The sequence below is a fragment of the Cyprinus carpio genome, chromosome B4 (assembly GCF_018340385.1).
Source record: "Cyprinus carpio isolate SPL01 chromosome B4, ASM1834038v1, whole genome shotgun sequence".
Taxonomy (NCBI): Eukaryota; Metazoa; Chordata; class Actinopteri; order Cypriniformes; family Cyprinidae; genus Cyprinus; species Cyprinus carpio.
In genome coordinates, this window is record NC_056600.1 from 33,797,547 (window position 1) to 33,869,635 (window position 72,089).

The 72,089-nt window shown below is 37.1% G+C and overlaps 2 protein-coding genes and 1 long non-coding RNA gene across 3 annotated transcripts; 1 reads left to right on the forward strand and 2 right to left on the reverse strand.

Moving 5' to 3' along the window:
* The first annotated feature begins 8,687 nt into the window (after positions 1 to 8,687).
* LOC109045467 (zinc finger BED domain-containing protein 4-like) lies at positions 8,688 to 9,867 on the forward strand. The gene is made up of 2 exons (XM_042723012.1): positions 8,688 to 9,028; positions 9,366 to 9,867. Exons 1-2 carry the CDS (start codon positions 8,688 to 8,690, stop codon positions 9,865 to 9,867), a joined length of 843 nt encoding a protein of 280 aa, XP_042578946.1.
* A 7,175-nt stretch (positions 9,868 to 17,042) lies between these two features.
* On the reverse strand, positions 17,043 to 24,785 carry LOC122137211. The gene is made up of 4 exons (XR_006154696.1): positions 24,531 to 24,785; positions 19,769 to 19,859; positions 19,493 to 19,680; positions 17,043 to 17,203 (listed from the first exon to the last, which is right to left on the reverse strand). It is a non-coding gene; the product is annotated as an uncharacterized LOC122137211 (long non-coding RNA).
* Positions 24,786 to 62,285: 37,500 nt separating this feature from the next.
* On the reverse strand, positions 62,286 to 65,858 carry LOC122137183 (NACHT, LRR and PYD domains-containing protein 3-like). Its single transcript, XM_042722900.1, has 4 exons — positions 65,372 to 65,858; positions 65,198 to 65,239; positions 62,769 to 64,578; positions 62,286 to 62,530 (listed from the first exon to the last, which is right to left on the reverse strand). The coding sequence occupies exons 1-4, from the start codon at positions 65,634 to 65,636 to the stop codon at positions 62,335 to 62,337; spliced, it is 2,313 nt and encodes a 770-aa protein (XP_042578834.1). The 5' UTR covers positions 65,637 to 65,858; the 3' UTR covers positions 62,286 to 62,334.
* Between the last annotated feature and the right edge of the window lie 6,231 nt (positions 65,859 to 72,089).

Consider the following 72,089-nt stretch of genomic DNA (forward strand, 5'->3'; position numbering starts at 1 on the left):
ATGTTTAATGAATAGCTTCGGGTCGGGCTCGGATTTATAACTAAAATTATATGCAGTAGGCTATGCTGCTTTCATAGACGCACGCACACATATCATTGCACATGACAATGACAACACAGCATGGAAACTTTTATTAGTAAAATAGCTTTGACAGGCTATGGACTCGCAACATTATATTTCTCTGCAATGAGGGGGTAAAATCGCTGTTTTTGAAGTAACTAAGCCTCATTCGCTTGTAGAGAGAGACACGCAGATGCAGGTTCAAAGAAACACAACTTTCATTCCTCTCTCTCTCGCTAATTCATGAGTTCACGCTTACATATAATTAGCTGAAGTATGATAATGGGTATTTTGCGTGCTGTCCAGGGAAGGGCTCTGAGCTCGGGAATGGCCAGAACCTAGAGCACCCCCCTCCCCGTATAAGTGTAAAATGAACTCGAAGTGAGGAGATAGGGTGAAGGAGGGATGCTAAAAAAACGGTCAATGGATACAGGTAAGTCAACTGTATTTATACTATGGCGTTGATTAACTTGATTGTGCACCACCAGTGTTGATTAGGCTAAGTATCTGACGCGCTCCTCCCGAACCTTGTTAATAAAACATAATTTCATGAGTTCACACTTACATATAATTAGCTAAAGTATGATAATGCGCATTTGGCATGCTGTCCAGGGAAGGGCTCCGAGCTCAGAAATGGCACGAACTTAGATTACCCCCCAAAAAGCAATTGAGCAAAGGACAGCGGCCAGACTAAGAACACCCCCTCCCCAAAATTAGCTTTAAATACTGGGGGGCTGATGTTTGGGAAATCAGCTGGTTGGCAGGCCGGAAGTGCCTACGTACTCAATAGGATTTTGGTACAATAAAGAGTCAGATTTTTGTTTGTGTGGTTTTTCACATCTTTTTAGTTAACCCTCTGGAGTCGATTAACGCGTATACGCGTTTTGGGGTATTTTCTCCTGATAACCCCGAAAAGAACTTAAATTACACTTTCAGTTTTGAGTCGTACAGATAAGTGCAATACATCAATCGAATCTGTAAAGGGTCTACTTTTTTTTTGTATACAGACATAATAACAACAAAACTTTGTGCACTTATAAAATAAAGATAACAAACAAGGAGTGCTGTCTGCAGCCTTTGTCTGCGCTGATCTTCAGATACAAATGCGTCAATAAAATGAACTGTAACTCAGTGAATACTCAACACAGAGACATGAGAGAGATATCTATAGAAAGCCTGACATGTCTACTTTTAAACTAAACAAGTGCTGCTGAAAACAAATATTCTGTGATAAAGTAATCCATATGAAAACAACGCGATGTCCGTTTTTCACGGCGGCTGCCTTCATTATCTTCTAATGCGACCACGCCCCCGCGCCGAGCGCGCTTTTGAGATTCAAATGTTTCACTGAAGCGCGCGGCTTTTGAATACGCCCACACAACAGAAGACAACGCAGCCAGACTGTTCTTCAAGTTTTTATTATTTTACTGTTTGCTTCGCGATGAGAGGAATAAGACATAATTCACCCCAAAAAGATGTGATGTGGTTGAGGATTTGAGATTTGGATTTCCTCAGAAAAAAGAATGAAGCACTTTATTCAGCAGAGTTCATAAACATGAGTAAGTCTCTTTTTTATTTATTTATATACTTGTACTAGTTTTCACATAACGTGTAAACATTTTACTGGTTAGACTTTTTCCAAAGACTTTTTCCAAACTATAATTCCTGACTAAATGTATAATCAAGTGAAATATTATGAAGTTTCAATAACAATATACACTACTATACCATTCAAAAGCTTGATGTAAATAATATAAATGTAACAATAAATGTAACTGTAACAAATGTAACAATCATTGCTGTTGTCTTTCAATTTATCCCCCCTAAAAAACCTAAAAAAAAATATTCTCAGCTCTTTTCAACATTAATAATAATAATAATAATAATAATAATAATAATAATAATAATGATGATAATAATAACAATAAATGTTTTTTTGTAGAAAATAAGATTGTTAAAAAGGATTTCTGAAGGATTGTGTGACTGGAGTAATGATGCAAAAAATTCAGTTTGAAAGTCAGCTTTGATTTTTTCCTAATAAACTGTTTAACTGCACTCACAAGTGAATATTAAATTATGTTGTGGGATAACTAAATATATTCTAAATAAACTACAAACATAAAATTATATACATTTATTTTGTCCTCACATTCTTTCTTGTAACTCATCGCTCTCAGTGACACAGCTGACTGAATGGCTCATTATGCAGCTCATTATGCAGGCCTTTGTCTTCTCAGGTGTGAATTCATGATAGTTGACGCCTACTCGCATATGACTTTTACCCAACAAAAAGTGTCTTAGAAAATTTAAATCAATATATTGTTTTCTGTAAGTGAGTAAACAAGATGATTTTCACATCATTTAGAAAAAAAAAATTCTAGGCTACAAGCTCCAGTTCTCAAAATTTCTGGGAACCAATTTTCTTTATGTGTTTTATTGCCTTTTTCAAGTGATTTAACATTTTTAGTTTTTCACTAACCACGCATAACATTTTTTTTCTCAAAAAACACAATCATGTACATACATGCTGCTCACATATTATTATAGCCTAGTTTGTGCTGATTACAGTGAGATTAGACTTTAGCCATTTAGATATTTATAAGAAACTGAAAAAAGCACAAATGTCAGGGCATGACAAAACTTCTCCAGGCCCCAAAAATACCCTTAGACTCCAGAGGGTTAACTGTATCAATCTCAATCTCAGACAGATTTGTTCAATAGTTTGCCAGGTCTTCTTAGGTAAATGGAAACCCTACTTGAAGAGGTTGTTCCAAATTATTAAGCAAGTTACAGTTCTCATGAAATATGGTGAGGAAGAAAGATCTTTCTGAATATGAAAAGTATGAAAAAAGGCAATGTCTTGCAAAAGGCATCAAAACAAACAATATTTTGTGAAAAGCAAATAGAGATTATTGAATTGTCAGATTTGTGAGTGACTTAGAACACAGAAGATCTTGGTCAGATAAAGATTTATTAAGGAAAGTTTCTGTCAAGCAAATGAACTGTATTGTAATGGCAGCTGTAAAAAGGCCACTGCTGAGCAGCAGACAGATGTTTGAAGCTACTGGAGTCTTAAGATCCTCTCCATGCAGACTGACAGTTGTGTGTAAAGCTGCATTTCAGTCACTGCTAACCAAACCTCACAAAGGGTATCATACTCAGAACATCGAACGGGTAAGCCTCGCCAGGCGGGGGGAAAAGACATGAGGATAATCGAGAGGGCTTTGACAGCGTTCGGTGGAAGGTCGAGACTCATGGCGTTGGACGGCTAAGTCTCGCCAACCGTCTAACAGAAAGGTAAAGTTGTGTGGCCGGAAGATTCTAGCCGACGTCCGACGGGAGCATACAGCATCGAACAGGTAAGCCTCGCCAACTGTAGAATGGAAAGGGAAAGGTTGTCTGGCCAGGAGGCTTTGCCGACATCCGATGGAGTACACAGCATTGAATGGGTAAGCCTCACTGACCATAGACATGGAAAAGGTAAGGTTTTCTAGCCGGGAGACTATCGCCAACGTCTGACGGGAGCTCAATACTCACGGAATCAAACGGGTAAGCCTCTCCGGATGTAAGATGGGAAGGTAAATTTGTGTGGCCAGGAGGCTCTCGCCGGCATCCGACGGAAACTAAATATTCACTGCATTAGATGGGTAAGTCTTGCAGTCCGTAGAATGGTAAAGGTAAGTTTGTGTGGCTGTGAGGCTCATGGTGACATCCGATGGGGGCTCGATACTCACAGCATCGGATGGGTAAGCCTCGATGACCGTAGAATGGAAAAAGTAAAGTTGTCTGGGCAAGAGGCTCTCGCCGACATCCAACGGGAGCACACAGCATCGAACAGGTAAGCCTCGCTGGCTTTAGAATGGAAAGGTAAAGGTTGTCTGGCCAGGAGGCTCTTGCCGACGTCTGACGGGACCACACAGCATCAAACGGGTAAGCCTCGTTGACCATAGAATGGGGTAGTGTTGTTTTTGGCAGCCTGTTTTAATTTTAGTTTTAGTCTAGTCTTTGTCTGAAGCTGTCATTTTAGTTTTTATTAGTTTTAGTCACGTTCATACCCCTTTTAGTCTAGTCTAGTATTAGTCAACGAAAACTGATGACACTTTAGTCTAGTTTTAGTCGACGAAAACTGATGACATTTAGTCTAGTTTTAGTCAGTGAAAATGGTATCTTTGTCTCTTTTTAGTAATGCAATTCTATTTAACCCAGTCAATATAGTACAAGTACCTAGAAGTATAGACAAAACCAAAATTTATTTTAGCCAAACCCATTTCAAACAAGGTTATCTTATTATATTATTGTTACCTTATAGACTTAAGAATACATACAGATATTAATTATACACTATGTGCTTAAAGTTGTCTTGTGTTTTGTAAGTAAAACAGGTCAATTTAGCTCAAAGGGAATCATTTCAGATTTTAAAGGGAATTTGAACAGAATCACTGTTTCACAGCTGATCACTGAAACGGCCAGCGATTCACTGAACGAGCCGTATAACATCAAATCTGAGCTGGATATTAATATCCAAAGTATTATGAAAACACTATTAATTAGCACAGTAACAAGATCGGCAGTTTAAGACATTAACTTGTGAGCACAAAACACAAGAAACTTTCTCTTTTCAATATGAATGAGCCTTTATTAGATAAATCTAAGACATATAAACGAATCTAACACATAAGCACACGCACTCACATATTCACACAAGTTGCAGGAAGATAGAAAGTTAGGGAAGAATGAGTTTAAGAGAATGAAAATGTGAAATCCCAAGTTTACAGCAACAACCTAAACTTCACAGACATGAACAACCATCAATCACTTAATTAATCCTTGCATTGAGTTCATCAATTAGGTTAAAATTATATTAGATAACACCAGTACAGATCAGAGTCTGGGGGTACGTTACTTGTGATGCCTGTGTAACGGGGTTCCCTTTGTTGTCGCTGAAAAGGGGGTTTCCCGAGGTTGCTGATTGGCTGGAAGTTCAGTAGTCGTTGAAGTGACGTCTTGGGAAGCCCGTGGTTGGGCGTAGGCTGAAGATGCGGAGTTGTGGGCTGGGTGAAGTTTCAGACGGGCACGTGAGGTCAGACTCAGAGACACGGCGTTACAAAACTTAACTCAGAACACGAAACTCTCAAACGGAAAAGAAAAGAAACTAAAGTAAAAGAATAGAAGTAAAGTTTGACGAGACTAGGTGGTGTTTCTTCTCATCGAGGCTAAGTAGCAGGCGTGCAACGGCGCTCGAAGAATGCTAAAAGTGATGACAAAGCATGACTAAAAGCAGCAGCTAAAAAGCAGGCTAAAAGCCGGCGTGACTGATAGCAAAAGCTAAACGAAAGCTAAAAGCTAAAAGCAAAATTTGATGGTGTCTTGAGTATTTAAACTGGCATTTTGGCCACACCTCAAATGTTGTCTTGACCAATTAGATATTGTCTTTTCTCGGGGTATTGCATTGTTTGTCCCACCCATTCATAAATCATATTTTATCTTATCAATCACGTGGTCCGAATTTTCCCCGCTCTTGCAGGGTATAATTTGGACATGATTCCTATAACAAGAATATGATACATTTGACAAATAACTGATGGTCAGAAACGTTTCAAGCAAGAAGATTCGAACACACACATACTAAACATGAATATGATCCCTTAAGCTATTCAAGAGTTATTTAAAAAGACATACACAATAAGTGATTAGAAACATTAATGTCAAATGTGTGGGTTACATAAATGATATGGAGTTAAGCAATGGACTGATATCCATTTAGAAGTCTTTTTTGAGTTCATTTTGGTGCATATATGCATTGGAAGGCACTCTCTGTGCCATTCTGGGGAGTAAGGATATGTCCTGTGAAGACCAGAGGGGTTAACAGGTCTCCTTAGGAATTTCAGGCTGGTTCTGCTAGGTGGGGGGGAAGTCAATCCAACGATCTTGTTTACTCTCACGGCTTTACATGTGAGGGTCAGACTGTCCATCTCTTCAATTACTTGCCCCAAATTAGACAATCTCTTCTTTGAATTGAAATTGTCAATAATTGTTCTAATGGTGTTAATGTTGAAAGCTGTTCTCTGAAAGAGTTGGTTGGTTATCAGCCTGTGGTGCTAGGAGTTGATTTACAGCATCCTGTTGCCTTTCCGAGGAATTTGGCTTCTCTTGTTTCAACCATGCTCACGATCGAATCTTTAATTTGTCTGGTTCAGGCCTCATACGCTACAGTTTGATGCGAAATACAGCCAATAGTTTAAGATTGTTTTAAGTTTGTACATAAAGAAATTATTTATTCATCAACTCATACATCACAAGAGTACTGGCAAATGACGACTTCTCACCGGTGATTCCCGACGGCTTTAGAGGACAATTACTCATCGTCGTTTCACAGAATAGTACAACGGCGAACGCGACAAGTTTAAAAGCCTCGTCCATTTGGGAAGGAGCGATACTGGGTGTAACGGGCAGTGTTGTTGCTATAAAAAGAGAATATTGTGATTTTAAGTGAAGTAGAGAGCTGAGAGGGAGAGGAGCAGGGGCCGCGATTGTCAGGTGAGGCAGCCTCATGCTTAATATCAACCTCTGGGGCTTGAGGTGAGAAACTGAGAGAAGCATAAGAAAAACGGAGGAAAAGAAAGATGTGTTGGCCTGTGTTGTGGGCGAAGGCAGCCTCACGCTGGTGTCTGCTTTGGGACCCTAGCAACTTATTTTCCCAAAGCACATAGCAACAAATGTACTTTTTTAAAAAAAAATATTTTGCAACTTTTAAAAGTTGTTAGATGTTAAAAAGACATGCATTTTCCTCTTAACTGCACGACGAAGTATTGAAAAGCTAGCCAATGCGGCACGTTGGCTAGAGACTTGGAGAGAGGTGCCTAGTAATACCAGTGTTGCCAACTCAGCGACTTTGTCACTATTTTTAGAGTTTTCAGACCCTTCTAGTGACATATTTTCAGAAAAGCGACTAGCGACAAATCTAGCGACTTTTTCTGGTGTTATCTGAGACTTTTGGTGACTCTGACGTGAAAGCACATATCGTTCTTACTCTTCTCAACGAGCAGCGGTCCCATGTCCCAAACCACTCACTGGCTGCCCAGTCCTCGCGCAGCAGTCGCTCCCAGCTGCAGTCAGAGTACGTTCACCCCTCCGCATCCAGACTGCAAATGAATTACGCATGAGGGATCCAATCTGACATTCTGATATTCCAATTCATAAATATGTGTAAATGAGTGTGTTTTGTAGTTTAAAAACCTTTCTAAATGATCTTGTTTGTGATCTGTAATGTGAGATGGGCGTCGCCATGTTTGTTTGCGCTGCAGTTCAGAGAGTCCTGTCAGTCGCATTTACAGCACGTGAATTCATCAATTTCTCCCGAAATACAAGTAATAAGTGGCGGATGAACTGGGTGATGAATAGAGAGAACTTAATAGTTACTTACTCTATGTGTATCTGATATGAATAAAGCACATCTGCAAATTAAATTTGAATGGATTGTTATTGAATAATAGGGATGGCCCGATACCGATACTGGCATCGGGTATCGGGTCGATACTGTCCTCATATACTCGTACTCGTACTCATAAAAATGAGCCGATACCACGCACCGATACCACGTGCGTTTTGTGAAACGAAACTGGGCGCCGCGAGCCGCCGTTTTGTCTATGTGAACGCCATATGAACGTAAAATGTCGGCGGTTTGGGCTCATTTCAAGATAAGGGATGATGACAGCAGCAAGGCAGACTGTAAGTTATGTTCAGCTAAGGTGTCGAGAGGAGGAAAAGAAAGTACATTGTTTAACACCAGCAATCTAATTAAACATCTGAAGACGCATCATAGTGCTGAATACACACAGTTTAGTCAAGCTAAACAAGCAACTCAGCAGCCAACATAAACACAGGTTTTACAGAAGCGCGAGAAGATGTCTAGAGATAATCCACGGGCACTAAAAATAACAGAGGGAATTGCATACTTTATTGCACTTGATGATCAGCCATTGTCGGCTGTTGAAAATATACCGATTCGACATCTTCTTGGCATACTGGAGCCGCGATACGAAATTCCGAGTCGCCATCACATTACAACCGCTATGCTACCGAAAGTGTTTCATGATGTGAAAAAGCACGTCAGTGGCCTGTTGCGTGACGTTTCGACCGTCAGTTTTACAACAGATATTTGGTCAAGCAGTGTCTGCCCAATGTCTCTGCTCAGTTTAACTGTACAGTGGATTGATGACAACTTTACTCTTCGCCAAGCCACCTTACAAGCAAAGCCGTTTCGGGGTTCGCACACCAGCAAAGCCATAGCAGACGCGTTCGATGGGATGCTTCAGACCTGGTGCATTCCGAAAACCTCTGTCCACGTTGTGCTACGAGACAACGCTAAAAATATGATTAAGGGCATGAATGATGCTGGACTCCCCAGCCTACCTTGTGCCACTCACACTCTCCAGCTGGTGGTCCACGAAGGACTTTTGTCATAGAGAAATGTTGCTGATGCATTGGCTATCGGACGCAAAATCGTTGGCCATTTTAAACATTCTCCTCTAGCCTATTCCTGCCTCGAAGACATTCAGTTAGAGATCGGTCAGCCTGCAAAACGACTACAGCAGGACGTACAGACCCGCTGGAACAGTACATTTTACATGATCCAGTCCCTGATTGAGCAGAAACGGGCACTAGGAGTTTTTGTGTCCGAACATGAACTCCCTGATAATCTCACGGCTCACCAGTGGGCACTGCTCGAGAAGGTTGTAACTTTTCTGGGTCCGTTTGAGGAGTTAACACGAAAAGTTAGCTCTTCTGAAGCTATGGCAGCAGATGTGATTCCTGCTGTCACTGTATTGCAGCGATTTCTGTCTAGAGAGACCGACGATGACCATGGCATCAAAACTATGAAAGGGACTTTAGCTGCAGCTGTCAGGAGGCGATTTTCTGATGTGGAAGAACAACCCCTCTACAGCATCGCTACTCTACTCGACCCCAGGTAGGTGTGTGTGTGTGTGTGTGTGTGCGTGTTTGTTTCTGTGTGTGAGTGTGTGTCTGTCTGTGTGCGTGTGAGTGTCTGTGTGTGCGTGTGGGTCTGTATCTATGTGCGTTTGTGTGTGTGTATGTGTGTCTGTCTGTCTGTGTGTGTGTGTGTCTGTGTGTGTATCTGTGTCTGTGTGCGTGTGTGTGCTAGATAGCGAGTTAAAAGTTGCCAATGTCTTGCTGAAAAGTACATTTTAGTATTTCATTTTCATTAATAAATTATTTGATTAGGCTATGTTATTTTAATAAATACCTATTGTCAGATGCCTCATTTTTTTCTCCCTCTGTTATAGGTATAAAAATCTTTTTTTCTCTAACACCAACACTGCTGCAAATGCCAAGGAGATGCTGATTCGTGAGCTGTTGAGGTCGTCTAGAGAAGAGGAGAATCATGACCTGCACGAACCTCCTGTCAGAAAACCACGCAGGGACCATGCAAGCAGCAGCCTGGACAGTATATTTGATGAAATAGCAGATGAGCAAGCACCAGTCTCTCTAAACAGAGCTCAAGTAGGTTCTACTGCACAATTAGAGACATACCTAGGGGAGACCACAATTCCTAGAGAAAACAAACCACTACAATACTGGGCAGTTAACAAAGTGCGGTTCCCTACTCTGGCCAAAATGGCATCCAGATACCTCTCAGCACCATGCAGTAGTGTTGACAGTGAAAGGCTGTTCAGCTCAGTGTCACATATTGTGAATGACGACAGAAACAGAATCACAGCTGATCATGCAGAGATGATTTTGTTCATCAAAAAGAACCTGCCTCTCATTCTCCCAAAAAGTACCTAAGCTAGTTCAGATCACATTGCTGACTGAAATGTTTGTTTAATTGAAACAAGGGAGCTGTCACTGTGCCACATAGTTTAATTGTTGTTTAATTGAAATATGCAGTAGTTTAATTGAGACTTGCAATAGTTACATTGATGTTTTGTTTAATTGAAATATGTAAGTGTTTCATTGAGACTACACAACAGTTACATTGAAATTGAGTTAAATTGAAAGCTGGAGACGTTGTCAAACATTTCATTGATATATTGTTGAGTTGACAGTGTTGACTGTACAATACGTTTTATTTATATTTTGTCAGTTGTGAAGTGCCTGTATTGAGGCTTTTTGTTTACAAAGAAATATATATAATTTATTTTTTATTTGAAATTGCCTACATTTATTATTTTACTCATTATTTATTTTAGACTTGTTAAAACAAGCAGAGAAAATAAAAACAGTCTTCTAACCTGTGTTCTAAAATAGTCTTCTGTCTTCTTTTCTGGTAGCCTGTAATTACTTTCGCGGTAGAAATATCGGTATCGGTACTCGGTATCGGCAAGTACACAAATGTAAATACTCGTACTCGTATCGGTTTGGAAAAAAATGGTATCGGGCCATCCCTATTGAATAAACAATGATTGTCAGAAATACAATAACAAATGTAGATTCTACAGCGTGTAATACTTTAGTTTTATCCATCGCACCCAAAGATAAACTGCAGTGCTTTACAACTATAGGACAGGAAGAGCTAAATAAACTTATCACTGCATCTAAACCAACAACATGTTTATTAGATCCTGTACCCACTAAATTACTGAAAGAGTTGTTACCTGTAGCAGAAGAACCGCTTCTCAATATTATTAACTCGTCGTTATCTTTAGGTCACGTCCCAAAAGCATTCAAGCAGGCGGTTATTAAGCCTCTTATTAAGAAACCACAACTAGATCCTAGTGAACTGGTAAATTACAGACCCATTTCAAATCTTCCATTTATGTCTAAAATTTTAGAAAAAGTTGTGTCTGCTCAATTGTGCTCCTACCTGCAAAAAAAATGATCTCTATGAAGAATTTCAGTCGGGTTTCAGGCCCCATCATAGCACAGAAACTGCACTTTTTAAAATTACACATGACTTGCTTCTTGCGTCAGACCAAGGCTGCATCTCATTGCTAGTTTTACTTGATCTTAGTGCTGCGTTCGACACCATAGATCACGACGTACTCATAGATAGATTACAAAACTATACAGGTATCCAAGGGGAGGCTTTAAGATGGTTTAGATCCTACCTGTCCGATCGCTACCACTTTGTTTATTTAAATGGGGAGTCATCTCATTTATCACCACTAAAACACTGATTACAACAAACAACATACTTAGGTCCTCTGCTATTTTCAATATACATGTTGCCCCTTGGTAATATCATTAGAAAATACGGGATTAGTTTCCACTGTTATGCTGATGATACTCAACTATATATCTCAACGAGACCAGATGACACTCCTAAATTATCTAAGCTGACAGAGTGTGTTAAAAATGTAAAAGATTGGATGACCAATAATTTTCTCCTATTAAATTCAGATAAGACAGAGATATTACTTATTGGACCAAAAAACATTACACAGAATTTTGTAGATTACAATTTGCAATTAGACGGATGTACTGTTACTTCTTCTACTGTCAAAAATCTGGGTGTTATATTAGACAGCAACTTGTCTTTTGAAAATCATATTTCCCATGTTACAAAAACAGCATTCTTTCATCTTAGAAACATTGCCAAGCTACGAAACATGTTACCTGTTTCTGATGCAGATAAGCTAGTTCATGCATTCATGACCTCTAGACTGGACTATTGTAATGCACTGCTAGGTGGTTGTCCTGCATCTTCAATAAACAAGCTACAGGTAGTCCAAAATGCAGTGGCTAGAGAACTTACCAGGTCAAGACAATCAGATCATATTACCACAATTTTACAGTCTCTGCACTGGCTACCTATTAAGTTCCGTATCAGTTACAAAATATTATTACTTACTTATAAGGCCCTTAATGGTTTAGCTCCTGCGTACCTAACTAGTCTTCTACCATGCTACAATCCATCACGCTCCCTAAGGTCACAAAACTCAGGACTTTTGGTAGTACCTAGGATAGCAAAGTCCAATAAAGGAGGTCGAGCTTTTTCGCATTTGGCTCCCAAACTCTGGAATAGCCTCCCTGATAAAGTTCGGGGTTCAGACACACTTCCTCTGTGTATTTTTCAAACTTTAAATGTATTGTTTTACTAGTACTTATGTGTATTTAAATGTCTGAAATCTAAAATATGCATTATGTAGTTAATAACACTGCATAGTTGTGATAATATGACAAAAGCAGTTCACGTCTCTCTCTGGCTCAGTGACAGCCAACGCGCGAAAACACAGTTTGAATTTGACAGTTATGTGACGTCACTGAACGTTCTAAATCCCATATGTGGGACCATACTCCCAGGGGCATGGAAATAAGAACTACTGGGACAATTCGGAGGACTTTACTACTGGGAAATTCGGAAATAATTTTGATACCAGAGTTTCCGAGTTGGGCAGGTCATAAATTTAAACATGGTGGAGGGGACACGGTGGAGGGGTCAGTGCTGTTCTCACAACAACTACATCACTTTGTCTTGTCGCTAAAGTAGTGTATTTATAGGCTACATATGAACGATCATTTAAAGCATATTGTATGTTTTATAAGCAGTGAAATAAGCATGTATTTTGGACAACTAATTCCAGAGAATCCTGAACATGCGTTATAGCATGGTGAATGTTTATATGATTGTCAACCAATGGGATGCTACATTTTATTCTTTCCAACATTAAAGCACTTGAATACGACAAGCTCATAATCACGACTTCATAAGTGGGAAATAGCACGTGAAGGCAGCATTATAAACACGAGATACGCGTATCCAATTGCAGAGTCGCAGTCCTGATTAATTGAGAAGCGGGACATGTTTAAAAAGCTGCAAAGCGCAATGGTCAAAAATGTCCATCTAGCGCATATTTACATAAAAAAAGCAGCAGAGCTTTGTAAATAGCTCCGAGTAATCATGTCATCTTCATAACAACGATATGATTGCCAGAACAAATTTACTGGGATTTTTGAAAAGGTCCTGTTTACACACAATCTCTTAATGGTAACTTACTGGTAATTTACCAGTACTGTATGTGTGAAAGGGGCTAAACTCTTCCTCTGTATATGCTGTGAATTTGAATTGCTTAACGTTCATCTGGAAAAACAGTGTGCATTATCCCACTAGATTTGTAACGCAAGTCATTTATAAACCTTTGCCAACACAGGAGAACACATCAACTTATTTCTAAATATGCCATTTATTGTTCATCATGATTGAAAAATAAAAGTTGCTGAGTTTGTATGTGGCCAAATAAAAAAAATGTAATGGATTTAAACATCATTTAATCATGCTATAAATTGAAACATCATCAGACCGTTGGCACCCTCTGCAGGTATTTGTTATAATTAGGGCTGGGCAAGTTAACTTGTTATCGCCGACAATTATTTTATCGTGCATTAACGGAGTGCACCATTTTGATAACTTTGTGATTTATTATTTTGAGTCGTTTGGGACACGGTAACACACGGCCCTCTCTCACAATGTATTGCTTTCCAGATCTATCACTCTTGCTGCTCAGAAATGTTCATGCAATCATGCATGGGGGTCAAAGTTGCTCAGGCACAGTTAAGATTGCCTAGTGTGAGTACACCCTTATTCTCCTGCATTCCGAACACACCCGCACTCGCCCAACAAGTGTTGTCCCACGCCACACTCTCGATGGTCCTGCGATCCAAGACTCTACTCAGAAGGTGCCTGTTATAATGTGTGGCGAGCCAGCTAACGAGGGATTAGCGTCGCGGGGAGTGCATGGTGATCACAGACACCTGATCCCCATTAGTAGAACAGCTTTTAAGCAGAGGAAAAGAAGAGGAAGTTGAGCTTCGACCTCAGAACTGAACTAATGCTGTGTTCTGGCTCTCTTTCAGATTCTGGTGTCTTAGGCTCAGCATGTCACGCTGCACACACGGACACTTTTGCTGCACGACCAGGACTCCTGCACCAGAGCACGCCAGCACTGCACTACACAGTATAGTCATCCAATGTTCAATAAACCACCCCTCAGGGGTCTCTATTGCATAACTGTCATGCGTGTGATCACTCTCCCGCTACAAATGTTATAATGTTTGGCTTTGGACTCTGAGCATAACTTGTTTCTCTATAACAAACTATAAAATATTTTCTATAAAATTGTTAATGCCCTGGCAGTGGCAGATAGCTTGTTTTATATTTAATTTGATTACATTAATGTTATGAGTTGAGAATTACAAGAACTATTTTAACTGCTACTAGGTAAAAGGAATACTGCTGTAAAAAAAAACACCTTATTTGTTTGAAGTGTTTGCAAACCAAATGCTATTGCACTTTTGTTCATATAGCAGTACTTTTAAATGACAAAAGTGCTCAATACACTACTTTTGAATGCATTATTGAATTTTGTGCATAGTGATTAATTGTGATTAATCACAGACAATCATGTGATTACTCGTGATTAATAATTTTAATCATTGCCCAGCACTAGTTATAATAAATAATGTACTTGAGTTGATTATGTTCATGTTATGCATAGGCATATTACATTATGTATTTTAACAGGGTTGTTCAATAAAACCATGCAATTACTTGATTTTGATATTTTATTTGAGCCAATTATTAGTGCCAATTATTAGTGCCTCATTGTTAGTTTATATAAAATAGTCATAAAGCCTGGTTTTCACTTAGATCTATTTGTGTTACTAAAAAATATCAGATTTTTCAATTGTCAAAATAATCAGTAGATTACCTGATTACCAAAATAATCATTAGTCCTATATTTGTTAAAATATTTCAAAATACAACTGCACTGTTTTACTTTTTTAATTAAAAACATTTTGTCATCGAAAATTTCTTAAAAAATAGTATTAAAATATTTTCTTGCTCTAGTGAACCAAGTATCTATATTTTGTCTCATCTTATGAGCTGTGTATTGTCATACCCCTAGTGTCGATAAGCAATGATATAGCTCATAATTTTTTAAGTGTATGATATAGCTTTCTTTCTTCAGTTCAACCATATATTCATGAAAAAAATCAGTTTGAATAAGGAAAGCAATTACTTTGCCAAAGTATCCTTTCAAATGTTAAAGTTGCCAGTCATTGCATGCTTTTTTTAGAATTAAAATAGAAAGTGCTAGAGTTGGAGGGTCAAAAAAAATGGAAGAGATGTGTTTTTAGCTGATTCTAAAAATGGGAGGGATGGTAAATTTGACATTGTTCTCTCTTCTGACTGTTATCAGTCTCTGAATTTTTTATTTTTTTTGATTGAAAGTTGTGAAAACACTGTTGTGGAGTTTTTCTTTTGCTATTTGAGCAAATAGGAATGCAAAAAATATATTTGTGGTACTCTCCCATTCACTGCTCTCGAAGTTAACCCAACTATGGCGACTTCCGCTGCTTTGAAACCCGGAAATAGGTCCACTGACCCTTGGCAAACAGCTTGATTGACAGGCGATCTGACCAATCATAACGCCGAATCTGACATTTTGTCCGACAAACAAATCAGACAGAAGAGTAGATTAATGTTGGTGGACTTAAACTTAAAAAAAACTGTGTCCTGATATCTTTCCGCGGTTGAAATAAAATATGTTCTGAATTTCATGTATGTTTATTACATGCTTTAAAGAAGAAAAGACGATCAGTTAACATTTTGATTGATCTAGTAAGGCAAAACAGTGATCTGTCACAACACATTAAAGAGTCACAAAACATAATTTATTGTTTGAATTTCCTAAGAAAATGACATTTTAAAGCTGAGACCTTAGCTGTGTCCCAAATGACGCACTATAAACTATGTACTTATGCAATATGTACTCAACCAAATAGCGTATGAATTATATGATGTTATTTTGTAATTAATAATTATTCTATTTAAAGCGCATTTTTTCTTTTTGGAATTTTCAGTAAACACACTATTTGCACTATTTGTACTAAAAAATGTTATAGAATAGTGCACAAGTACGCGATTTGGGATGCACCTTTTGTTTCATATAAGAAGTAACCTGCTCTGTCTTGTCTGTCGCTGTGTTGTCAGTTTCATCTTTGCTCCGTGATGTATTTTTCACAGCGTGAGAACACGATGTGTAGTGTGAGAGCAGCATTGTTTGTCGGACATGGCAACAGTAACTAAGGAGGGCAGGGTTTTGTGAAGGGTCAGTTGAGCTAATATATTAATAAAATCATCTTTACATTGCTGGTAGGTTATCATTTGTAGTTCACACACCCTAACACAGATCACACACAAAGAAACTTATCAGAGCTGACCCACAATTTTATCAATGAAACAGCTGAACCACCAAAGAGATACACTATCTTTCGTTGCAAGGAGTTTGTAACATCATTGTTATTTGAATCAATTAAAGCCACAGATCAACTGTTAAAAATAGAAACAAGGCAAAAACTGAGGTAATTCATACAGTCTCTCTCTCTCTCTCTCTTCCAGTGTGTGGAGCGGCATGAGCGTGGTGGAGAGTGGTGTGAGTGAAGCTTTTTCTTTTTTTCTGTACTTTTTCTCTCTTTGCTTGTTGTCCACTTGTTATTGGTTTTTGTTAGTTTATTTTGAGGGCCGTGTGCTATCCGTCCCTTACAAAAAAAATCACTGCAGTTTTTAAAAAGTAATACTGGAGTTTTTATTACTTGTAGAAAAATTCAGTTTTTGGACACGAAAAAAACTGCATTATTGCCGTTTTACTGCAATACATCTAAAGTACTATTGAAATACAACTGCAGTAGAGCTGTAGTATTACTAACAAACAACTGCAACAGAACCGCAGTATTACTGCAATACAGCTGAAGTAGTACTACGATTATACTGCAAAAAATCTGCAGTAGTACTGCCATATATAATACATCTGAAGTACAATTCAATACAACCGAAATGCAATACTAATAAAATGCTGTACAGTAACACTGAAATGCAACCAGAATATTCAGAATAACAAGTTTTATTTGCACACATCTGCAATATAATGAATTAAGGTACAAAACAACAGTGAATGCCTCAAACAGCAATGCAACAATAAATTATTTTACTTTTCTTTAAACTTAAAATAACAGGCTGAGAGTAACACTAATTGTACTCAGTGTTTATTTACAAATCATGCACATTTCTTCCCTCAGTATTCAGGCAGGTTTCATTTTTTGAAGAGCTTATCCTCATCGTTCCGCTGGGGTCTTATGACTGCCTTTATCTCAGATGTGGAAACACTATTTTGGATATAGTCTGGAAAAACAAACAAACAAAAACTATCAGAAATACTCAAGTTTCATTTACACTTTCCAGTACAGGTATATTTAGTATGTATATAAAATAAATCTTGAATTGTGATGTCACCAAGTGTTAGTGAGGTATTCTAGCAGGGCTAGTTCATCAAGGGTTTTAGCCAGTAAACAGGATGGTGTATCGATCAGGACACAGGAATGAAGACGAGGAGATGTAATTTCTTCAATTAACTGTATTGAGATCCAGCAGTATTCATCAGAACATTCCAATATCCAGCATTGTCATTATAGTCTGATAAGAAACAAATAAATCACAATTAGGTACTGATTACTATGCAACGTAAATAATAAATCCACACAAATAATACAAATCAGGATCATCAGACATAAATATATCAATAAACATTGCTATGTCCCTTTAAACATAATTTTCAATTACATAATGACGATATTACTTCCTTCACATAATAGCTTCACCTCCTATATCACTGACCAGTTTATCTAAAACTATATTAAAAAAGGGGTTTACAAAAGGAGAAATGGCGACATCCTCTGGCCAGAAAGGCTACTGCACAACAGTGTCTGCAAGTGGTCTCCTGAGCACGATATTAACTCTTCTTAATTCAATGTTATAAACGTTACTACGTAATTTAAACATCAGGAAGCTCACATCAGTTAAATTAGTATTTCCTACAGTATTTTACAGCATAAACATTGTTCTATAGCTATACATCTCACTCATCCCGCTGGGCATGTTAATGCATTGTAATTCTACAGTATAGAAACACAAACACAACGACGTGACCACTTACTTTTAGTCATGAACTCAACACATAAATATTGGAAGCTGGATCGTTCAGAACAGATTAAGGAAACTACACAACACAGGTACGTAGGCTGAACTATGCTGCTGAACTTGAACACTTTCCCGAACTCACTATAACCAACACACTAGCTACACACTTCCTCCCCGTAACCACCGAAGAAGAGTCTTAAAGCGGCATGCACCCAGAAACGTCAGAGCCTTTTATACACCAAGTGTTTGTGAAAAGTATTCATACTTCTCCCAGTTTATTTCTTATGGCATATTGGTCAGCATTAAGAATGACTACGTTTACATAGACATCAGTAATCTAATTATTTACCTTATTCTAAATAAGACAATATTATGATTAAGGTGTTTACATGAGTTGCTTTAAGAATACTCCTTTCATGTTTCTGTTTTACATGTTAAAGGCTTGTTCATAGTTTGATTAATGACACACGCCATTATGTCCCCTAATGCATGAGGTGGAGGAAAAGAACCACCCGACACCCAACTGGTTGCCTCCATTGAAGTCGATTAAAATTGTGTAATGCACACCTGTTAAAGCTAGGTTAAAATGTTAAGTTAAAGCTGCCCTTAAAAAGATAAGCTTAACCAAAAATGAAAATTCTGTCATTAATTAGTCACTCTTGTGTGGTTTCACACCCATAAGACCTTCATTCCCATTGGAACACAAACAAAGATATTTTTAAAGAAATCAGAGAGCTTTCTGACCCTGCACACAGCAATGCAACTTACACATTCAAGTTCCAGAATGGTAGGAAAGACATCGTTAAAGTAATTAATGTAACTCCAGTTGTTTTAACTCAATTTTATGAAGAGACATGAGTGTTTGTGTCTTAAAAAAAAAAAAAAATTACCACTTATTTACAAAAATATTGATCTGTATTGTGCATTCACGAGCGCATCACAACGCATGAGTGTTGTGTTCATGCAACAGAAGACAAAACTGAGGATGATCCACTGGAGTCACATGATTACTTTCACAATGTCTTTCCTACTGTTCTGGAACTTAAATGTTGCGTTGCTTCCTATGGAGGGGTCAGAAAGTTCTTTGATTTCATCAAAAATATCTTCATTTGTGTTTTGAAGATGAACAAAGGTATAATGAGTTTGGAACGACATGAGGGTGAGTAATTAATGACAGAATTAAAATTTTTGGGTGAACTAACCCTTTAATGTTTGTGGAGTACAATTTGACTGGAAGTGTAGAACTAAGTTCATTTTCATTAGTTTGTTTGGTTACAGATCATTAGATCTAGCGTTCTGACTGTACATGTGTGCTACAGTAAAAGCCGCACATTAACTTAGAATCATGATTGAACTGATTGTAATTATCTATACACTCACTGTTTTTAATGCACACCTTCCAGTCAATCAGAGAGTCCACAAAAAAAAAAAAACCCTGTTGAGAGCTGATGTTAGGTCTTGAGATTGATTGCTGATAAAACTAGATTTCATTACCTTTCCACTCCCTCAGCTCTCTCTCTCTGTTTTCATACTGAATTGGCACTAATATTATAAATCTTCTTTTAACTTTTTGATTTCATTTAACTCCTCAATCTCTTCATTTCTGAAGATCTCTTACATGGCTGAGGAGACAGAGGACTTGGTACACTTGATTTCTCCAGCACTCCCACAGCTCTTAGTTCCTGAAATACAACAGCAGTTATATGTATTCTAAACTATAAAGATAGTAGTTAATAAAATATCAAATAAATAAAGTAGATAACTGCTCACCATTATTTGAGTGCTTGTTTCACCACAGCCATCATCTTCTGTTGAATTATATTTTTGGTCTTCTTTTTTTAGTTGTTACCAGTGCATTTTCCTGAAAATAGCAATCACACACAAAAAAAGTGTCATTGTTCAGTTGAAATCAGTGTTGTCTCATCTAGCAAAACAGTGGTGTCATCAACTAGCTCAGTTCAGTCCTCATCCAATAGTGTCAGTGGAGTCAGATCAATAATATTGCTGAATGTTATGTGTTCACAAATAAGTAAGCCAAAAGTCGACAGTGGCAAGGAACACAAACACCATCAGGTGACAGAATGAAAAAAAAGTATATAAAAAATTTTTTTTGGGAGAAAGTATGTTTAGTTTAGGGATCAGTTCCCCTCTGGCTAACAACCCATACGGAAAGGTAATATATTCACATATATGTGAAGCACTGTTAAATATATTGAAATATATTTTTAAAATATATTTTAAAAATACATATGTTGCGTGTGTGTGTTACATTATATTCATGCATCAAATAACTTTTAATCAATGTGTTTTTGCAGTGCAGCAATGCATTTTGTTTCTACACTATGTTTACCATTTTTAAAGCTATTATTATATTATATTATATTATATTATATAGATCCTATATTCTTATTCTATTTAGGCCTACTATCAACATTCGACGCGCATTTAAACTGTGGAGGGAGTTACCATGGAAACGGGGCGGCAACTCAGCTGACAAGTAGCAAATCTCTCCGTCTCTCACTGTTGTTTTTACTGCTTTCAGGTAAGTTTAGTCCCTAAAATTAATACATACAACTTTTCCTGACACTTTCTTACATGTAATTGACACGCTTCTGTTGAATATTTACTTTACAGAAATGGTTCAGTGTCATGGGAATAAGTCCGTTAGCATCACAACCGTGAGCTAACAGGCTAACTATAAGAGGTAAGCTAGCTATAGATTTGAGCTCTTATTTATGAAAGTTTGGGATTTTAATCACATATTATGTGTAGATTAGTTTTTTTTTTATAGCTTTGTAAATGTTTTGCTGGGAATTTGTTAATGGATGAATTAAAAAAAGCTAATTAATTTAACCGTTCTGTATAATATGGTATCATCCTGTATTTAACGCTTTAAAGAAGCATTATGAAAGCTGTATTGAACGCAGTTTGTCCCGTATTTAAGGCATATGCCGTATGACCACCTAGACCATACGAATACCAAACTCTAAGCTGAGAATCTATTTTTCTTTTTTGACAGGTGTTTGATTTGTGAGCATATTAGTTCGAGGGAGGCTTTAAGACTAAGCGGAATCCTCTGCGGCTGCTCGCTCCCGCTTCACAGCGAGCTGGACTCGCGCTAACCGAGTTAGGTTTTTTTAACGTCCGCGTTTCGACTTCAGCTAACGTTAATCAGTTTGGGAGAATGCAAACAACGTGATTCCAACATCCAGCCATGCAAGAAAACGTGCATTTTACCTGAGGGAAGACAGAATCAATAAGGAAAGTCGTCTTTCTTTAATGTAAGTAATGTTGTTAAATACCTAGATGAAACTATTTATATTTAAATAACTTACAGCGTAACGTTACTCTTAACCTTGAATATCAAATATTTTTTGAGTCCTGTATGTCTTACAAGGCCATCCTGTTTAACACTGCACTGAGGACACTACAACCAGAGAGGTACAACATAATTCAAAATGAGACACAGATGATAATAAAAAAAGTGCTTTGAAATGAAAATTAATACTGGTAAGACAGAACCAAGTACTGTGACTGTGCCTCACTTCAAAGTGAAACAGTCTGTAATGGTCATCTGACGTGCCAGATCGATGGTGAAGGTGGGAATTATAAGTACGATTTTCTAAACTTTAAATGTAGTAAAGTGTTTGTTCAAGTAGACTTTGTTGCTTGTGGAAACCTCACACACGACTGAAAAGTGCTTTAAACTTAAAATCTTATTTGAACTCTTGAAAACTGTTCACCAAAGACTAAATTTCAGTCCAGCAGAATTTTCTGCACACTTCACCACCAAGATCAAAATGAGCATTGTGAATGTAAAAGCTTCACATTACATTTATAAACACCATTGTTAATATTTGAATTATATTGAATTATATTATGCCTTGATAGTGGACAATAACGGATTTTTTGACCAAACATATTTAGGGTTCAGATCGCGCTATACGTGGAGAATAATGCACACTTTTTAAAAAAAAAAATGTGCATTTATCAGTTTTTGCAAATGAACTTTTCACACTTGCCATACTCCAACAAGGTGAACGCACTGACCAAACAAAACAAAATTGGTGGCAGTGTGAAATGACCATAATGCTGTTTGTTAGGTGTGAGATTCATTAAACTTGGTTTGCTATAATACATCTATTCAGAAGTGCACCAGTGTGAATCATAATTTCCCCCCACATTTGCTGTATATCCATAAAGTCATATCTATTGCCGCGTTTCCACCAAAATTACCTGGAACAATTGTACCAGGAACTTTTTTTTGGCAGGAACTATTTTCCCCCACAGACCTGTTGCTTTCAGAGTTTCCACCGCGGTCTAAAGTACCGTGAAGATTAGGCAAATAGTCTGGTGACGTAAGCCTGCGTGTGTTTCTCAATACAGAGTACGCAAATTTTGGACTTGCATCCTCGGTAGTTCAGACCTTGCGAGTTCGACTCGGGAGTGTGATCTCCCGCGGATGAAACGACGCAAGTCCGGTAATTCTGCAAACAACAGCGTACTTAACATCAGTCAGCTCGCCTTGGCTACTGCAATTTTCCTCACTGTATATTTACAATAAGACGAAATAGGCTATGATATCAAATATCACTGCCTCCATTCGTTTTCATTTAAACATAACAATAGCCGCAGAAATGTACTTCGTTCAGGGAAATGTGTATATATACAGCCTACAATACAATGAAATGAAATATTATATCAATTTCCTTTTTATTTTCATTTTAAAGGGTTAGTTCAGCCAAAAATGTTGTCATTAATGACTCACCCTCATGTCGTTCCAAACCCGTAAGACCTCCGTTCATCTTCGGAACACAGTTTAAGATATTTAAGATTTAGTCTGAGAGCTTTCTGTCCCTCCATTGAAAATGTATGTACGGTATACTGTCCACGTCCAGAAAGGTAATAAAAACATCTTCAAAGTAGTCCATGTGACATCAGAGGGTCCGTTAGAATTTGTTGAAGCATCGAAAATACATTTTGGTCCAAAAATAACAAAAACTACGACTGTTAGAGTTTAGAGTTGTCTAATAGAGAGGGTGAAGGAAGAACATCCAAACCCTGCCCCTGGTTCCTTCAAGAATTTTTATGGATTTATATAATGGTGTTTTTTCGTAAAGTAAAGACAGTGGCAAAATTAACATGACACTACTTTGATGTTTTGTTCTACAAATTAAACCACACACACACACACACTCCAAAAACACCAATTTTGATACAATTTGCATTTGCAAGAAAAAAAAAAAAATCAAAGTATTGTCATGTTAATTTTGCCACTGCCTTTACTTTACGAAAAAACACCATTATATAAATCCATAAAATCTTGAAGAAATCAGGGGCAGGGTTTGGATGTTCTTCTTTCACCCTCTCTATTAGACAACTCTAAAATTGTATTTTATTTATTTTTTTAACACAGACTTTATTTAATTAATTAAAAAAAAAAACCTTCTCTTCAAGAATTACCTTTCAGGTTTTAGCATCATCCTTTAGTATTCATAATAGCAATTTCAGTAAAGTTGCTGGTTTGATTTATGTTTTAACTGCAGTTTATGTGCATTCTGTTCTTATGTCAATGTCAATAAAATTCTTATTTTTCTATAGTAGGTGTTATGTCATCTGAATATACTGCTCATTTTTGCAAGTGAATTTATACTGTCACAGTTTTTAAGTTGCATTGTCTGGGGATTTGTACATCTTTTCAGTCTCCACTTTATGTTCAGTATTTGAATGTTTAAAATTCATATATATATATATATATATATATATATATATATATATATATATATATATATATATATATATATATATATATATATATATTTACATGTACTCAAATGTAATATGTTAACAAATATTAGAAATTAATACATAGACATATGTTGCAAATTAATATATTTACATAGTCTGATATCTTAATGTATTTACATATATGGGAAATAAATATATGTAAATATTTACAATATAAAATATATTTACATATATATAAATGTAATATATTTACATGTACTGAAATTTAATATGTTAACAAATATTAGAAATTAATATATAGACATATATTCCAAATGAATATATTTACATAGTCTGATATCTAAATGTATTTACATATATGGGAAATAAATATATGTAAATATTTACAATAAAAATATATTTACATATGTTTAATATATGTGGAAAATATTAAAAAGCGGCCAAAATCAAATATTTAAATATGTTTTATAAAATATATGTAAAATATATTTTAAAATATATTACAAAAATATATTTTCTTCTATTTAAATTTAAGATATTTCAATATATAAAAATGTATTTATTTTAAATATATTTTGATCTATGTGACTTCTGTATGGGAAATGAACATCGTGTGATTATGATTCAAGCTGCATCACAGTTTAGTGTGAAACATACAGGACTGTAGGCCTACAAGTAGCTGGAGTTATTAATCTTATTTAAATACTATCTAAAATCAGGTTTACATTTGTGGCAAACTAGAATGTGAGTGACCTTTAATGCATTTCCAGAAATAAAGCCTCACCAACATCTGTCGAGTGCCTTTTCACTGTCTCTCTTCTTCTCTCTCCTAATGCTTCCTCTGTTGCAAAGAGGGCTACACTGTACGCTGAACACTTTTCAATGGGTTGACCCTCTCCTAGAAACAAATAAACAGTATATTCAGTGCAATTTTGTTCATTCAATTATTATAAATGATGTGGTGATGCCATTGGAATGAGAATTTAACTGAGCTGGACAATGACATGATTAATTTTTACAGATCTGCTTATAACTAAATTGCTGAGCATAATTAAATGCATCTTGGTTATGTCACTAATTGGATTGAGATGTTGTTTTATTAGATTTTATAATATAATTATAATTTGTTTTACTATAGTAAAAGTGTAGTAAAAACAGCATTAAACCAGTTGTTTTGTCTTTCTATCAGACTTGAGTTCTGTGCTATAGTAAGCATCTCACGCACTGACCCACATGCACTACAGATCAGTAGGGAAGCGGCGTTTCCTCTAATTTTCCTCTCATCTCAGCAGGCTGAATAAGATATCCATGAAGTCTTTTTACATCTCTCTAAAATAATAACTAAATATATATGAGGACATTAGACATTATACTCACCACTAAACTGGATTACTCGACAAAGTCAACACTCCAACTCGCTTGATGAACTTCTCTTCCGGAAACTGTTTCTTTTCTTTTCTCACACTTGTGAACGGTCTTGGGGTGTAATGTTTTTATGTCTTTGTGCTTTAATTGTGATAGTTCACATATTAATGATGTTGTCAAACCAAAACGTAGGCTATTTTATACTTTTATATCCATCCTGCAGTAGACACTACGGAAAAGACGCTGATTTATCGTTATCAGTAATCAGTAGGGCTGGGAATCGATTCCATAAAGAATCGATTCCTCGATTCCGAGGTGTTGGGAATCGAGAGTCGATTCCAATGGTTTGAATCGATTCCATCAAGGGGAATCGACTCCTCATTCAGAGTCTTTTTCAGTTCAACAAAGCTTGTCTATGGAAGTCTCTCAAACGGAAGGCTCCGATAAAGGCTGCACACATTTAAATTCACGAAAATAAACAGAAAGAAAACGAGCCGGAACTGATCATTTGAATTTGAGGATGTAGCCTTTCGTTTCAGAAGCACAATTCACCAAAAGTCATAATTACAAGAGTTGTGAGATAAAAGATTATTTTCAATTTTATATTTTAAAAAACGATTCAGAGGTTATTTTAATTGAGCGCTGCATGACAGAATAGGTCTTGATCTTATAACCATCTAAAATACTATTTTTTTAAAACATTTCTATCAGCCAATGATAATTATAAAAGAACATGTCACGAGCATAGATCAGTGGCCGAGAGCGCATCTGATTAACTGATAAACCATGAGCTTTATAAGTTATTAATGTTCTGGTTGTTTTGTTTCAGTGTACAGTTTGTTAATATTGTGCAAAGTATACAGTCAAAGTAAACTTCATCATTCAGCTGAACTGTGCACATTTATTTTAGACACTTCATGTCTTAATTAATTCATGCGATAAACGCATGTCCCTGCTGAGCTGGGCTATGACTAATTTCTACGACCTATCCTGCAGTCATCATGGTGAGATTAGGTTCCTTCAATCTAAAAAAACAAGAATTGGAAAAGAATCGAAAACAACAGTGAGGAATCGATGGACAGTGAGGACCAGGAATTGAAATTGGAATCGATTCCAAAAATTGTGGAATCGAACAGCCCTAGTAATCAGCTGCTCGCGAGACTCGTTGTCAGGACAACGACCGTTGGCGCAAAGGAAGATCTCACATGCGGGCTATTAATCTATGCGGGTGAAATATTCCATAGGCAATTTTTTTTTGTACAAAAATATTTTATACGAATATTTTACAGGAATTCTACATTACAAAAAAAAAAAAAAAAAAATAATAAAAAAAAAAAAAAAACACTTGCCAATACTGTAACCACAGCACTTGCTACTTATCGCACGATACAGCAAACTGCAGTACAGGGCCTATACATGAAGACTTTAATGGCAATGTAAAAGAACCTATTTGCCGTTAAACTGAAATTACTGAACCTAATCATAGGATTGGTTGTGATAAAAAATTTTGTGGGCCGTTCTGTAGAAGTTGAGGCTGAGTCAGTTTCATCTCAGACTGAGCAAGTTGAATCAAATTCTAATGTTTTACCTACAATTACTGGTTTAAGTTTTCCGGACACTTTGGTTTCTCCTTTAGAAGGTAAAAAGGAAGGTACAAATGGTGAAAAGAGTCACACTAGTGTAATGGATGAAGAAGCACAGTTAACATCAGCGCAAGAGCAGCTCTGTTTTAAGACTCCTCAAAAAAGAAAGATGAAAAGCAAGTATTTAAATGCTAAAATGAGTAAGACAGTTGAACTACAAAATGAGACAATGCAAGATACAGAAAGTGACAATGACTCATCTGAAAGCAGTTTGAGTTTTTCGTAAGGTGAACCTACTGCTCGCAGTTATGGTCTCGAGGACATAAAATTGTTCTTCAGGTCAGCAAAATATAAAAGAGGTCTAAGAGTGCAAGAATATTTTCCTGACTTGAAGCAATTTGTTGATAAAGCCAAAAATTTGATGGCTAGTGATTCATTTACCAGCAAAGATGTGTACAGGTTGAAGAAAATTGTGAGGAAAGTAAACCGCACACTAAATAATGATGCTTTATAATACGAAGAAAAAGAGCATTTTTTTCATTTTGTGTGGTAAATTTTTTTCTTTTTTTTTTTGTTATGAAGTACATATTGCTTCCATGAATGTCAATGGTACAAATAACAAAAAAAAAAGAGAGCACAGATTTTTGAAGAAATGAAGCAGAAGAACATAGACATAGCATTTTTACAAGAAACTCATAGCAGTATGGATAACGTTGTTGACTTGGATGAAAGAGTTTAATGGATTATCTGTTTTAAGTCATTATTCAAACTAGGGGGTGACCCCAAATAGTCGAAGATTCAATGCTTCGATAGAAGGAGCCTGATTCGACTACCAATCTCACAAGTGAATATTCGCAGGGTGTTATTATCAATGCCATTTTGGCTATATGGGGGTGCTCAAATGTCTGATTTCAATATTAAAGCCTTTTTTTGCTACATCACAAAAATCAATAACCAATCACTTTAAGGGATCCTATCATTAGCATATCATTAACTGTGCTGTAAAGCAGGGGCTGTAGTGAGAAGGCAGCCAGGTTAATCCGGTATATTTTCTGTAGATGTTTCGCTAGCTGTTGATATTTTTCACTGGTTTCACAATGGCATGTGCTGTTAGCGCTTATTTATTTGTATTTAGAACTGCTAACTGAATAATAACCTGCGGCAACAGTGTAAAAGTAGCCCGAAGTCAGACCGGCCTCTCCCGCATTGGCATCCACTCTTCACTCGTATTTGCTTGTGGGTGCGAACTGGAATCACAAACTTGGATACATTCAAGTCTTCAAGGCATTTTGAGGACACAACATCGTCGAGTAAGCAATTGTAACGAATGTTAAAGTATCCACTGTAGTTGTCCGTTAGTACAAAGATAGTTTTATCAGTCATTATCCGTGGATCAGGAGGCCTTGGCTGTTGTGACTGAGTGGAGGCGGGGCTAATTTGCATATTTATAGATCCACGTTTGAGGCAAGGGTGTAGTTACATTTTAAGCTATTTTAAGGCATGAGAAAATTATTTTCATAGGAAAAAAAAACATTTAAATATGTCATTTTGATGATCAAAGATGAGTTTTAAGTGACAATATTTTTGACTACAATGTTTGCAACATAAATGATCATTCTGAATATGTTTGTTTTATCCCTTTATGAAAGCTGTAGGAAGATGGCTGCCATTTTTGTTGTATTTTTACTGTCCGCTCCTGTTTTGTGGCCAGTTAGGGAGTTAAAGTATACTGTTTTCTTGTTAATTTATTTTGTCTGAGTAGTTTAGATAAGATTTTACTCCTCAGACCAGTGCTCTTTAAATCCTTTATATCAGGGGTCGGCAACCTATGGCACGCATGTCAACAGTGCCACGCAGAGGGATAATCACTGGCACGGGAGCAATAGGGAAAGCTGCTGATGTACATTTTGAGGTAATAACTTCTCATAGTCACAGCCTGTTAGGAGCTATAAATACTATTAAAGTGTGAGAATTAACTTGCGCTAATCTACGGATGTGCGCGCGACCGCTGCACATACTAGGCGCTTCAGATCAAAGCGTCTGCCAAATGCATAAATAAGTAAATAAATCCCAAAAACTCCTCTCGCTTGACATACTTGAGTTTGTTCAGTGAGCAGTTTGGATCCTCCAGTTTTTTAGAAAGTAGTTTGACTCCTGAATCTCCTGGGTGATTGTAGCTCAGATCCAGTTCTTTCAGGAGTGAGGGGTTTGAAGTCAGAGCTGAAGACACATAATGACAGCCTTTCTCTGTCACCATACAGCCAGACAACCTACAAAAATATACAACAACAGTCCCCATCACATGAGTTTGTTTGTTGTTCCTTCTTATATTGAACTGGTTGTTCAATAAAAACAACTGGTCACAAAAAAGATCATTTTGTACTCCTTTAGCATTATCAAGAAGAAACAAAAATTTCCCCAATCATTGGACATTATATAGCTTGCATTTAAAAGTAAAGCATTGGATCTCTCAAACAAACAATATTGGCACATTACTGCTCCTGAAATCTTTTGTCAACAAAGTAGTGAAAAAGAATACAAAGATAAGATTTAAAAACAAAACTTCTAAACCCGGTTTCACAGATGGGGCTTAGACTAAGCCAGGATTAGATCATAGTACAATTAAGACATTTAAGCAATTTCTATAAATGTGCTTAGAAAAAACATTACTGGTGTGTCTTGAGAATTTTGAGACAAAACAAAGGCACTGATATATTTTAAGATCAGTCAGTGCAAGTTTCTTTCAGCTGATACAGCTTAGACTTACATTTTAGTCTAGGACTAGGCTTTAAGCCTTGTCTGTGAAACTGGGGCCCAAAATTCTAATCTAATCTGCTGCTACCCCATCCATATGAGAGATTTGTCAAAATGACAATTATTTACTTTTTTCAGTTTCAGAGATTTTTCATAAATGATTAATTTATATTTTTCTTAGTTTATTGAACAGTTAGGCTTAATGATGAATTAAACATTCAGCACAAATCTACTTTACAGACAATGTAGGCATGCTGAGCCTAAGCACAGAGCAGAGTTTTTGCAAAAAACAAAAAGGAACCAGACCTGAGACAAGAGATAGAAAATGAAAGGCCATCAGGAAAGATGCAGGCAAAGACTGAGAGCAGAAATAACATTACATTTTATTTATAAAGCACCTTTTTAACACCAAAAGTGCATACAATACAATCAATGCAGTGTAATAAAACTACAACTATACAAGTAAAAAGAAAAAAAAATGTTAGTACACCTAGTTAGTACAAAACACATTAGTACAACTTAAAACAATACATAAAATGAACCAAATGCATTGCAACAAGAATAAAAATAATAATAATTTATTTAAATAGCTTAAAGTAGAGGTATACAATAGTTTTTAATCCAGGGGCAGGCTGCTGTTATGGTGGTGCAGAGTATGCCAGGCATCTAGGCCCACCAGGTCACTAGGGGCCCAAATCAACACTTAAGAGTTATTTAATTATTTATTGATTTATTATTTTTTTATCTTGTAAACATGAAACATTTGAAATATTAATACCGTATTCAAATAAAATGTCTAAAACCAAGAGAAGAGCCTGATTACAAAGTCTTACCACGATAAGCCTTTAAAAACACTTAAACATAAATTAAACGGTTACACTTTATTTTAAGGTGTCCTTGTTACAGTGTAATTATACATGAAAAAAACATTAAAAAACACTTCAACATAAATTAAACTGTTACATTTATTAGCTTATAGCCCGTTAGCATCGTCAGCGTGGTTGCCGCTAAACCCGCGTGCATTGCTAATACTCTATTCAAACACATTACCATTGCTTTACTCACTGTTACTTGCTTTAATGGCGGATGTATGTCTACCTTTGAGTGCAGGTGACGACAAGTTTGAGCTGCATTTGGTGGAGGCCATGGAGAAGCAGATTCGGGTCCTGGAGCAGAGGCAGGCCCAGCTTAGAGAGCGGAGAGCCGCCCGCGCTGGAAACCTCCTGGGCTGACGCTCACAAGTCCGGGGTAAGTATACAGTGCGCTGCTAACAGTCCGACCACCTCTACTCCGTGTGTTTCTCTGCACAGGCCCGGTGCACCCAGGATGCGATCTTCCCAGATGTCCTTCACTCCGGCGCCGGGACACCATGGACCCTGGGTGCATCAGGCCCCAGGCGACGACCTCTCCCCCTCCGTTCTTCGAGATCTCCACATGGAACCGCTTCGCTCCCCTCCGTGAGACGGAATGCGACGCTGTGATCGTCGGAGACTCCATCATCCGACACGTCCGTGCTACGTTAGCCGAAGGTAAAGTGCACACTTACTGTTTCCCTGGTGCTCGTGTTCTTGATGTTTCTGCACAGATACCCGCGATCTTGAAGGCCGACGAGAGCCCCAGAGCGGTCGTGCTTCACGCCGGGGTTAACGACACCACGCAGCGGCAGACGGAGACGCTGAAGAGGGACTTCAGGAGCCTGATCGAGACGGTTCGCAGCACGACGCCCGCGGCGACGATCATCGTGTCAGGACCACTGCCCACGTATCGACGAGGACATGAAAGGTTCAGTAGACTTTTTGCTTTAAATGAATGGTTATTGTCATGGTGTATAAAGCACTTGCGCTGTCCAATCTATTAAGACTGTGTCTGTTCCCCGAATAGTGAGGTCTAAATATAAATTTAATGTAGGATCTAGAAAATTTTTTATTGTGATTAAACCAGAAAAATGTAAAATAAATGAACCAAAACAATTTTTAAAGTTTGGGCTCATAAACATTAGATCACTCACACCCAAAACAGTTATTGTAAAAGAAATGATCACAGATAATAGTTTTGATGTACTCTGCTTGACTGAAACCTGGCTAAAACCAAATGATTATATTGGTCTAAATGAGTCTACTCCACCAAACTACTGTTATAAGCACGAGCCCCGTCAGACTGGTCATGGGGGAGGTGTTGCAACAATATATAGTGATATTCTCAATGTTACCCAGAAAACAGGATACAGGTTTAACTCATTCGAAATACTTCTGCTTAATGTTACACTGTCAGATATGCAAAAGAAATCTATCATATCTCTTTCTCTGGCTACTGTGTATAGACCACCAGGGCCGTATACAGAATTCCTAAAAGAATTTGGAGATTTCCTCTAAGACCTGTTGGTTACTGTTGATAAAGCGCTAATTTTCGGAGATTTTAACATTCACATTGATAATACAAATGATGCATTAGGACTTGTGTTTACTGACTTAATAAACTGTTTTGGAGTAAAGCAAAATATCACCGGGCCCACTCATCGTTTTAATCATACGCTAGATTTAATTATATCGCATGGAATCGATCTTACTGACATAGATATCGTACCTCAAAGTGATGATGTTACTGACCATTTCCTTGTATTGTGCATTCTGCGTATTGATGATATTAACTATATGGCTTTGCGTTATCGTCCTGCCAGAACTATTGTTCCAGCCACCAAAGACAGATTCGCAAATAACCTGCCTGATTTATCTCAACTGCTTTGTGTACCCATAAATACACATGAACTAGACAAAATGACTGGCAACATGGGCACTATCTTCTCTAATACATTAGAGGCTGTTGCCCCCATCAAACTGAAAAAGGTTAGAGAAAAACGTACTGTGCCATGGTACAACAGTAATACCCACTCTCTCAAGAAAGAAACTCGTATTCTTGAGCGCAAATGGAGAAAAACTAACTTGGAAGTTTTTAGAATTGCATGGAAAAACAGTATGTCCAGCTATAGACAGGCTCTAAAAACTGCCAGGGCCGAGCATATCCACAAACTCATAAAAAATAACCAAAACAATCCAAGGTTTTTATTTAGCACAGTGGCTAGATTAACAAATAACCAGACGCCACCTGATCTAAATATTCCCTCACAGTTAAATAGTAATGACTTTATGAATTTCTTCACTGATAAAATAGATAACATCAGAAATACAATAGCAAATGTAGATTCTACAGCATCTAATACTTCAGTTTTATCCATCGCACCCAAAGACAAACTGCAGTGCTTTACAACTATAGGACAGGAAGAGCTAAATAAACTTATCACTGCATCTAAACCAACAACATGTTTATTAGATCCTGTACCCACTAAATTACTGAAAAAGTTGTTACCTGTAGCAGAAAAACCGCTTCTCAATATTATTAACTCGTCGTTATCTTTAGGTCACATCCCAAAACCATTCAAGCTGGCGGTTATTAAGCCTCTTATTAAGAAACCACAACTAGATCCTAGTGAACTGGCAAATTACAGACCCATTTCAAATCTTCCATTTATGTCAAAAATTTTAGAAAAAGTTGTGTCTGCTCAATTGCGCTCCTTCCTGCAAAAAAATGATCTCTATGAAGAATTTCAGTTGGGTTTCAGGCCCCATCATAGCACAGAAACTGCACTTGTTAAAATTACAAATGACTTGCTTCTTGCGTCAGACCAAGGCTGCATCTCATTGCTAGTTTTACTTGATCTTAGTGCTGCGTTCGTCACCATAGATCACAACATGCTCATAGATCGATTACAAAACTATACAGGTATTCAAGGGCAGGCTTTAAGATGGTTTAGATCCTACGTGTCTGATCGCTACCACTTTGTTTATTTAAATGGGGAGTCATCTCATTTATCACCAGTAAAATATGGAGTGCCACAAGGATCTGTCCTAGGTCCTATTTTCAATATACATGTTGCCCCTTGGTAATATTATTAGAAAATACGGGATTAGTTTCCATTGTTATGCTGATGATACTCAACTATATATCTCAACAAAACCAGATGAAACTTCTAAGTTATCTAAGCTAACAGAGTGTGTTAAAAATGTAAAAGATTGGATGACCAATAATTTTCTCCTATTAAATTCAAATAAGACAGAGATATTACTTATTGGACCAAACAACATTACACAGAATCTCATAGATTACAATTTGCAACTAGACGGATGTACTGTTACTTCCTCTACAGTCAAACATCTGGGTGTTATATTAGACAGCGACTTGTCTTTTGAAAATCATATTTCCCATGTTACAAAAACAGCATTCTTCCATCTTAGAAACATTGCCAAGCTATGAAACATGTTACCTGTTTCTGATGCAGAACAGCTAGTTAATGCATTCATGACCTCTAGACTGGACTATTGTAATGCACTGCTAGGTGGTTGTCCTGCATCTTCAATAAACAAGCTACAGGTAGTCCAAAATGCAGCGGCTACAGAACAACAAGCTACAGGTACTACAAAATGCAGTCCTTACCAGGTCAAGAAAATATGATCATATTACCCCAATACTATGTCTTTGCACTGGCTACCAAAATATTATTACTTATTTATAAGGCCCCTAATGGTGTAGGTCCTGCGTACCTAACTAGTCTTCTACCACGCTACAATCCATCACGCTCTGTAAGGTCACAAAACGCTGGACTTTTGGTAGTACCTAGGATAGCAAAGTCCACTAAAGGAGGTAGAGCTTTTTCGCATTTGGCTCCCAAACTCTGGAATAGCCTTACTGATAATGTTCGGGGTTCAGACACACTTTCTCTGTTTAAATCTAAATTAAAAACACATCTCTTTGGCCAAGCATTCAAATAATGCCTCTAATAATTTTGGACTGCAGTTATATCTGATCAAATGCGCATTATTATTCTTTAGCTTGGGTTAAACTAATTAATTTTACGGGATGTAACTAGGATTTACACAAGCTCCAGTCTGGATCCAGAACACCTGAGAAGAGATGATGCCAACCCCTCAGAGGACCTCAGATGGTGCTAACCCTGAAACAACATACAGAACTACCACATTTTGCTATAAGTTTGATTGCATAATTGCTGTTAATAGTGTTAATCGTCTGTTTGTTTACATCTTTTATTGATTTTTCCAAACATTTCTGCCGTATGCACATAAACTGACAGTCATCACTGATAAGCTACTACTAAATATTGTAGATACTTAATTTTCTGTAAAGCTGCTTTGCAATGATTTGTATCGTAAAAAGCACAAATAAACTTGAATTGAATTACGCTATATTTCAAGGTGTCTTTGTTAGTGTAATTATACATTTATGTACTAAGTTATATTAATTAACTACATTTACTTACTATATGGCTAGGGTAGGGTTAGGGTTTGGCATAGGATTACTTGCATCTAATTATGAATTATTAATCATTTTTATACTAGTAAGAACATGTAAAGTGTTACCAATAAAAAGCAGACTTAAGAATAATTATAAAGTAATGCAAAAAACAGTCAGTGGACAACATTACATACATGCAAAGAATAACAAATTATGTGCCATGGATAAATTAAATGGACATCCCTTTACATAGGAGTAAATCACTCACATATGCGACTAAATCTTCACTCTGGGCGACTAAATGATGTCTAATATTAGCCATTGGCTAATAAATTCTCAGATTTTACTCACCAGTGTGTGAGTTAGAGGCTAAGTATAAGTTTATATTATATATTATAGTTATATTTTCACTCGCCAAACACTCTGAACGCTGAGTTTTGGTCTATCAGATCACTAGTGGACAATGAAGACACATACCAGTTTACACCTGGCATTTTAATTTGTCCACTTTCGACCACTTCTTACCAGATTACCCAGAGAAAAACTGAGAAATTGGACACTTTTATCCACTAAATGAGCTCATTTCAAATTTGATGCCTGCTACAGGTTGATGCCTGCTAAGGTACAAGGCCGAAGACCTTTGTTTGATGCCCATGGACTTCGGGCTCTCAAACAACACTGCATCACTCATCTGCATGATTCTGTCATTGACATTACTAAATGAGCCCAGGAATACTTCCAGAAACCACTGTTGGTAAAAACCGCCGTGCCATCTGCAGATGCCAACAAAAGCTCTATTATGCAAAAAGGAAGCCATATGTGAACATGGTCCAGAAGCGCCATTGTGCCCTGTTTGCCAAGGCTCATTTAAAGGGGTCCTATTTGCTCTTTTACAAAGTCTTGATTTTGTTTTGGGGGTGTACTAGAACAGGATACTAGCTTGTTCAAAAACACATTATTTTTCACATATTTTACATTATTACAACACCTCTCTCCCCAGTCTAGCATGAACGGCTCGAATAGTTCCTGTATCAAATGAAGGACTGCCTTCTGAAATACGAAATGTGCTGTGATTGGTAAGCTGGGTCAGTGTGTGTTGTGATTGGCTTCACTCGGCGCCTGGTCAGGAAATGTTATACCCCGTACCATAGCCACCTGCAAGCTTTTGTGTAAATATTGTGTCAAAATCAAATCAATTTGAGCGCGATTTAAACCCGGATGATTGTAACCACTCTAAGTTTGTCTGCCTTGGGAAAGCTAGCGTGTCTCCAACATAGTGATAACACTCGTTGCCTTTTCTAGTGCAGCTCAACCAGGTCTCGTCCCATTTGTTGGTATTTGTGATATCACAAATCCTGGAAAATATGCGTTGTAGTCCAAACAAGTCGTTCATTGTAGTTTTTGAAAAGTGTTTTCTGTTAAATAAAATATCTCCTTTTGAAGTGGAGTTTGAGCTTTGTATATTTGCAGATCTTTTTTATGCTCAAACAGCAACATTACAGACTAACTAAAAAAAAGTTGAAAAAGTGAAAAAGCATAATAGGACCATTTTAAAATGGACTGTTTCAAAGTGGAAAAGTGTTCTATGGTCAGACGAGTCCAAATTTTACATTCAAATCATGGATGCCATGTCCTCCGAACTAAAGAGGAGGGAAACCTTCCAGTGTGTTACCAGAGTTCAGTTCAAAAGCCAGCATCGCTGATGGTATGGGCGTGCATAAGTGCATACGGTATGGGCAGCTTGCAAGTTTTGGAAGGCACTATGAATGCTGAAAGGTATATAAAGGTTTTAGAGCAACATATGCTCCCCTCCAGACGATATGTATTTCAGGGAAGGCCTTGTGTATTTCAGCAGGATAATGCAAAACCATATACTGCAGCTATTACAACAGCATGGCTTCGTAGTAGAAGAGTCCGGGTGCTGAATTGGTCTGACTGCAGTCCAGATCTTTCACCTATGGAGAACATTTTGTGCATCATTAAACAAAAAATGTCAAAGAATACCACGAATTCTTCAGCAGCCGGAAACAAGAATGGGACCAAATTCCAACACCAAAACTTCAGAAACTCATAACCTCAATGCCCAAAAGTCTTCAAACTGTTTTGAAAAGAAGAGGAGATGCTACAACATGGTAAGCATGCCCCTATCCCAACTATTTTGAGACCTGTAAAATTTCATCAAATTTTCATCAAATTTGAAATGAGCTCATTTTGTGCATAAAATTATAAAATTTCTCAGTTTAAACATTTATGTTATCTGTGTTCTATTGTAAATAAAATATTTTGCTCATGTGATTTGAAATTATTTTAGTTTTCATTTTATTCAAATTTAAAAAATGTCCCAACATTTCCGGAATTCAAACAATTTCAAAACTGTCAAGGGCTAGGAAAAATGCTACCTTGGTTCCAAATGCTATAACTTTTGATAACTTGATGATATCACCACATAATTTAATTCACATACAGCACATAAGATTTTTTCTCCTACTTTATTACTTTCATTAGATATTGAATGTCAAATAAGAATGATATGAAACATTTAGAAAAAAAATCATTTTAAAAGATAAATACATTTTACCACCTTTTTCTCAACATGATAATATTCAGATGCAAAGATTCTTCCCCTAAAAATCTTAAAAGATTTCTATCAAATGATACCTACCTTTTGACTCTCCTTTCTACGGTCTTGGAGTTATGAGTCATTATATTTTTGTATTACACTCAGAAAACAACAGTTTTTAAAATTCCTTTAAGGAGTCAAGAGCTAAACATTCTAAAAATTGTATTTTTGCATAGTAACTGTACACACAAACATAAAATAATTAGCCACATACACATCAAATTACACACAGATGTAAAAAAAAGTGTAAAAGTGCTTTGTACAATATAGAAACAATGTAAACAGAAATGCTAGGGGATAAAACAAATTGTAAAAAAAAAAACTGTAATATACTAGTAAAAATGTAATTAAAGAGCTCTGTAATTGCATTTTTACCAGTAATCATTGAATTAGAGTGCTCTCCAATTAGAATTCTAACTAGTAACAATTAGCTCACAATTAGTCAACATTCTTAACAATGCGTGCTTTATATAGGGCGCTTAAATCTGCACATGCATGTTTGGACAAGACACTCTACCCACGCTTTGCATCAGAGAGGGGTGGTTGGGATTGTCATGGAGGTGATGCATGACTAGATTTTCTTGTGTTTAACTCTCTGGAATTGTTCATTTGGGAGTCACACTTGTGTTGTTCATGGTCAAAAGGGACCAAACACCTAAAATGTAACTTTTTTTATTTTCAGTAAAATCAATGTGATATTTTTGTTCCATAATATTTTTTATTTTGTATTTTGAGAGAATTTCATGGTACTAATGAATATTTCTGCTATAATTATGATTACAAAAAAATTCCCATTGAAAATAATACAATCAGACAGATTAGTGCATCTGGTGGGAGTAAAAAAAAAAAGGTGGCCTGGCGGCTGATTTGGTATTTTTATTATTATTATTATTAATAATATTTTATATTTTTGTCTTCTCAATGTACCAAAGTGATAATTTCCAATTTTGTCATACGATAATAAATCAATAATAAATCACAAATCAGTTAGTCTTGAAGTGCAGGTCAGTTTCATCTGTAAATACCCTAAAGAGTTTTGTCTTTATTAACCTAGTTGAGTAGGCTATTAAACTGCTAGCACCTGTTAGGTTATCAGTAGCACCCCATTATTATCATCATTCAGAATACTGTACTACAGGACATCATTGTTGACGGGAAAGTTACATTAATAAATTTAGCAGACAGATATTCACATGGATTTATTGTATGGGAAGGGAGGGAGCTTGAGCAGATGGCAACAAAAAAATATCACAGCCTAATAATTCAATAGTGTGTTTAGTATTAGTATTTTTCAAAAAATATATATTGAAGCCTACTAATTTCAAAAACACTTTAGAAAATGTGTTTTGATATGTCAATAATATATATGTTTGTTAAATCTCTGGTATTTAAGTCATTTTAAGAAATAACATTCTGTCCTAACAAATTGCAATGAGGTGGTCGTTTTGCAACAAAGTGGACAGTTCTAATCCTAACAGTAGACCTGCTTGTGAAGAAGAGACAGGTACAAGAAAAAAATGGAAAGACAACCTTTAATTATTCTCCACAGCCGCAATCTAAGGATTTAGACCTTTTTATGTGATGGCCATTTAAATAATAGGGTTATCCTTGGGTTCAGAGATTGTAGTGGGTATATAGGCTATATACAGAAAAAAGGTCTGGAGAAACTGTGCATCAGATGAAAGTTTAAAGATTCTAGTTTCGATATTTGACCACTGTTTTGACAAAACATTGTTGCAGTGACAGTAATTTAGTAGTAGTCAGGAGTGCAAAATAATAAATACGTAGTCATTTTTAGAATAGAAATTCACAACACATTCATATTCAGTCATGTCTGCAGCGGTTTATTTGTGTTCATATAGATTCACTGAACAGCGTCAATAAGGGTTTATAGTCCAAAGTTGCATATACATGGAGATATATGGATATATTTACTGATGTTTACTTCATATTTCTTCAGACAGAATCATAATTCCTATTCATTTTCCACTGATTTACGCGATCTGATGATATTTAGCCGTTCCCAGCACTGTCTCTGTGTGTTTAGTCTTCCGTGTTTGCGCTGCCACTGACAGACCTGATTCTTCTGTTTCTTGTACATCATAACTGTGCATCATATCCCACCCCGTCCTATCATATGATGCACTTCCTGTACACTTCCATGTTGATATCTGACCACAACAACACAGAGAATCCTCTGTACACACAAAATATCCAAATAATAAACACACAATTATGTTAGTAAATGGTTTGTATGTGATTTTCTTGAGATTTGGGGCATTTTTATAACAATATTGAAAATGTACATCTAAAATGCTAATTTGTGCAGCGATATAAAAGGCTATAAATAGCATATTTTTACAACAGTAAACGACCAAATTCCACATGAGATCGCAAAAGGATGTTATTACAAACACTCGATCGGGGTTTAAATTGAGTTTTAAGTAAGTTTGCCTTTCTGTTTCAGTTTTGTGATTTGAAATACATTGGTCTATGTGCATTTTGATAGATTGATTCTTGTTTACTTGACTCAATATACATGAATCTTCATGTTAATCACATAATATCATTAAAGTGAACTTGCATGCGGTCACATTAGTGATATTTCAGTGAAAATGTGTTTCAATGGTTTAGAGATTCACAAAGCACTGTTTTTCACTTAAAAACTTTAGATGGAAAATTACTGGAAATTGGTTTACGTTACTATTAGCTAACATTGGTTAATATTACTAAAACATTCACTTAGTTATCATTACTTCCTGTTATTTCAATCACTCGACTGGTGTTATAGAGTGAATTTAGAGCAGTAACATTGTTTTAATCTCATAAATTGTCATGTTTTGATGCTATACCAAGCTAACATACTAGCCAACCCCAAAGCACTTGTTGCCAGGAGCTATTATGCATTTTACGACTAATTTGAAAGGTAGATGTTTCCTTTTTAAAGAAGGGCATTTGATACAAAGGTAAAGAGTGTGAAGCAAGTAGTTACATGAAATAAATAAGTTGCTAAAACAGTGTGAATAGAATTTTTTTAATGTTTCTTTATGATGGTATTCAATTTAATTGAACAGGGTAAAGCCTTGTCAGTTACATCTTTTCTTTTGCTCAAACAATCTGTAATTTGTTGGTTTAAAAGGCAAAGTCTTATGAACACGTTTCTATCAACAGGAAGACGAAATTGAGGACCATATAGAAGGAATGATTGGTCTAATTCTCACATTTAGAATCAGAATCAGAATCAAAAAGAGCATTATTGCCAAGTATGCTTGCGCATACAAGGATTTTTTTTTTTTATGACATAAGCTTCCAGTACACAGAGACAACACACAGTCAAAAAAAACAAAACAAAAAACCTTTGCAAATAAATAAGTGTATAAACAGTTGTGCTATAGATGATAATGGAATAGGATTGAGTAAGATGCAGGGATGTACTATGGTGGAGGGGTAACAAATAAATAAGGATATTGCACATTTTTATTGCATAAGTGGGGAACATTTAACTGTTCATGCGGTAGATTGCCTGGGGTAAGAAACTGTTCTTGTGCCTGGCTGTCCTGGTATTTGTGGCTCTGAAGCGCCGGCCAGATGGCAAAAGTTCAAAGATGGGGTAACTTGGATGTGAGGGATCCAGTGTGATTTTCTGAGCCCTTTTCCTCACTCTGGATGTATACAGTTCTTGAAGGGTCGGGGCAGGGGAGTACCAATAATCCTTTCAGCAGTCCGAACCGTTCTCTGTAGTCTTCTGATGTCTGATTTTGTAGCTGAGCCAAACCAGACAGTTATTTTAGTGCACAGTACAGACTCAATGATGGCTGAGTAGAACTGTTTCAGCAGCTCCTGTGGCAGGTTAAACTTCCTCAGCTGGTGAAGGAAGTACAACCTTTGTTGGGCCTTTTTCACAATGGAGTCAATGTGATTGTCCCACTTCATGTCCTGAGAGATTGTGGTTCCCAGGAATCTGAATGACTCCACTGCAGCCACAGTGCTGTTCATGATGGTGAGTGGGGGGAGTGCAGGGGGGTTTCTCCTGAAGTCCACTATCATCTCCACTGTTTTGAGCGTGTTCAGCTCCAGGTTGTTAAGACTGCACCAGACAGCCAGCTGCTCAACCTCTTGTCTGTAAGCAGACTCGTCACCGTCCTGGATGAGACCGATGAGTGTGAGTGTCATCTGCAAACTTCAGGAGCTTGACAGAGGGGTCTTTGGAGGTGCAGTCGTTGGTGTACAGCGAGAAGAGCAGTGGGGAGAGAACACATCCCTGAGGGGCACCAGTGTTGGTGGAGCAGCTGTTGGACATGAATTTCCCCAGTCGCACTAGCTGTTGCCTATCTGTCAGAAAGCTGGTGATCCACTGACAGATAGAGCTAGGAACAGAGAGCTGGGTCAGTTTGGTCTGGAGGGCTGTTGGGATGATGTCCAGAGATCTGTTGAAGACCTGTGAAAAGATGGGGGCCAGCTGGTCAGCACAGGTTTTCAAACAGGCTGGTGTAACGCCATCTGGGCCTGGTGCTTTTCTTCTTTTGTTCTTCCTGAAGACCTGGTGCACATCATCACAGATTTGAAGAGCAGGCGGTGTGGAGAGGGGGATTGCAGGAGATGTTAACGGTTGTGTAGAGAGATGGTCAGAATGGATGTTGGGGGATTCAAATCTACAATAAATCTCATTCAGGTTGTTAGCAAGTCGTTGATTAGCTATTTAGGCAAATACAGGTATAATTGTATTCATAAATTTGCATGATATAATGTTGTTATTATTTTTAAACTATTCTTTACTGAATTATATAAAATTCTGGTTAATGTTTTAGATCATTGCTTTAATATCACAAATTGTGTCTGTTCATTTACAGGCTGACCTAACTATTACGACTAGCCAATACAGTAGACAGTTAAGGTGTGGGGAGGAAGACAGTTCGAGGTTTTTAAGCTCAATGCAGTTTTGGTTCTCTCTATACTACCTAGCTCTGTCAGGTTAAACCCTCATCTTGTTGTCTTTGTTATGTAATGTTTTCTATATTTTTTCCTCCTGGAATTAAAACAAAAGCAGACAATTGAAGTAGCATACAGTCATACTTTGTTTTATATTTTTAGTAGACCTTATTAAACATCTGATTTGCCATTGCCTTCAAGTTACAATCCACTCACAACTCAAAACTCTAGATTTGTTTTGAGTGTATTGATTATAATGGAAATCATGATGAACTGAAGTGAGTGACTACCTATAAAGGAAGTGCTATTTGCACGCTGTCAGGACCTCACAGTCACAGCCACCCCAATCATCACCAGTACCTGATCCCAATCGCCGGAGTACTGATCACCTGCACCTGCACCCAGCAATCACTCACCTGGATAAAGCCATCATCACTCCAGTACTCCGGCGTCTACTCTACCGTTCACTACCCCAAACTGGTGCCCGACCCATCTCCTCTAAACCTGTTCTTTCTTTGCCCTCAGATCCCCATTGATGATCCCCAGCGATTCACCATTGCTGTCTCCCCCGTCAAACTCTCCAGAGCTCTGGGATTCATCCATTCAGTGATTTACCATATCGTTGTCATACTGCATCCTGTTAATAAACAATCTGCTTTCACTAAACCCTCCGCTTGTATCCTGGTTTGTGACGCACGCTATTTACATAATCCATTCAGAATTTGAGTAAATGTTGTTGTTTTTTTCATGTAAAGTGGATAACCATAACAGTGGATAGGAGAAAGATATAATGTCAAAATAGACAAATGCAGACTAATATATTAATAGAAAAATATAAGAATTTCCATATTGAAATATTTTGAAATTTGGTTGCAATTATTTGTAAAATTAATGACTTGTAAATTTTGAATCTCTCTCACTGTACATTGTCATTTGTTTTTGTTGTTAAGAGTTAGATGTTTTGCAACATTTGTAACTAAACATTTGAAGGAGGATATACCGACTGCAGCGTAAGGCTAGAAGTAGCCTAATGTTAATGTAATCTGTTAACTGATTAGCCATTGAATTCATAAGCTCAACAGAATTGTGTGTGATTGGTCAAATTGCTCAACACTGTAAAAATGCATAAAGAGAAATATGATGCAACATGAGCATTTCATTTTCATATAATTTGTGACAGCTGTTTATTTATTTATTTAGATTATTGTGCATTTGATCGGTCATGAGAGTGGCATATTCAATCTAAATGTGTGTAAACTGAAAACACTCTCTTTACTTCACTTTCATCCAGAACTGTAACCACCGTACACTTCCATAATGCACTTAAAGTGTTCTATGTTCACACACTAATTTTGTACTTAATATACCTAAAATGATTCTTAACTTAAACTTAAGATCATCTAAGTGTACTTAACTGTGCTATTTTGGGATACCATGAATATAAACTAAAATGCACTTTTAACATGCTCTCTTTGTATTTAAAAAAGTATTTAGTCACCACTTGTAGTACACTTGAGTGTAGTAGTGTATGAAAGATGGTTCAAGCATACTACAAATGGTAAATACAGGGATACAGTACGTTAAAAGTGCATTTTAGTTCATATTTACGGTGTCCAAAAATAGCACAGTTGAGCACACTTAGATAATATAAAATTTATCTAAAGAAGTACTAAAGAATAATTTTTAGTATATTAAGTACAAAATTAGTGCATGAAAATAGAGCACTTGAATTATATTATGGGAGTGCACTTTTTTTTCACCTGGGTAGACACTAAGCAGCACATGTCCTCACCAATAATCAGATATGGACAAACTGTCCCCCAATTATTTGACATTCTTCATTCTGCTCTGCTGAACTTTATTATACACAGACCAGTTTTTTGTTTGAATGACAAGTTAAAAGTTTTTTTTAAGCCTCAGGGCTTTACAATGTACAGAAACTGCAAACAGTAAATTAATATCAGTAATATCCGGTGAGCTCACTACTGAACTTTCTGTAGAGTCATTTTCAGCATATTAAGCAAACAATTAAGAGTCAACCTGTACATATTTTAAAAATAAAAATATTATTTGTAAATAATATTGTCAAATCCATGTCATAAGTGGCCCAAAGTCACAGTACTGGCAGAGATGAGTTCATATGACCAGCATTTACTTACAACTGAAATACAATCAAAAAATATAAATTAATACACTGTACAGGTGCTGGTCATAAAATTAGAATATCATCAAAAAAGTTGATTTATTTCACTAATTCCATTCAAAAAGTGAAACTTGTATATTATATTCATTCATTACACACAGACTGATATATTTAAAATGTTTATTTCTTTTGATTTTGATGATTATAACTGACAATTAAGGAAAATCCCAAATTCAGTATCTCAGAAAATTAGAATATTGCGAAAAGGTTCAATATTGAAGACACCTGGTGCCACACTCTAATCAGCTAATTAACTCAAAACAACTGCAAAGGCCTTTAAATGGTCTCTCAGTCTAGTTCTGTAGGCTACACAATCATGGGGAAGACTGCTGACTTGACAGTTGTCCGGCAGACGACCATTGACACCTTGCACAAGGAGGGCAAGACACAAAAGGTCATTGCAAAAGAGGCTGGCTGTTCACAGAGCTCTGTGTCCAAGCACATTAATAGAGAGGTGAAGAGAAGGAAAAGATGTGGTAGAAAAAAAAGTGTACAAGCAATAGGGATAACCGCACCCTGGAGAGGATTGTGAAATAAAACCCATTCAAAAATGTGGAGGAGATTCACAAAGAGTGGACTGCAGCTGGAGTCAGTGCTTCAAGAACCACTATGCACAGACGTATGCAAAACATGGGTTTCAGCTGTCACATTCCTTGTGTCAAGCCACTCTTGAACAACAGACAGCGTCAGAAGCATCTCGCCTGGGCTAAAGACAAAAAGGAGTGGACTGCTGCTGAGTGGTCCAAAGTTATGTTCTCTGATGAAAGTGAATTTTGCATTTCCTTTGGAAATCAGGGTCCCAGAGTCTGGAGGAAGAGAGGAGAGGCACACAATCCACGTTGCTTGAGGTCCAGTGTAAAGTTTCCACAGTCAGTGATGGTTTGCGGTGCCATGTCATCTGCTGGTGTTGGTCCACTGTGTTTTCTGAGGTCCAAGGTCAACGCAGCCGTGTACCAGGAAGTTTTAAAGCACTTCATGCTTCCTGCTGCTGACCAACTTTATGGAGATGCAGATTTCATTTTCCAACAGGACTTGGCACCTGCACACAGTGCCAAAGCTACCAGTACCTGGTTTAAGGGCCATAGTATCCCTGTTCTTAATTGGCCAGCAAACTCGCCTAACCTTAACCCCATAGAAAATCTATTGGGTATTGTGAAGAGGAAGATGCAATATGCCAGACCCAAGAATGCAGAAGAGCTGAAGGCCACTATCAGAGCAACCTGGGCTCTCATAACACCTGAGCAGTGCCACAGACTGATCCACTCCATGCCACGCTGCATTGCTGCAGTAATTCAGGCAAAAGGAGCCCCAACTAAGTATTGAGTGCTGTACATGCTCATACTTTTCATGTTCATACTTTTCAGTTGGTCAAGATTTCTAAAAATCCTTTCTTTGTATTGGTCTTAAGTAATATTCTAATTTTCTGAGATACTGAATTTGGGATTTTCCTTAGTTGTCAGTTATAATTATCAAAATTAAAAGAAATAAACATTTGAAATATATCAGTCTGTGTGTAATGAATTAATATAATATACAAGTTTCACTTTTTGAATAGAATTAGTGAAATAAATCAACTTTTTGATTATATTCTAATTATATGGCCAGCACCTGTATATAGCGCCTGTGCAGTGCTGTCAGAAGTTATTCTTGAAAATGCAGCAGTTTTAAATGGTTTTTTGTAAAAAATGTATACTGTATATACATGAAAAGAAATGCCTGCAAATGTTTTTGTCTCTTGTTCTGGCAATCCATTTAGAGCAGAAACAACATTTGTTGACCAAATTCGATGGTCATTTATTGTGGTAACATTTTGTTGATTTATTTAATGGAAAAAAATTTACCTCAATATCTCCAGCTGACAGTTTGGACTCTTCAGTCCATCAGAAAGAAGCTTCACTCCTGAATCCTGCAGGTCATTGTTACTCAGGTCCAGCTCTCTCAGTACAGAGTTTGAGGATAGTAGCACTGAAGACAAACTCCCACAAGACTGTGCAGTGAGATTACATGTGGAAAATCTGAACAAGAAGAACAAATTAGTTTCATACAGAATTAATCATAACATTGTTATTTAATAATTGAAGAAATAAATAATTGAAGTATTTGAAACTCAAACCTCAGTATCGCCAGCTGAAAGTTTGGACTCTTCAGTCCATCAGAAAGAAGCTTCACTCCAGAATCCTGCAGGTCATTGTTACTCAGGTCCAGCTCTGTCAGGACACAGTTTAAGGACTGTAGAGCTGAAGACAAACTTTCACAGGACTGAGCAGTGAGATGACACCCACACAGCCTGTTAAAAGAACAAAACAAATAGCCATATTAATGTAAATTTATCAGATAGGCTATATAGTTCATAATCTGGAGTCCATGTTTGTACTGAATAACACTTTATAATAGAAATACAATAACAAAGCACTTATAAATTATTTCAAATCTATTATAGTTCACTAGTAGTTTATAAACTGTAGTTAATACAATATTAGACTATATACAAGCACTGATTGTCTCTGTAATTAACATTTTTATATACATCATACATCGCGTTAGATAAATTTCTAGATCAAATTGGGGCAATTTGAGGCAACTTGCTGCTGCTTCAGCTATCATATGGTAGATTATCCAAATAAAGTGTGTGTTCAACAAGCTGACAGCTGATCCATTTCTTTGTTGGAAACATTTAAATGACGAAGTATAATTGTGCCCATTGTAAATATAAATTTTTCCATAGTCACAAAGGAGAATCAGAGATTGTGGGTAACATTTAGCAGACAGACACAAGCACACTGTATTTTATATTCATTTCAACAAATGACAACTAAAATTATATCCCTGGAAGTTTGAACCATTTTGTAGCATTTTAAAATGCAAGTTATTAATGTAGCAAGACAGTAATGCTAAAAGACATGCAGATGAGGCCAGAATATAATGCAACTTTTTAAATTATACATTAAGCGACAGGCAGTGGATTTAATCGGTGACATTATTAATAGATTTACTATCTGGCATCTTCTTGTCATCTCTGTGACCTGCTTTCCTTGGGGTTTTTAGACTGAAAAGGCAAAAAAATCTACTGCATTGTCCAGTTTTTTCTCAGAACAATGATCAGAGTTACTTTTGCAATTTTTGATGCAGCATGAATGACATACAATAGTGACATTTTCCACAATCACAACAGAAAATCAAAATACTGCCCTGAACTCAATAGCAAAGAGGCAGTGCGATCCTCTCAGTATGGAGGATCAAAGTAGTTTCCCAGAACTCTACACGGTGTGATGTCAGCTTCACATACTCTATACTGACTTTTTTGACAAAACGTGTTAAGGGTCCAAATCACGCTATATGTGAAGAATAATGCACGGCACACACACAATGCATACATGGTATGTATTTCATATTGACAGCATTACGCTATTTAATTTTTTTTTTAAGTTTGTGTTAAAAAGTATGTTTAACTTTAGGCATAGGTTTAATGTATTTGTACATTTTAATCTCTTAATACTAATGCAATTAATAACCAATAAAAATTGGTTTTAAGCACTTAATGACATTTTTCGAAATACCATGACCTAATCTAAAGTGAAAACTATTTGCGGTTAAGTTGTTTACAAAGCATTATCTATTTCTCTATATACAGTAGGTGGCCAACCAAAATGTGCTTTCTGTGGTGCTTTAACCACAAGTTATCAAGCAAACGCATCAAAGCACATTTTCACAAATAGCCGTCAGCTTTGCCTCACCAATGTGTTACATTTGACGGCTGCAGTCGGGGAAAATGAAAGAAAAACACTGTAGTTAAAATATTTAATATTCACAGATGAAAATTTAGTACTTATGAAGTTATGTGCGTTTCTAAGAACGAATTCAAGCAGGATAAATGTCAAGCGCCTGTGCTTATATTTTCTCTAAGCTACACAGTATTAAACCATATTTTAGATTTGACACATTTAATAGGTGTGCAGTATTATTTATATAATATGAATTATGTGTTATATTATTCTAAAGAAATGGTGGTTTACTTTGCATTGGAGCATTAAAAGGGGTAGCCTATTTTAGTGAGCTAGGCTACATGGATTAATATGCAAAATGTCAATATTCTCACATATTAGGCCTATATTTTAATTTATATTTTAAAATTCCTTTAATAAAACAACATGCATTTTTGTCACACACTACTTTGTTATTCATTACCTGTCCTTTATTTTGACAGACAACTTTTTGGGAAAAAGATATCTGTCTGTACACTGATTAAGAAATTGTTGCATGTTTTATAAATTATTTCCTTTTAACTTTAGTAAAACGCGAGGCACTGTATAATTTCGCTCCCATTATTTAGACCTAATTAAAACAAGAAACGAATAAATTAAACCTGCACAATTTAGCTAAATCATTGAAATTCTAAAGAATTGACGGATCTACATATTTTATCGTAATTACAAATCTTGTTTGGTTTTATTTTGGATAATTGTAAAAATGATTTACTTTGTAATCCATATGCAAAATGTAAATTATTATTCATATTCAAGCGTTTGTGCGAAAATTATTAATGCGCATGCATGACAGGGAGGCGTCCTCTCGATCACTTTAATTTTTTCCTGATAATGAAATAACTGAAAATTGGGGTGTCTCACGTACATGAAAAATATATCTACAGAAAGCTTGAAATGTCTACTTTTCAATTAATCAATTCAAAACGAAAGCATTATGTAATCTGTGAGGGTTGCATTTCTCTTTAAAGGCGCGTCCATGTGGAGAGAGTCAGCACTGTGAATTTCATCTTGCAGCCGACAAGAAAACATTTGTTTATTAAAAAATAATTAAAATGTCTCCTTTTTACAATTATTAGGCTACTTCTGTGTCACAGTGTCTGGTTTGTGTATCCCTGGGTGTCCACTAGAGGTCTCACTTCCCCTTAGCGTCACCCCACCTCAGAACTACATTTCCCTTAGTCTTGTTTGTTTCATCACTGCTCATTGCACTCAGCTGTCCCTGGTCATTAATCATTGCACTCAGCCAATTCCCCGTTAGTATTGTAATCACCTGTCTATAAATACCTGGTTTGTTTCTGTCTTTGTTACGGAGTCCTTGGTTGTATGTCACCTTCTAGTTCGTGTTTCCCGGCCTGAGTTATGTTTCTTGTTTTGGACTGATTACCTGGATGTTGACCTTTGCCTGGATGTTTTCTGATTTTGGATTGCCTCAATAAACATACTGCATTTGGATCTACCTGTCTGTGTGCGGTTCGTGACAGAAGGACTCCGTCAAACCTAGATCCAGCGATATGTTTTTTGAGGATTCTCCCCCAGCCATCGAGCGGGAGAGAGGGAGTGAGTTCAACGCAACCCACCAGGTTGTTTTCCGTGGGACCCGGGGAGGTCGCAGAGGAGTGAGTGGTCGAGAGGAGGTCCGGCATTGCTCTCCACCATGGCCCCCCCTCGACCCTGGGCTCGTGAGGGACGGATCGGAGCCGCCGTCTCTCCATCACGGACGGAGAAGGGGGAGGAAGCACACGTCCGCCGAGACTGTGTCTGCGGAGAAGAGGGCGACGGAAACGTTTTTGGATTATTTTGCTATGCTGTCCAAAATCCTAGACGTTCCCAAGGGTGTTAACGTCACATCGGCTGAGCCAGCGCCACAGCACAAGATGGCCGCCAGCCCTGCGCCACAGCACAAGATGGCCGCCAGCCCTGCGCCACAGCACAAGATGGCCGCCAGCCCTGCGCCACAGCACAAGATGGCCGCCAGCCCAGCACCACAGCACAAGATGGCTGACTCAACGCCTGAGTCTTCCATCAAGGAGCCACCGACTCGCCATCATAGAGGGCGGAGGAGGAGGAGACAGGCGTCTGCCGTTCCCGAGCAGGCCGCTGTCGTCCAGGTGGACGTGCCCGAGGTTCCCGAGGCGGGGCTCGAGGTGGTTCTGGAGGCCGAGGCGGTGCCCGATGCCGAGGCGGTGCCCGATGCTGTGCCCGATGCCGAGGCGGTGCCCGAGGCCGTTCCGGAGGTCGAGGCGGTGCCCGATGCCGAGGCAGTGACCGATGCTGTTCCGCAGGTCGAGGCGGTGCCCGAGGCTGTGCCCGATGCCGAGGCGGTGCCCGATGTTGTTCCCGATGCCGAGGCGGTGCCCGAGGCTGTGCCCGATGCCGAGGCGGTGCCCGAGGCTGTGCCCGATGCCGAGGCGGTGCCCGAGGCTGTTCCCGATGCCGAGGCGGTGCCCGAGGCTGTTCCCGATGCCGAGGCGGTGCCCGATGCCGTTCACGATGCCGAGGCGGTGCCCGATGCTGTTCCGGAGGTCGAGGCGGTTCCCGATGCGGTTCCGGAGGTCGAGGCGGTGCCCGATGCCGAGGCGGTGCCCGATGCCGTTCCGGAGGTCGAGGCGGTGCCCGATGCCGAGGCGGTGACCAATGCCGTTCCGGAGGTCGAGGCGGTGCCCGATGCCGAGGCGGTGCCCGATGCCGTTCCGGAGGTCAAGGCGGTGCCCGATGCCGTTCCGCAGGTCGAGGCGGTGCCCGAGATGGTTCCGGAGGCCGAGGCGGTGCCCGATGCCGTTCCGGAGGTCGAGGCGGTGCCCGATGCCGTTCCGGAGGTCGAGGCGGTGCCCGAGGTCGTGCCCGAGGCTGTGCCCGATGCGGTTCCGGAGGGTGAGGCGGTGCCCGATGCGCAGGCCGAGGCGGTGCCCGTGTCCAGGGCCGTTCCCGAGGCGGTGTCCTTGTCCCATGCCGTTCCTGAGGCCGCTCCCGAGGCGGTGCCCGAGCCCGAGGTCGTGCCCGAGGTCGTTCTCGAGGCGGTGCCCGTGTCCAAGGCCATTCCCGATGCGGTGCCCTTGTCCAAGGCCGTTCCCAAGGCGGTGTCCAATGCCGTGACCTGGCCATCGCCACAGTCTGCTCCTCACTGGCTCCCCGAATGGCAGGTTCCGTTCGGGCCACTCAAATGGCGAATTCCTCCCTGGCCGTCTGCACAACGAGAATGGACTGATCCACCGTGGCCACCTGAACTGCCTGGCCCCTCGTGGTCCCCTGAACTTTCGGGTCCACCGTGGCCACCTGAACTGCCTGGCCCCTCGTGGTCCCCTGAACTTTCGAGTCCACCATGGCCCCCTGATCTGACCGAGCCACCTGGGCTGCCAGGGGAGCCATCGCTGCCGGTCCCAGTTCCCCTACACGGGCCTGGCCCACCATCCCTCCCCCTGTTCTTCCTCCACCAGTCCACCTCCCTCCTGGTCTCGTTGTTTTGTTTTTGGTGTTTTGTTCTGGGGAGCATCTGGAAGCTGCTCCTTAGAGGGGGGGTAGTGTCACAGTGTCTGGTTTGTGTATCCCTGGGTGTCCACTAGAGGTCTCACTTCCCCTTAGCGTCACCCCACCTCAGAACTACATTTCCCTTAGTCTTTTTTGTTTCATCACTGCTCATTGCACTCAGCTGTCCCTGGTCATTAATCATTGCACTCAGCCAATTCCCCGTTAGTATTGTAATCACCTGTCTATAAATACCTGGTTTGTTTCTGTCTTTGTTACGGAGTCCTTGTTGTATGTCACCTTCTAGTTCGTGTTTCCCGGCCTGAGTTATGTTTCTTGTTTTGGACTGATTACCTGGATGTTGACCTTTGCCTGGATGTTTTCTGATTTTGGATTGCCTCAATAAACATACTGCATTTGGATCTACCTGTCTGTGTGCGGTTCGTGACACTTCTGCCTGTGCTTTGTGGCAAACTTAATGCATGTGCTTGAGCTTGGAATATATTAAGGCTGGATTATAGATGTAAATTTAATATAAACCTGCGATTAGTTGAATAATGACGAATTAATGACTAGTAACTAAAAAATCTTACGTGGGGGCAGACCTATTAACCTGTTAGCCAGCACCCCCCATTATGGGACTCACAGCTGAAAGTGCCCTACCTAACTTAAAATTGTAACAGTTCCTTACTTCAGTGTGTTACACACATAATTTTGGTGTCTTTGGTAAGAAGACCCTTTGGGCTGTACTTTTGTTCAACTAGAGTTGATAATGTTCAAAAATATTAAAAGTTATAGACACTGATGTGCCTTGAAATTTTTTACCACACTGAATTTTTTTTTATTTGATATAAAAATACATGAAATCAGTCCTGGAGCAATCTAGAAAAGTAATGGGTTGAAAGAAAAATGTCTCATGAGTTTCTATTTCAAATCTGAAGGAGATACCATGAAAAATGAGATTCCTGCAACCATTTTTCTGAGACTATGTCTAGCCCCCCCCCCCCACCCCCACAAATATAAAAAATATTTACCTTTACCTTTAACTGTATTGAAGGGTCTACAAACTATTTTAGTCATTAACATACCACTGCATATTTTTTTCAATTATAAAACATTAGACAGAAACTTAGACATCAAATAAGTTATTTATTTGAGCACTAGAAAAATACAATAAGAATAATTTGAGTAAGAAAAATAAGAAAAATAAAAGAGATTTAACTTTGTATGCCAATTACAGAACATCCTGAGATTGCTAGAAATGCAGCATTTACAATGAAAATACGTGCTGATGTGCTGATGGCCAGTTATAGAGATGGTTATCATATAAATGCGCCATAAAGTCAATAAATCATATAGATGGCTTTCACATTGATAGCTGTGATTACACAGTAATAGCGAGCTGATTTGCACTCAAACAGATGGTAATCATGCAGATACAGGCACATTCAACATAAAACACACTCACACATATATAAAAAATGTTGAAAAATAAAAAAAATAAAGAAAAAGGCGATCGCTAAGTTCCGCCACCATCAGATGACAGGTGCGTCAGAGCGTGCGTCATGAACCGTCACGAGAGAGCACCAGAATTCAAATAAACAATCTTCCACCTATCTTTCACTTTTTTTTGGTGGATCATCTCATTCTGTTTGTGACACTGTATGCTACAAAACCATGCCGTTTTTTTACTACCAAGATGCAGTTTCTGAGCGTGAGTTCTCCATAACAGACACAAACAATTCTGTCCCTGAAGAACTGAAATGTAAACAAAGGAATTATCATCCATATTACAACGTTATTGCTTCGTTGGACTAAACGTGCTCCATGAGATGTCGTTCAGTGGACCCTTACCATTCTTACTAAACGGGATTTACAACTGTGGATGTGTTTATGACTCGTTATTACGACGAATCTGGTATGTACTGCGTTTTTATTCTTCATGTTTTGATGTGTACTGCTTACACAAATTTAGCAAATACATTCTTTATAAGCTTTCCATTGAAAAACAGTGATCTGTCGTCGATGCTTGAGGCTTAGATCTTTATAATGATATATAGTTTGTCAAGATTAAATTTGTCCTGTTTCATTTAATCTATTCGTAAATATTGACATGTGCAAACAAGGGGAGTTGAGGACGCCGGCGTCTGGGTGCAGGCTAACAGGTTAAATACCCTCTAGACATCTCTGTTAAAGTTTTTAAAGCATTTTATATGCATTTGCACAAATTCTGCTTTCAAAACGGTCCGTAATGGAGAGATACCTTAACACTGATTTTTCCTCTGAAACACAAAAATGAAAATTGAAATAAAATTTATATTTTATGTTTTGAGAATGGCCAACCCTTCTCTGCAGATATTGTGCTTCTGGTTTGTGCATTGTAAATACAACAAAAACAAAAACAAACAAAAAAATATATATAATGTCTCCAAAAACTCTGTTTTGCATGTATATTTCCCAAATCTAAAATAGCCTATAAAACATGTTCATAGACGGATACTTTACTGATGTCTGGACTCTGTTTGGGATTTAGAAAAACATAAAGAGATGGTTCAATATATTGGTAATGAATAGGCTACATTCTGTGAGAATTTATTTCCCACTCTAAAAAATATTGTTTAGACGAAATGAAATAAAATAAATGTAACAGTTTGCATAATTTGTTTTTCCTCTGAAATTAAATTATAATAATAAACTATATTGCGCTATACAGTAGTCAACATTTGAAGTGGATCAAAACCTTTCTTCAAAGTTGTCCTAAAAACAAAATGACGAGGAATTTGTCCTACTTTGCAAACCCTCATAAGTCATTATCATTGTTATTTGTGAACGCAGGTGTTTGAGGAAGGCTTTAAGACCAAGCGGAATCCTCTGCTAGCTGCTCCCGCTTCACAGTGAGCGCGACTCGCACTAACCACACCCTTCACCGTCAGCAAGTTTTGATTTTACAAAATCAGTTTGAGGCGAATACAACTTATTTATCATGAGCCCAACATTTAGCAAGGCAGGAAAACATTCAGTCTACCTGAAGGAAGAAGTATTTCATTGTAAGTTCATGCTGTTAACCCTCTGAGGTCTAAGGTGGTTTTGGGGGCCTGGAGAAGTTTTGACATGCCCAGACTTTTGTGCTTTTTTCAGTTGCTTCTAAACATCTTCATGGCTAAAGTCTGAAAACACTGTATTCAGTACAAACTGGGCTACAATAATATGTAAATAGCATGTATGTACATGATTGTGTTTTTTAAAAAAAAACAACATTTATGAGTGGTTAGTGAAAAACTAAAATTTTGAAGTCACTGAACATTTGTTCACAAGACTGTCAAACCTGGAGCTTGTAGCCTAGAATTTTTGCTTCAAAATTATGTGAAAATCATCTTGTTTACTCACTCACAGAAAACAATAGATTGATTTACATTTTCTAAGACACTTTTTGCAATAGCGTCAACTATCATGAATATTTGTGTGATTCACACCTGAGAAGACAAAGGCCCGCATAATGAGCCTTTCAGTCAGGTGTGTGACTGAGAGGGAAGAGTTACAAGAATGTGAGGACAAAATAAATGTATATATATATTTTTATGTTTGTAGTTTATTTAGAATATTTAATTATCCCACAAAATAATTTGAGATTCACTTACAAGTGCAGTTAAACAGTTTATTAGAAACAATCAAAGCTGACTTTCAAAGCTGTATTTTTAGCATCATTATTCCAGTCACACTTCTAATATTCTGATTTTCTACTAAATATATATATATAGTTGTTGTTATTATTATTATTATGTATTATTATGAGTCCACTGAAGGAGAGCGTAGTAAGAACCCAAGTGCAGTTTATTTACAGGTGCAATCCAAAACATCCAAACCTAATCCAAACCAGAAACGAAGACTTGACTTGAACAGACTTAACTTGATGAGGCATGAAACAGACTTGACAGAAACAGACTTGACGTCAAGTCATCTTTATTTATATAGCGCTTTAAAAAAAAAAGATTGCGTCAAAGCAACTGAACAACATTAATTAGGAAAACAGTGTGTCAATAATACAAAATGACAGTTAAAGGCAGTTCATCATTGAATTCAGTGATGTCATCATGCAGCTCAGTTCAGTTTAAATGGTATCTGTACAATAATTTGCAATCAAGTCAACGATATCGCTGTAAATGAAGTGTCCCCAACTAAGCAAGCCAGAGGCGACAGACGTGGCACGAACAGACTTGACATGAACAGACTTGACATGGCATGAACACACTAGACTCACCGACAGCAGGATACAACATTAATACAAGACCAGGGCTAATGACAAAAACATGACTACGTATAACAGACAATGATGGACACATGACATGAACAAACCAATGGGGAACAAGGCACGTGTCTAAAACAACCAACGAGTAAACAGAACTGATAATTCAAATGACAAGACAATAAACCAATCAGAACATGACACATACACAAGGCAGAGATACACGAGGGCAAGGGAAGCATGACACAAACAGCATAAATCAAACTACAAAATAAAAGACATGAAAACAAAAACATGAAACAAAACCCCAAAACAGACATTACATATTAATAATAATGATTTTGTAACATTTTTTGTATTAATCGTTTTTATTTATCATCACGTGTGTGCTAAATAAAAGTTTTGATTTATATATACTGACTCCAAGCTTTTGAATTGTATAGTGTGTATTGTTAAACTTGGAGTAAGACTGGATGCTGAAAATGTAGCTTTGATCACAGGAATAAATTAAATTGTAAAATATATTCAAATAGAAAGCAGGTATTTTAAATAGTAAAACTACTGAACAATATTACTGCTTTAGCAAACTGGTATTGACTGGTATTGTGTAATGTTGAAATATATAAATGAACATCACATAACTAGCATTTCCAAAGTGTATACTGTTTATGTGCTCTCAAATAAACTAAATGATAAACTGTATTATTAACATTATTGTGATGGTCACTGATACTAGTAGTACAGTAGAACATTTAGATGGAAATGAAACTTCATAATGTTTCACTTGATTATACATTTAGTCAGGAATTATAGTTTTGAAAAAGTCTAACTAGTAAAATGTGTACATGTTATGTGAAACCTAATACAAGTATATAAATAAAAAAAAAGACTTACTCATGTTTATGATCTCTGCTGGATTAAGTGCTTCATTCTTTTTTCTGAGGAAATCCAAAACTCAAATCCTGAGGTAATACTCAGCGCATCTTCTTGGGGTGAATTATGTCTTATTCCTCTCAGCACGAAGCAAACAGTAAAATAAAATAAAAAAAACTTGAACAGTCTCGCTGCTTTGTTTTCTGTATGGGCGTTTACAAGCCGCAAGCTTCAAGTGGAACATTAAAATATCAATAGCGCGTGGGCGTGGTCGCATTAGATATAATGAAGGGAGACGTGAAAGATGGACATCGCGCGGTTTTCATATGGATTACTTTATCACAGAATATTTGTTTGCGGTAGCACTTGGCTTAGTTTAAAAGTAGACATGTCAAGCTTTCTATAGATATATCTCTCATGTCTCTGTGTTGAGTTTTCACTGAGTTACAGTTCATTTTAATGATGCGTTTCTAAATGAAGATCACCACAGAACAAGGCTGCAGACAGCTGTTTGTTTTCTTTATTTTATAAATGCACAAAGTTTTGTTGTTATTATGTGTGGATACAAATAAAAGTAGTCCCTTTACAGATTCGATTGATGTATTGCTCTAATCTGTACGATCAAAACTGAAAGTGTAATTTAAGTTCTTTTCGGGGTTATCAGGAGAAGATGCCTCATAACGCATATACGCAGGAATCGACTCATTAAATAGAGAGTTAAAAATAATAATAATAATAATAATAATAATAAAAAACTAACGTAGACTATTCTTAAACTTGGAGCTCATTGTCACACTTCACCTGGAGAAGAAACCAGGAGATACAGGAGAATGTGATAGTAGAATATTTAATTAAATGCACATGACGATACAGCCAAATAACTGACATTCAATGACATACGACAGCAGACAGAGAACTAAGAACTGAGAACACTATTTAAAGACAGACACTAATGGGACACGGCTGGAACAAAATTAACTAAACGGGGAACACCTGGAACTAATGGAACTAAAGACAGGAACAGGAAACATGACCAAATAAGGAAAACAGAAATTAAGACTGGGGTAAAACAAGGAAACTCAAGTCCACAACACTGACACTCATTATATTGAAGTACATAGCCAAACACCAGAAGCAACCTACACTCTCTAAGTGTTCTTTCATTAAAAAGTATGCATTTTGTTTATTCACAGGCTATATGGTTGAAATAATATTTTAGTTAAAAACTTTAAGTGCCATTGTTTAAAAAAATGCTTTATTGACTAATGTTTCACTTCAGTTTTTATGCTTTAAAATCCCATGCCATTTGTAATTTCACAGTATTTCACCTCCTAAATTACTACCCCAATTCTATAATGGTAAAAATTTACTCAGGCCAATGGCATTTTTTTAGTGACATTATTCATTTATTTTTTATTCTTTTTTAAAATAATTGTAGCCTAGATAAATGGGTGAAGCAAAACAAATATGATAACTTTTTAACTGCAGGAAGATATAGGCCTATATTATTGTACATTACAAATATTTGGATCGTACCTTATTCTTTTTCTTATTTTCTTAAAGAATAAACACTTATTATCTACAAGAATAAACATTATAACATATTATTAATTCATAGAAATAATTTAAGCAAATTAAAACCTTTTTTATACTAGATTCAACTTGAATTTCAATACTATTAAACTGACTTTAAAATCTCAAGGAGTTTATACGTTAAAACGGTAAAATGACACAGTGCATGTTAAATAGCCTAAATTAACTTGTATCTTGTATAGTATCCGAAGACCTTGATTGCATGTTAGCATAGAACTAACAATATAATTAGATTTTTTTTTTTAAATGAACAATTCCTGTATAAAATGTGATAGCAACCTTTATATCAAACATTTTGAAATCGTCCACAGCTGAGCAACAGCTGTGACGCACAAAGTAATTTATAGATGCAATGAAAAAAAACAAAAAACTTTTAAATACTGGATAAAACATACACGAAACTTGTAAATAGTTAACAACATAGCCTAGATTAGGCCCAGACTCTGTTCCTAAGTATATAATGTAAATTTGTTAACCCACAGTAACACATTTTAACCGATTAATAGCCTATTTACATTTGCTGCATGTTTTTTTTAAAAACACGCAAAAAAATAAATTAAGTTTGTGAGAGGAAAAAATATATGTCATGTATAAGTTGCAATTTATTACATTCAGAAATAATAACGTCAGGCCTAATAATGTTATAATGTACCAACAGGATATTTTTAGTTCCCTTCACTTTACAACAAATCCTTTAAATTTAACAAATTTATCAGAACAGAACAAGAATTAAAAATATATGTCTAATGGATAAATATAATTGCAGTATATAATAATATAGGCTTAGCTATAACAAAAAAATAAATTAATAATTAATAATAATTTAAAGCTAAACAAGGTAAAGTTGGGCTTACCTCTCTCAATCGGGACAAATCCTAACGTTTCCATATTCGTGACGTTGCCCATTTGAAGCTTAACTCTTATTCATTAGGTAAAATAGGCTTTGTAGTTCATGCGTGTTTCAGTATTGACGGAAAAAAATCATAATGAGCAAAAATATGCCCGTGGCCCGCTGCTCACACCGAATGGCACGGTGAACGGCTGTGCCGTTTCTAATACGCGTGAGGCACCAGTGCGATCAAACAGCTGAAACAGAAAACACTCAATTTTTGGTCACACAGCAAAGGAATAATTCGAAAAGTTAGCAGTTTGAAAAATCAAGAATAATAACAGAGTTAATAAAAATTATTTCTAAATGCTGGACTGTTCTCATTTCGCTCTGCAAATGGAATCTGAAGGATTTTTTAACCAAGAATGAACCGAAATGAAAACATTTAGCTTTTAATCCGTGTATAGGCCTTATATGTAATGACTGTTTAATAACGATAGCATGCATAAGAGCCTTTGTGTAAAGGTCTTTCTTTACATTTTTGATGAGTAGACTGTAGCCTAAGACTATCCCACGGTTTGAAATTAACTCACTGTAAATTTTGTAATGGTTTTTAAAGATGTTACAATGTTATATTATAATGTTATTGTTGTTTTACGTCTTCCTTTCATCTCCATTTACAAACGTATACGCGACGGTATTACCCATTCTGGTTGTCCACCTACTGTATGCTAGTTGAAAAATAAAAATGTGTTCATTACAGTGACAATGAATGAAGAACTCACTGTTTGTATATAGTCTATTAATGTATTAACAACAGTTTATAAACTATTGAATAACTATAGTTTGCAAATAATTTGTAAATACTTTATTATTGTATATTTATTATAAAGTGTTACCACTTTATCTATCAAAATATCTTAAGTAACTTAAGTAAATACAAATGTCACAACATGTCCAAGGCCTGATAAAAGCCTCAGGGTCAACTCCTGAGGGTTAAGCTATGAACTCTTCTGTGCATTTGTTCTCAACACTGCAGCAAATAGTACATAAATTAAACTGATCCAGTTCATCTCATTGACTCAATGATCTGGTCACAGTCATGGTCAAGTTGTCAACGCACTGAATCTGTCTTATTGAATGAGGAAAGGGCCAAGAATAATATGATCCTCAGAGCTGAGGATTTAACTGATGAAGTGAAAATAAAGGTATTCTGTAGCATCTGCTTAGGATCATGTACAATCGTTTGGGCTTTATGTTGTAGGGATTCCTTTAGCCTTTTGACATTAGCATATAAATTACAGAATCTGGCCCCATGGTATACATTTATATGACTGCTTAATGGCTATGTTTACCCCCATTATTTGGAAGATACTGAACAGGTCTTCCCATCCGACTTCAAACAGATTCCGAGATAACTAGATAGCCCTCGATGCCAGACACCAAAGGGGCCTGGCTGAGCAGCCAACTCACATTCTCACCACACACACACACACATTTTATTCATTTAGACTACAATTAATCAGTTACAAATGTATCTAGTATATGCATGTATCTTTTGTATGTTTCACTACTGTAGTAGCCTAGTTACAATTCCTCATCTGGATTTGACTCTCAACGCTTATATTCAGGTAAGTGAGTGTATCTCTGCTGTAAGATCTTCGACATATGTTGTCCTTGGTATCAAAATGATCTGCTTTTTATTCCCCAAACAATTATGTACACTATGTGATTCTAAAATGTTTCATACTATTTGTACCATAGTTTGGGTTACCAGATAACCAGTTAATCACGCCTGTCATAAATTATGCAGATGAGGTGTCATTGAGACAAAGAAACACTTTCCCGCTGAAACTATATGCCTTGTTATTGGTCAATCCAACCAAAAGGGGTGTTACCGGGAAACCAGATAAAACCTTTCCACACCCAAATCAAAAAGTGAGTTTCTCTTAACTTGCGGTTCCCTGGAGACACCCATCACCTTGGAAACCTCGCGACTCCCCTTCCGGTGGAGTCTGATCTTCTGGCAGTTTTCAGCAACTTTGTTGATTTACTTCGAAGCAGTCAACCCATGGATGAAATGACGAAGGTTTTAGCCCTTACTGGATTCAACAGGTATCTACGCATTATACATGCACCGGAACACTTTACTCAGCAACTACAGAACCAATGCAAGTAACCGCTTGTTAACTATTTAGATGTGCTTTTAGGCTTTGACCCCTTTTAATTAAGGTGATGAGATTCTTTGATGGTTCTTAACAGGTTGTGATTTAGTTTATGAGTAAATACTGCCATGACTCTCCATTCTCTTGCGCGTGAGCGCTCTCTCTCTCTCTATCCATGCCTTCCTTGCGTTGGCATCTATGTTTAATGTGTGTATGTTTGTGTCTAGTCAGATGTTGCATGTTCCCCTGTAGTGTAGTTTAATAAACATCCATATGTATTCACACTTGGTTGTCTGTGTTTGCTGCTCACAGGACGAGGTCACTTTAACGTTCCGGTTTCGTTACATGCTCTGGGAGAAATGTATTAGTAGTAAAATTATTTTTCGTGGCCAGAGAAATAATTTTACTTAGTACAATAAAATGATTTGTTCGTCCGCAGGACGGACAGTGTTAATCGTTTATTGACTCTATCAATGATATAATGCTACAAGTAATTCCTGAAGATGAATGTAGTTAATAATAACTCGTTATGATTAATTATGTACATCTCACTTTGAGCTAATTTGTTACAATTATAATAATTAAATCCTTAAGGAAGGAAAGACACTTTTAAATGAACGTGAAAGTTTTTTTAAACAAACTGTTGAAAGAAGTCATTAAGGAAGTTTAGGTATTATTTCATTTTCATAACTGGAACACTGCATTACAAAATACCAGGTTATCCAGCATGGTTGGTAACCCTGACTATTTTCTCATCAGGTTTTCTGAGTAGTCATTGACTGCCTTGTGTTCTTGAAGAAAATTCCACTGATACAATCATACTACAATATGGAGAAGGGGAAATATCTGCTAGCTATAACTATGAAAACACCTATTTATCCACATATTTGAACATAGTGATTCAGTGAATGTGAATGTCAAACCTCAGTATGTTCAGTCGACAGTGAGGACTCTTCAGTCCATCAGAAAGCAGCTTCACTCCTGAATCCCTCAGATGATTGCAACTCAGGTCCAGGTCTGTCAGATGGGAGTTTGATGATTGTAGAGCAGAAGACACAGTTTCACAGCATGTTTCATCAAGACCACAGCTGTCAAATCTGCAAAAACAGAATGTTTAGCTACATTATTTTCTGATGTTCAGTTTTTCTGCAAAAACATATTGCACTCTTAATAATCGGGGGAAATATTTCACATATTCACATATTTCACATATTCACATATTTCACATTGGCTGTATGTCACGTCACTTCACTCACTTATAGTATTTTGAGATTTAATTGTTTATTGATGTAGAACAAAATGTTTAATTGAACAGCAGTCAGTGAAATTACTCACAGTGCTTTTCTGCAGCATCTCACAGCTTGAATGAGTCTTGTGTAGTTTGAAGATGACGACGTCAACCTCTTCGGGTTGAATTCATCCAGCACCTTTTCTGAGATCAGCAGTATGTAGGTCAACACTGTGCACATTGAAGATGAGAGGTCTCGTCCAGGATGTTCATTTGAACTGAGGTAACTCTGGATTTCTTCATATAATGAATTATCTTTCAGCTCAAGTAAGCAGTAGAATAGGTTGACTGATGTTTCATCTGAGATATCATTCTTGTCTTGTACTTGTTTAATGTATTCAGTTGTTTGTCTGATGCTGTCTGTGGTGTCTTCAGTGTGTGTGATCAGGCCTTTGAGCAGGTTCTGACTGGATTCCAGTGAAATTCCCATCAGAAACCGAAGGAACAGGTCCAGATGTCCTCTCTTACTCTGCATTGCTTTATCAGTGGCTCTCTTTGTTAAGTCATTAAATGTGACATTTCTTAAGAAAATCTGAAGCTTTGGTCTGGCTGTTTTTTGTGAATCTTCAAAAAAAAACTGAAGCTCCTGCATGTTCTTCTTCAGGTAGCAGATAAACACATGCACTGCAGCGAGAAACTCTTGAACACTCAGATGCACAAAGCGGAAGACCTTTGTCTTATAAACTCCATCTTCCTTCTTAAAGATCTCAGCAATCATTCCTGTGAACTCAGTGTCTTTGCTCGCATCAATACCACATTCTTTCAGATCTTTCTCATAAAACAAAATGTTTTCCTTCTTTAGCTGTTTAAATGCTAGTTTGGCTAATTTTAGGATCATTTTTTTATTTGAACGCAAGAGCTTTGTACGTTGACTTTTTTCTTTTTTATCATACTTCTGATTCTTTATGTCCATCTGTATCAGCAGGAAGTGAATGTACATTTCAGTCAGTGTTGTGCTGATGTTCTCTGCATTTTTCTTGATGAGAATATCCTGAAGTACTGTGGCCGTGATCCAGCAGAACACAGGAATATGGCACATGATGTACAGACTATGAGACGTCTTAATATGTGAGATGATTCTGGAGGCTTGAGTCTCATCTGTGATTCTCTTTCTGAAGTACTCCTCCTTCTGTTGGTCAGTGAATCCTCGCAACTCTGTGAACAAACCTACATACTGAGGAGGAATCTGATTGGCTGCTGCTGGTTGTGATGTCACCCACACAAGAGCAGATGGAAGCAGAGTACCTTTGACCATACTTGTAAACAGCACATCTATAGATGCTCTTTCCTCAACTGTGTCCAGTGTTTCACTTTTAAAGTTCAATGGCAGTCGACTCTCATCAAGTCCATCAAATATAAATGCTAGTTTACATTTGACATATAACGTAGAATTTTCCAGTTCCTTTATTTCAGGATAAAATACCTGTAGGAACTCATGGAGCTTGACCTCTTTGTCTTTAATAATGTTGATCTCTCTGAATGGAAGCAGGAACACACAGTCTATATCCTGATTGGCTTCTCCTTCTGCCCAGTCCAGGATGAACTTGTGCACAGAGACAGTTTTTCCAATGCCAGCGACTCCCTTGGTCAGCACAATCTTTTTCTCATTGTTTTTCCTCAGTTCAGTAAATATATCATTGCATTTGATTGGTTTGTCCTGTGTTTTTCTGTTCTTAAAAGCATCATCAATCTTCAGAATCTCATGTTCCTGATTGACATCTTTCATCTCTCCCTCTGTGATTAACAATTCTGTGTACACAGTCTTGAGATCTGTGTAATTTTCTTGGTTGCCAACAAAGATATAATTTGCTTTCTTCTTCATGTTTGTTTTGTGAGTTGCCAAGAATTTTTGCAGCTCTATAATTAAAAACGAGTCAAAAAAATAAAAAAACAAATCTGACATTTTTTTCATATCAGCATGATTATCATAATTAGTAACTGATTCAGAAAGATTAAATTCATACTGCTGAAAACAGCAGTCCATCCCTAACAACTTGTTTTCAATTTTACAATTTCTGAATATGTTTATGTTCTTTCCAGATCACTTATTGTATTGACTGAGATCATCTTCAGGCCATGCTGGCCAATATTACTAAAAACTGATGAATGGTTTCCACATCATTTAGCCCATCAAACAGAATGTGAGGCTGTATTAACAACGTGTTTTAACCTGCTCATATTAACCCTTGCATTTGTGATTGTAATCATGTCTTGATGATACTGAATCAATTTGGTGACAGTGCCACCTATTGGTTAACTTTAATAAACAGTTTAATCACATTATAAGATGTTTAATTAAGGCTTTTAGACCATTGTAAACCGGTTATCTCTGGGGACGTGCTGTTCTATTCTAAATATCTGTATAAAATCTGCTGCTGATGTGACTGGCCCTGGAATTGCTGCTTGCAGTTATAATTTCTCTTTTTTCCATTTACAGACAGTGATTGATGTTTACTCCAGATCTGTTGTGAATTACCTCCAACAGGGACAGATGTCTTCATATTGCCCTCAGCCTGAGCTGTGAGAGAGAGAAAGAGACTATTAATCACTGGGAAACATTTATCTCAAACACATCAGCAGAGCAGAGAGGAAAAGAGGTTTCACTTGTAAATATTTAATCATGTTACAGTCACAGTGAATTAAATATTACCTTTCTTGTGTTCATTCTCCAACTGTTTAGCCAAATCATTCTGGTTCATCTTCCTCAGGATGTCTACCATGATCTTCACAGCTTCTTCTGGTCCAAAACATGCCACCATCTTTTCTACTGTGTCAAATATATCTGCCTTTTCCTTTTCAGACTTTGATATACACTTATGATATGCATTCTTTAAGTGCCACTGAAACTCCTTCAGTTCAGCTTCTACCAGCTCCTTCAGTGAGTCCACGAGCAACTTTTTAACAGACGCCATCATCCTTCACCAACTCATGGCTGCAGGTCAAGAAAAATAAAAGATCGAAGTTCTTCCACTCTTAACGTGGACCTAAGCTCAAATATTATTTGGATTTTGAAGCTGTGAATAGAGACATATGAATCATCAGAAAGTTGTTTTGAGCAAATCTGATATAATTGCTTTTGAGTTTTGTTAGCAAAAAACAACAACAACAAAAAAAAAAACCTGATGTAAATAATATCTCAATGCTGTCTGACACTGTAAGTGTAGAATCAATACAGCGTCACCTTGGAATTATAAGGTTCTATCTGCATTCTGAGCAGTTTTGAGATATTGAGCTTCAAAGATTTTGCATTTCATATAGCAAAAAATATATGGGGAACAAGTTTCTTTAAAACATGAAAATGACAGGGACCCTTAATGTTTTGTAAATGTACAATATCAAAATCCTCTTAAATTTGTAAATTGGGATTTCTGGAATGGATCAAAAAACAACAAAATATAAAACCATAAAAAAAAAAAAAAAAAAACGAACACTTTTTTTGCTTGGAATTATAAGGTTCTATCTTGCAAAAAAAAAAAAAAAAAAAAATATTGAAGCAATAATTTTCAAGAAACACAAAGAGTTTACTTATAATTTGTTTCAAAACATAAAATTAGTTTTGTAACAATGTGTTGACATGCATGAGAAAGTTAAATTTAATGGTTTTTATGACATTTATTTCATATTTTAAATGAATTTTTTTTTCTTGTTCATGTTAACCATAAAAGGCAGTGCTAAATATTTTGTCCAGTGCAGAAATTTAGGCAGGAATATGGTGGGTAATTTAACACATTATTGCAGGAACCATTAAAGTTTAAGTTTCCATTTGTTTAGACAGAAAGCAGCTACTGTAATACATCTGACCAGGACTTTATTCCACAGAAAGTTGGACAGGTAAAATGGATTTCTCTCTAGAAATCAGTATGGCTGAAATATCATGCTAACGTTTATTGTTGTAATTAAGACCTAATCAATTAAATTGTTGATTTTTTTACTTTTAAGGCTAAATATTGTAAAATTTAAGACATTTTAAGACTAAAAAACAGCAAGAAAACAGACAATGCTTCAGTAAATGTTTAAACAAAGTTTAATAAACATTGAAAAATGTTTCATTGACTATATATAATTACAAATATTTCACATTTAAAATATGTAAATTACTTCAACAATGCAACAACTCAGTTTTTAACAACAATGTAAAATGTAACATTTCATCTCAGTGTAGTATACACTTTAATCCAGTGTGCCATAGCGTAGAGCTTTATAGCTACATAGTACAAACAGCTCAGTACAAGTACACAGGATGGATCAAGGTTAAAACATAATCTAATATATACATAACTTTCCCTCGTATGACAGTGACGTGACTGGAATAAAGCAAATAGACTACAAAACCTGGACCTATCCTCTTAATAGTGATGCTGGCTAGCATGGTGTCTAACTGAAAATAACTCAGCAATAGCTACAGCAAAACACACAAAAAGACTGTAATTCCCTGGAATTTGGGCTGCTGTCATTGACAAGATCATAAATACAATAGTCGATCATGAGGTTTCTAATAAACATCGCATTGTGTGAAATTATTTAGTCTTCTCTTCACTGATTTAGCATTTTTGTCTGCGCTCTCTTTCGCTATCATGGCACTGTCCGGCGACATGAGAAAGCTGATCCTGATTGGTCCTCGTGTCTGCATTCAAAATGCTGATTGGCTCACGTTTGACTTTGTATATAGAACCTTTTTGGGTAACACTTTATAATAACATTCACTTGTAAGTCATTTATAATTGATTAGTTAATGAACTAATCATTTACAAAACATGACTATGCGTTCATAAATTATTAATAAGTGATATGTTAATATTTTTATCTGTTTCATAGATTGTTATAAATAATTTACAAGTGATTAGATGATGATTAACTAATCATTTACAAAACATGACTATGCGTTCATAAATGATTAATAAGTTGTTGTAATATTTTTATCTTTCGTAGATTGTTCTAAATAATTTACAAGTGATTAGATGATGATTAACTAATCATTTACAAAACATGACTATGCGTTCATAAATGATTAATAAGTGATGTTAATATTTTTATCTTTCGTAGATTGTTATAAATCATTTACAAGTGATTAGATGATGATTAACTAATCATTTATAAAACATGACTATCCGCTCACAAATGATTAAGTAATATGCTAACGATTTACAAATCTCGTAAGTTATCTTAAAAAATAGCAACATGAAAAAAATCAAACAAATCCTTAGTAAAAGGTTAATACACTGAAAAAATGATACTATATTTTTTTAAGGTAAGTGGTTGAAAACTATATTTTAGTTACATTTAAATAATCTGTTAAAGTTAGTCAACAAAATTTATTTAAATGTAGCTAAAATAAATTGCACCCACTTATTAAAAATAGTAAATTCAATGAATCATTTTTTTTCAGTATAGTTACTAGTTAAGTTAATAGTTAATATATTATTAATCACTTATAAATCATTGAAATGTCAACATTGTACTATTATCTCACAGCATTAAAAATACTCCATGTGTGTCCTCCATCCTGTTTAACCCGCAGCAGTCAGCCCTTACATTGCAGTACAAACAATACAAAGTATTCAAATCATGTTGTGTAAACGCATGAATAAATCATTTACAACACTTTCTGCATCGCCTAAACTAAAGTGTAATCTACTCATCAGTTTTAAATGTTTTACAAACCTTACGGTTACAGGTTGTGTGTGTGTACACACTGGGGGGAAAGATCTACGAATGATGAGTAAAACATTTACAACTGATGAGTAGTTTACACTTTAGAATAGGGGATGCAGAAAGATTTGTAAATGATTTATTAATGCGTTTACACAACAGGTTTTGAATACCTTGTAGTGTGTACTGCAATGTAAGGGCTGACTGGTGAGGGTGTAGACAAATGTCTTCTCTGACATACATGGAGTATTTTTAATGCTGTGAGATAATAGTACAATGTTGACATTTCAATGATTTATAAGTGATTAATAATATATTAACTAGTAACTTATTAACCATTTATTTAGGATATGTTTGATTATTTAATGATATGCTTTTTTAAGATAACTTGTGACAGATTTGTAAATCGTTAGCATATTACTTTATCATTTGTGAGCGTATAGTCATGCTTTGTAAATGATTAGTTAATCATCATCTAATCACTTGTAAATGATTTATAACAATCTACAAAACAGAGATAAAATATTAACATATCACTCATTATTCATTTATGAACACATACAGGTGCATCTCGATAAAAGTGAAAGTCGTGACATTTGCCAAGTATGGTAACCCATACTCGGAATTGGTGCTCTGCATTTAACCCATCCAAGTGCACACACACAGCAGTGAGAAGTGAACACACTGTGAACACACACCCGGAGCAGTGGGCAGGTATATCCAGCGCCTGGGAAGCAACTGGGGGTTCAGTGCCTTGCTCAAGGGCACTTCAGCCATGGGTATTGAGGGTGGAAGAGAGCGCTGTTCATTCACTCCCTCCCACCTACAACTCCTGCCAGCACCGAGACTTGAACCTGCGACCTTCGGGTTACAAGTCCAACTCTCTAACCATTAGGCCACAGCTGCCCCCTAAATTAGAATGTCATGGAAAAGTTCATTTATTTCAGTAATTCAACTCAAATTGTGAAACTCGTGTATTGAATAAATTTAATGCACACAGACTGAAGTAGTTTAAGTCTTTGGTTCTTTTAATTGTGATGATTTTGGCTAACATTTAACAAAAACCCACCAATTCACTCTCAACAAATTATCTCAACAAATTAGAATACTTCATAAGACCAATAAAAAAAAAAATTAGTGAATTGTTGTCCTTCTGGAAAGTATGTTCATTTACTGTACATGTACTCAATACTTGGTTGGGGTTCCTTTTGCTTTAATTACTGCATCAATTCGGCGTGGCATGGAGGTGATCAGTTTGTGGCACTGCTGAGGTGGTATGAAAGCCCAGGTTTCTTTGACAGTGGCCTTCAGCTCATCTACATTTTTTAGTCTCGTTTCTCATTTTCCTCTTGACAATACAGGTCTGGTGAGTTTGCTGGCCAGTCAATCACACCAACACCATGGTCATTTAACCAACATTTGTTGCTTTTGGCAGTGTGGGCAGGTGCCAAATCCTGATAGAAAATGAAATCAGCATCTTCAAAAAGCTGGTCAGCAGAAGGAAGCATGAAGTGCTCCAAAATTTCTTGGTAAACGGGTGCAGTGACTTTGGTTTTCAAAAAAACACAATGGACCAACACCAGCGGATGACATTGCATCCCAAATCATCACAGACTGTGAAAACGTAACACTGGACTTCAAGCAACTTGGGCTATGAGCTTCTCCACCCTTCCTCCAGACTCTAGGACCTTGGTTTCCAAATGAAATGCAAAACTTGCTCTCATCTGAAAAGAGGACTTTGGACCACTGGGCAACAGTCCAGTTCTTCTTCTCCTTAGCCCAGGTAAGACACCTCTGACATTGTCTGTGGTTCAGGAGTGGCTTAACTAGAGGAATACGACAACTGTAGCCAAATTCCTTGACACGTCTGTGTGTGGTGGCTCTTGATGCCTTGACCCCAGCCTCAGTCCATTCCTTGTGAAGTTCACTCAAATTCTTGAATTGATTTTGCTTGACAATCCTCATAAGGCTGCGGTTCTCTCGGTTGGTTCTGCATCTTTTTCTTCCACACTTTTTCCTTCCACTCAACTTTCTGTTAACATGCTTGGATACAGTACTCTGTGAACAGCCAGCTTCTTTGGCATGGAATGTTTGTGGCTTACCCTCCTTGTGAAGGGTGTCAATGACTGTCTTCTGGACAACTGTCAGATCAGCAGTCTTCCCCATGATTGTGTAGCCTAGTGAACCAAACTGAGAGATAATTTTGAAGGCTCAGGAAACATTTGCAAGTGTTTTGAGTTGATTAGATGATTGGCATGTCACCATATTCTAATTTGTTGAGATAGTAAATTGGTGGGTTTTTGTTAAATGTGAGCCAAAATCATCACAATTAAAAGAACCAAAGACTTAAACTACTTCAGTCTGTGTGGATTGAATTTACTTAATACATGAGTTTCACAATTTGAGTTGAATTACTGAAATAAATGAACTTTTCCACGATATTCTAATTTATTGAGATAAACCTGTAGTTGTTGTGTAAATGATTGATCCATCATTAACTAATCACTTATAAATTACAACTTAAAGTGTTACCCCTTTTCCCAAAATGTGCAAAACATAAAAAAGAAACATCACATAATTTAAATTATTAATCCAAAATAATAAATTGTCACAGAATATGAATATGTGAATAACTCAATTTTGACAAAAAGGTCAGATAGAACTGTAATGTGGGTTTTGTTTCATGTTTAGGTTTTTTTCATGCTCATGTTTTCATGTCTTTTATTTTGTTATTGTTTGATTGCTGTTTGTGTCATTGTTCCCTTGCCCTCTTGTCTTCATGCTATTGGTTCCCCTTGTTCATTGTGTCATGTTCTGATTGGTTTATTGTCTTGTCATGTGATTATCAGTTCTGTTTACTCATTGGTTGTTTTAGTCATGTGCCTTGTTCCCCATTGGATTCTACAAAACAAATATCCAAAAATTTATGCAAAAAAAAGCCACAAATTTGCCATTGTTCCCTGTTGTGTATTGATGTTGTAACCTGCTGTTGGTGAGTCAAGTCTGTTCACGTCAAGTCTGTTCATGTCAAGTCTGTTCAAGTAAAGTTAAGTCTAGTCAAGTCTCTGTTTGGATGTTTGGATTGCACCTTGTAAATAAACTGCACTTGGGTTCTCACTACGCTTGCCTTCAGTGGAATAATTTCAGAATACACGACCACTACCATGAACCCAGCAGTTTCACGGCTTCTCTGTCTTCGTCAGGGTGACAGGCCTATAGAGGATTACATGATTAGTTTTTGTGAACTTTGTTATCTGGTGGCTTTTAATGACGTCACTCAAGGACATTTTTTCCGAGTGGGTTTAACTGAACCCATTCGTTCTCAGTTGCCTGGGGGAAAAATTTGTTGGTCACTGGAAAGATATATTGACAATGCTTTGTTGCTAGCTGGTTCACCTCTTACCGTTGGGATGGATGGCTGATGAGGAACCCTGTAACTTTGCACTACCATCCGCACCAGAGCACTTTCACGTCCCAAGTGTTATGTCTGGAATTATTCATGTCACGTCAGAGTCTACAAAGCCTGCTTACATCATGCCTGCCAAGCCAAATCCTGCTCATCTCATGCCTGCCAAGCCAGAGTCTGCTCACGTCATTTCTGCTACTCCAGGACCTGCTCACCAAATGCCAGTTAAGTCACAGTTTACTCATATCATGTCTACCAAGTCACAGCCTGATCACATCATGTGTGCCAAGCCAAAGTCCGCCAAGCCGACATC

Excerpts from the sequence above, each read along its gene's own strand:
- LOC109045467 (XM_042723012.1), top strand. The coding sequence starts at position 8,688 with ATGATCCAGTCCCTGATTGAGCAGAAACGGGCACTAGGAGTTTTTGTG. Across the intron at positions 9,029-9,365 it reads GCTACTCTACTCGACCCCAG|GTATAAAAATCTTTTTTTCT; the intron begins GTAGGTGTGTGT and ends CCTCTGTTATAG.
- LOC122137183 (XM_042722900.1), bottom strand. The coding sequence starts at position 65,636 with ATGATGGCGTCTGTTAAAAAGTTGCTCGTGGACTCACTGAAGGAGCTG. Across the intron at positions 65,240-65,371 it reads GGAGAATGAACACAAGAAAG|CTCAGGCTGAGGGCAATATG; the intron begins GTAATATTTAAT and ends TCTCTCTCACAG. Across the intron at positions 62,531-62,768 it reads AGATGCTGCAGAAAAGCACT|ATTTGACAGCTGTGGTCTTG; the intron begins GTGAGTAATTTC and ends CTGTTTTTGCAG.